Source organism: Artibeus jamaicensis, unplaced genomic scaffold (assembly GCF_021234435.1).
Source record: "Artibeus jamaicensis isolate MK-2021 breed Jamaican fruit bat unplaced genomic scaffold, CSHL_Jam_final scaffold_474, whole genome shotgun sequence".
NCBI lineage: Eukaryota > Metazoa > Chordata > Mammalia > Chiroptera > Phyllostomidae > Artibeus > Artibeus jamaicensis.
This window is the reverse complement of record NW_026522046.1, coordinates 44,510,522-44,581,237: the sequence shown is the minus strand read 5'-3', so window position 1 is coordinate 44,581,237 and position 70,716 is coordinate 44,510,522. Positions and strand designations below refer to the sequence as shown.

Below are 70,716 nucleotides of genomic sequence, written 5' to 3'. Positions count from 1 at the left end.
AGGGAGAAGGAACTAGCAGAGACTCAGGAGGATGTAACTAAGGGCTGCTCTCCTGAGTGAGTGGACTGGGACTCAGGAGGATGTAACTAAAGTCTGGACTCCTGAGGAAGAAGGTAGTAGCTTGGGGACTCAAGATGGAACTAGCAGAGACTCAGAATGTAACTAAGGGCTGCTCTCCTGAGTGAGAAGGGCTTGGACTCAGAATGTAACAAGGGGCTGCGCTCCTGAGCGAGATGGCCTGGGTGGGAGCTTGGAAAAGACTGGCTCCGAGACATGAAGGGTCCCCCCGCTTGGCCAGATGGAGGGAGAGCCATGCGGTTTCAGCAGAGTGAGGACCCCCTGTTGGTGAGGTGAAAGAGGGAGCCACGCGGTATTGGCAGGGTGTGGACCCCCTCTTTCCCAGATGAAAGGGAAGAACCACGCAGCTTTGCCAGAATGGAGATCCCTGCAGCCAGGTGAAGAAGACAGCCACATGCTTTTGGTGGAGTGCGGACTCCTGCAGCTTTGGTAGAAGAGGCCCACGCGGCTTTGGGGTGCCCCCTTTGGCCGCGGGGCCTGAAAAGCAACAGAGACTTTGACTGGAACTGGGTACAAAGGACTCTTGCCAGTGGACCATGAGAGGGTACCACAGTACTTTGGATTAACTCGAGATCCTGCACAGTGACACAGCTGATGGTGCCAGCGGCCTGCAACACAGACGTGTGCTCTTTTCCTGATTTACGGTACCCGGAATTGGGACAGCGGGGGAAGGGAGCACTGTGTGGGTGTAGGTGTACAACCTAAAGAACTTTGATATTTTAGTGGTGGCATTAGGCCTGAATAGCATTAAATAAACATTTTGTTTCCTTTTCACAAATCTCTGGCTTTAAGAGATGTGTTTCCAATTGGCGGCGGACAGAAGGGCCCAGTAGATTTTAGTATTTTGGTTTTTGGGAGGGGCCCCTGTTGTACAGCAGTTTTGGGCATCCCTAGGTGGGCCAAATATTGTATTGCCCCTCCCTTGCACCTCCTCTTGTTCGGTAACAGTATGTTCCCAAAGCCTGAAAATTTAAACACAAATACCTAGGCTTTTCAATAAAACAAAGCATATTCGGCACCCCTGCCTTTCATAAGAATTGAATAGGCCATCTTGGTTGTTTACATGTGGATTCATTTCCAACTTGTAAATGACCTCTAGTCGGAGTCATCATTATAAAAACCTCATTCAGTTCCTTGAAAATTTGGGGAAGGAAAGGAGTATGACTCGATATGGTGCTGTAAGGCAGAACGGAAGAGGGAAGGCCGGTTCTCTGGGGCAAGATCCACTTTTCATGGGGCCGAGCCCAGAAGCAAATGGAGCAGAACTGGACCTCCCTCTGCCTGCAATGCTCAAGTTCAAGACGGGCTTTGCAGAAGGAGAGAACCTGATTGTCCCTCGCGTCATTTTGTACCAGTCCCTGGGAAATTCTGTGTCTTTGTTTTCTGACTGACACACGAGGGATCTCTACTCTGGGAGAAGCCACGTTTTGTACATGAAAAACTAAGGCCCTTTTCTTCTAGGAAAACTCCCTTTCAATGTCTGCGCAGAGGATTCTCTTCCCTCAGGTGCTTCTCCTACAGCCCCCAGAGGGTGTGTGGATGCTGGGTGGTAATCCATTCCTGGTGTGATTTGAGGAAAAATAAAAAGTGTGATGCTCAGATGTGTCCTTGAGTGGCGGATTGGGGAACACCTACACAGGAAAAACGGCCGAAGCTTTATTTTTTTTCCAGCTGTGTGCATTCTTCACAACAGATGTAAACTTCTATGAAATAGTCCTGGCCAGTAAAGTAAAAAAAGAAGAAGAAGAAGAAGAAGAAGCAGCCTATTTGAAAAACAATGTAGTCGTTCTCTCCAAAGTTGTACCATAACCCAATTTTAAAAAGGGTAGGAACCCACTGATATGCCCAGTTCAAAATGGGAGGGCAGGGTGCCCAAATAGTTTGTTATATGAAAGCCCATCACAGTGGTGGCCATTATATTCAGAAAAAAGTATCAGTTTACCAAAATTGACTTGTTCTACTGTCTTCCTAATAAAGAATAAGGAGAAGAAAGCAGTGCTAGAACATGCGTGACTAAACACCCGGAATAAGCACCCTACATGGAAAGACAGTGTAAATTCAGTGGCTGAGAACAGTTAATGGAGGTCGTTCCCCTGTGTTCTAATCTCATCTCTGCAAATTACAAGAGTGGCGACTGTGGGAAATGGAAAAGCCGTTCACCTTCCTGAGCTCAGTTTTCTCATCTGTTAAACAGAGATGATAATGGAACTACCTTTTGAGGGGCCGTTAGGTTCTCGCGGCACTGAGTTAAAGTAATTGAGATTCGACCTGAAAACATGTAAATGCTGAGTGTATTCTATCACTACATTATTATTTCTCATACCTGATCCCATTTTTCCCCAACACACAGACAAAAAAAAAAAGAAAAGAAAAACCCTTCATTCCCATCATTTCAAAAGTCCTGTATCTAATTCATTATGTTCTAGAAACTTCCCCAAAAATGCCTGTTTCTTTACTAACAGAGAGGGCAAAATAGCTCTGTGGTCCAAAGATAGCTCCATATAATTAGGCCAGAACAAAGTGTTTTTTTAAAGTGTTTTAATGTTATCCTTGATCAGTTAGTTAGAGTGTCCTCTTGGAAACCGAAAGGTCACAGGTTCTATTCTCAGTCAGGGCACCTACCTCGGTTGTGGTTTGTCCTCAGTCGGCGCACATATGAGAGGCAACCAATCAATGTTTCTCTCATCGATGTTTCTCTCTCATCAATGTTTCTCTCCCTCCCTTCCCCTCTCTCTAAAATCAATAAGCATGTCTTCAGGTAAGAATTTAAAAATTAGTTAAATGAATGTATTTTGGCATTTTTGGAAACCACCTAAGCATCCAACAACAGGGAAATAGCTAAGAAAATTATGGAAGGGTCATAGAACATTTACAAATAATGTAAACAGCATCTTTATAAACAGTACACGTTCAAACACGCTATAGGACAGATAAAGACTGAACATAAAACGCTAAAACCCTCTGAGTGGTTTCCGTGAGTGGAGGTGGGAGACCTTTCCTTTCCCCTTCATGTCTGTCCCACTCACCACACAAATGTCCATGGAGTTAACTGAGCACTTACTTTGTGCAAAGCACAGCTCTAGGTGTTTACTGTGTATGAATTCATTTGCTCTTCATCAAAGCCATTTTACTTAGATGGCAAATGTCCCCATTTTACAGATGGGAAAAATAAGGGAGAGCAAGAATAAATAACCCACTCATGGCCCCGCCTCTGTTAGTGGGAAGCCAGGGATCTGACGGAGATTTCGGACCCCGAGTGCCCGTACCCATCAGACCATATTGCCTCTTTGTGTACATCTCACATTAAAGTTGGAAAAATAATCATTTTTTAATATTTAGTCAACTAATCTGACAAAATATGGTGCTTACATTAGAATATATTCTTCATACCTATTATAGTTTTAGACTTTATACAACCCCAAATAGCACCTGCAAAATACCACATTTATAGGATTTGCTTTGATTTTTCTACAGTACTGTTTCTTTCAAATATGTTGTTGGAAGTGACTGTTAGTGATACAGGGTGCAGACAGGGGGGGCCCCCAAAAAGATTTAGAAAAGTGTCCAGAATTCAAAGTGTATAGGAATATTGGAGAGACATATAAGATGTCCTCACCCCCCCCCCCACCCCCGGGGGAAGAAAGAATGGAGCCAGGCCATTGAGAGCTATTTTGCATAGCAACAGTTTTGGAGCTAACCTCCGGAGGAATGGTTATTTAACATATCTATAACCTTTAACTGGTTTCATAGATATGTTAAATAGCAGTGGCCAAGTTTGGGGCCAGGAAGAAGGAGGCAGAGGGGAGAAGGTAGTAGCTGGGACTCAAGATGGGATCTATGAGCTGCTCTCCTGAGTGAGGAGGGCTTGGACTCAGGATGTAACTAAGGGCTGCGCCCCTGAGTGGAAGGGCCGCTGTGTGGGAGCTTGGAAAAGACTGGCTCCAGGACATGAAGGGTCCCTGCTTGGGCAGATGAGAGAGAGCCACGCGGTTTCAGCAGAGTGAGGACCCCCTGTTGGTGGGGTGAAAGAGGGAGCCACGTGGTTTTGGCGGAGTGTGGACCCCCTCTTTCCCAGGTGAAAGGGAAAAACCACGCAGCTTGGCCAGAATGGAGATCCCTGCAGCCAGGTGAAGAAGACAGCCACATGCTTTTGGTGGAGTGCGGACTCCTGCAGCTTTGGTAGAAGAGGCCCACGCGGCTTTGGGGTGCCCCCTTTGGCTGCGGGGCCTGAAAAGCAACAGAGACTTTGATTGGAACTGGGTACAAAGGACTCTTGCCAGTGGACTATGAGAGGGTACCACAGTACTTTGGATTAACTCGAGATCCTGCCTGCACAGTGACACAGCTGATGGTGCCAGCGGCCTGCAACACAGACGTGTGCTCTTTTCCTGATTTACGGTACCCGGAGTTGGGACAGAGGGAAGGGAGCGCTGTGTGGGTGTAGGTGTATAACCTAAAGGACTTTGATATTTTAGTGGTGGCATTAGGCCTGAATAGCATTAAATAAACATTTTGTTTCCTTTTCACAAATCTCTGGCATTAAGAGATGTGTTTCCAATTGGCGGCGGACAGAAGGGCCCAGTAGATTTTAGTATTTTGGTTTTTGGGAGGGGCCCCTGTTGTACAGCAGTTTTGGGCATCCCTAGGTGGGCCAAATATTGTATTGCCCCTCCCACGGACCTCCTCTTGTTCGGTAACATTAGTAATACAAATTCGAATTTCCCTTCTAAACAGACAGAAGACATAATTACTATATTAGTAAAAGAAATGTACTTTCAAAGGCATCATTAAGTGGGGGATATTTTGGAACATTTTTCTGCAACTTCTATCTGGAAATGACTGTGTGGGGGACAAAACGGCCCCTTGAGCAGGAAGGGGCCCGACTTCCTCTTACTTAAGAAGAGAGGTCCATAAAATTCCAAAATTGACTTCTTTTTGTATCTTCTCTGAGAATCAGAGTGAAGAATTCGAACATGAAAATGGAAAGACACTTCTTCTTCCTTTAAAAATACATTCAACTTAATGTCTTAAGTGAAGTACTCCTACATCTTTTAAAAAAAAAAAAGGCGGGGAATGCTGGGCCAAGGTCAAGGGACAGGGCAGGTCACAGAGGCCAAGGGCACTCACCTCCATTAACTGATATTCCGATGTTATCATTCAACAACTATTCACTGGCTAGCTCCCCTTGCCTTAGCCATGGTGCTAACATTTAAAAGCCTTTGGCAAACCCCTTTTGAAATGTCTGCTCAGTCCAAGAGTCTGAGGGTCTAAAAAGAGGCGGCAGATGTTTGGACCTCAGACAGCAGGCCATCGGCACGTGTTGCACCATCCAGCATCTGTCCTGGGCAGAGCTTCCTTTCGAAGGGGTGGACACAGAACATAAAGGATGCTCCTTGAAAGTCCCCGTAGATGAAGTAGGTAGACAAGGGTTTGGATGGTGACAGGAGGTGGAACCCAACAACCAAGCTCCTGAAAGATTCTGGGAAAACTTGACCTGTTCCATGTGCCAGCAGTACGCTTCAAATAAGCAGCCAAGTTCAAATAAGCAGCAGTGGACTTGGGGGAATGAAAACGTGCGCGCGTCTGAAAGCAGGACATAGCCTCGTTGGCTGTCACAGGCCCTGACGGGTGGCAGGCCGTCCTGACTTCCTCTTCCTGTTCACCCGGGCACTGACTCCAGCTACCCCGGCCCACCTACACCTTGCAGAATAGAGTGGTTTCTAAAATGAAATTGTTGGAGTTCATTCCACTTGCATCAATCAAAGACACTTTCTTTCCCTCAAAACTGACTTCCTTGTAGCCTTTAAATCTATACCCCAGGGTGGCTTTTGTCTCCCAACCTTACGGGAAGTGTAAAAATAGCACAATTTCCTTCTCTCTGTCAGCAGTCCCAGCATTAGGCGTCTGCCTGTGAAACTGCAGATTTATTGTAAAATATTCCTGTCCTGCAGCCCAGAGGGGCCGTGGTGAGATGCAAGGAGACCTTTCTTTTTCTTTCAGGAGGCAACGTGAAAGCTGACATGGTGCAACGCTTGTGAGCACGGTTGGTGTCTAGGGAGGGGCATTTAAGGGATGTCTCTGGACGCCGAGCAATGCAGGGGGTCTTGGAGGCTGCCCAGACGTGGGTGTCCAGGTGGGGGGATGTCCGTGGTCCCGACAGGGTGGTGAGAAGGAAGACCCTGCACCTCTCAGGCCTCGAATTCTCCGTCTGAAGGAGATGGACTGAACCAGAGCGTCTGCCCACGGCGCCTTGTTCTCGTGCTGTGGCCCTAGAACAATAGAATGTCGGGAGCCCAGCGTGGCTGCCTTTGCCCACCGAGTCTTCTTTCCAGCCCCTCAGACTGTGCCCGTCCCCTGGGCGCCTCTGCTTGGGGCTTTACTCGAGCTCCCTCCGTCCAGCCCACCGCACTGCCCCTGAGAGACCGGGCTGAGTCACCGGCCACCAGCAGCCCCGACCCTCCTCTGGGTTTTCAGCATCTCCTGAGAGCCCCTGCTGACAGAGGGGGAATCTAACATGAGCCCACAAGTGATTCAGAGCTGGGAATGAATGAACAGATATTCCATAATCACCTATTCTGCGCCAATCACGTAAGCCTCCCAGCAGCCCGGTGAGAACCAACCAACCGTTCATTCGCCCACCCTGTTTCACAGCCTGTTTGTCACTAGACTGGTACCGAGGAGCCCAGCTCTCCAAAGGGGACAAAACAGGACTGAGCCCTGCCCCCAGGGAGGTGGAGCAGGGGACAGGAAACAGGAAAGGGGAGTGCTAGCGCACTCTGATGGCTCCAAGGAGGAAAGGGCAGCGTCCTGAGAGTAAGTGACAGGGCGGTACCTTAAAGGGAGGGGACAGGAAAGGGGTGACCTGGGGTGAGTGAAGAAGGAGCAGACACTGGGCCGAGCCGTGTGTGTGGCCACCGCCCCGGAGAGCATGGTGCGTCCCAGACCAGAAAGGCGAGTGTGGCCGGAGTCCAGTGGGACAGAACACGAGATGGCATCTCCGGGTTGGCAGACCCATTCCCGCAGGGCCGAGGATGCGGGTGGCACATGTGGGCTTTGTTCTGAGTGCAAACAGCAGCCCATGCAGGGACACCGCGCTGCCATGCGGCCGTTCCCTGCAATATCTCGCCCCTCCTCCTCCCTCCCTACAGACAACCCCTCTCCACGTCACTTGTCATCTTCCACTGGCGCCTCCCGTCTGCCTCAGTCTCGCTCCCAGCTTCATCCGCCGCTTGTTCTCTAAGTCTGACCTTTCACTGTAGCACAGAGGGTTTGACCTCTGCTGTACACATTCAACATACCAATCACATGAGGACGAAGGGGGAAGGAAGGGGCACCAGGGAGTTTTCCCAGCGGCCCTACCTCATTTATGCAAAAGACTGATGTGGCCTCATCCCCGATGACTAGGGCTTCCTGGCAGTGGTGTCAGGAAGCTGATGGTCAAGCTGGACTGCACCGTTGGGTTGGCCAAAGGGCAGCACTTCCCCAAGTGTGGACTGGGGCTGCCTTGCAAGATGTCAGAACATGCTGCATGGGAAGGTTCGGCAATATGGGATTAAGAGAAGTTAGGCCAATCTCTTGACCACAGGCTGTCTCAGAGCCCTTGATCTGAACTGCAGGGTGACAGTCTGCATGTCACCGCGGTGCCCACAGTGGCCCCGCCTCTGCGTACTCTGCTTTCCCGTCTCCGAGAGCATAACACGCCGGGAAGGCAAAGATCGTGTCTTCTTCACTATCCTGTGTCTTGAATGTGGTCTCAAAGGTGGTCGGGTCCCAATGTTTATTAAATAAACAAATGAAGGGTTCACTAACAGATGGCCATTTCCCAAGCTCCTCTAACCCTGAAATAATTTTTGTCTCAGAATACACCCTGAGACTGTTGATCTAGACAAGACTCTTTAGGAACACTTCTAAAGGACATTGCTTTGACCCCAGCTGGGCGGCCCAGTTGGTTACAGCATCATCCCATGCACCAAAAAATGGCAGGTTCGATCCCCCGTCCAGACACGTGCCTGGGTCGTGGGTCTGATCCCTGTCAGGGTGCGTGTAGGAGGCAGTTGACTAATGTCTGTCTGTCTCTGTCTCTCTGTCTCACACCAACAAACATATCCTTGGGTGAGGATCAAAAATAATAATAATAATAATAATAAATAAAGCACAGTCTGTAGGAAAACCAACACCAGAACTGTGATGTGGTCCTCCACCCGCTGTGGAACGGCCCGGAGCCCGCCACTGCGTCCTGTACTTTTTTCTCCCAGGAAACTTGTTCTGTCTATACATTACTTAACCTAGAAATACCACCATCGGTCAAAAGAGCTGTCTTGCCATTGTCTCTCTCTCTCTCTCACACACACACACACACACACACACACAATGATGCATGACCGTCATCATTAAAAATTATTTTAGATTTAGAAAATGCAGAAAAGAAAAATATTGGTAATCCCACTACAGCTAAGATTGTTTTGGCGTGTTTCTTTCTTCCGGTTTTCTTTCTTTGCTATTTATTTTCCATGCCAAGCATTTTGGTACCCCTTAAAAAAGCCACTCGGGGGACCCACCAGCTACTTCCGGCCACTCCAAGGAGCCCAGTGTGTCCAAGGTGCAGACCTCTTCCCAGACCAGCCCTGAGTGGCCCCCAGGGTGTGAGTACCCCAGGCTGCCACAGGTCACTGGGGATCACCGCCTGTGAGGAACCCTTGGGTGGGGGTTGGAGGGGCACTAAATCAGGCTGGCATGAGCTGCCTGCCCACCTGGGCCCTGGACAGCCCTACCTGACGCCCCCAGTCCCCTGAAGAGTTTGAATGGGGATCAGCAGAGTGCGGTGGAGACCCCTGGTCACAAGGCAGGGAGCCGGGTGTGAACAGAAGTCACTGAGGCAGCAGCAGAAGCTGAGGGGAGGGCAGCCCAGCCCTCGGTGGGTGGGGGAGGGGAGACAGGAACCTCCAGGATGGCATCCAGCTGTCTCTAGAGCTAATGCATATCTGCCCTGCTGGTTGCTAAGTGCCCCACCCCTGCTGCTGAGCCTCCCTGGCCCCGACCCTGGGACGGCCCAGCCTCCTTTGGCGTTTAGAACCCCACTTCCAGGACATCCCAGGGCCCGTTCTGATTGGTGGCAGTGTGGGGGCTGACCGGAGACTGGGCCCGCAGGTGGGCGCTGTTCCCCACGGAGCAGGGGTGTGGGTCAGTCTGCTTCTGTGGCACAGGCTGGGCCGGGCTCCCTGTTCTCCCCGCACGCCCTGCCTCCTCACGAGGGACCCAGGCACCGCGGCAGCCTGGACATGCCCCACCTCCGTGCAACACGAAGCCACCTCCCTGGCACAATTACACGTCCCGATACACAGCTGGGTCTGCAGGGCTTCAGGCAAGTCAAACTAAAAATACACCTAAAAAACAACACCATTACTAAGGAAGTGATGAGGCAGTATCCTACACCAAGATTTTGTGCAACTGGAAAGATAGTTCAGTTCTGCAAAAGTAGCTAAATTGTCAGTAATCTCGTCTATAAAATCAAGCCCTTTGCCTCCCAGAAGGTGCCCCGGGGGTCCCTGAGTCACAGGCGTGGGAAGAAGCTAAAGGGTAATTTTAAAATATCCATGCCCAGTAAACAAAACCTCTTGATTTTTCTTCTTTGAGACTTGATGACTAAATTGTGCTTCCTAGAAAAACAAAATGTACACCATCAGTTTCCTTTTCTTCATTCTATGACACCAAAGGATTGATTTATTTTATTACTGGACTTGCTATTGAATCAGGATGTGTTTAATAAGCACCCTCTTGCCTCGGGCTGGAGCAGAAAGCCCTGCAGCATCCTCACCCCGCTCTAGCTGATGCGTGTGCATTAAAGGGGGCTCTCCGCGCGCGTCCCCGGAACCCGTCCCAGGTTCCCACAGGTACTCCCACTGCTTCCCAACACCATTACGTGAGATGTCCTGTCTACAGTGCTCAGTACGATGCCTGCACAAGCACATGTTCAGTAGGTGTTAGCTCCCGTCTATCATATATTTCGTTTCAGTTTATTTCAGTGTAGAAACACGTCGGTTTAAGCTCTTTGCAGACACCAGCTTGATTAAGACGCGAGCTCTCCCTGTGGGGCAGGTCCCATCACTGGCCCACCCTCCAGCTCAGAAACTGGGAGTGCCAATGGCCGGGTCATCTTTAGAGCAAGATGGTGCCGTGGACACCTCAGCCTAAGGCACCGTGTCGGTCTGCTTGGGCGGCGGCGACCAAATGCTGCCTCAGACAGGGGCTTAAACTACAGACCTTTATTCTTTCACAGTCCTGGATGGAGGCTGGAAGTCCAAGATCAAGGTGCCAGCAAATTCCTCACTTGGCCTTTCCCGTGTAAACGCAGGGAGAGATCCCTCAGATCCCTTCTTTCTGTAAGGACACCGGCCCTACTGGACTAGGGCCCCGCCCTTAGGACCTCGTTTGACCTGAGTGACCTCCTTAAAGGCCCTATCCCGAACATGGTCTCCCTCGACATAAAAACTGGGGGGAGACAAGATGACGCAGCCCGTTAAGAGTCTCCACCCACAGCCCGGAGGACAGCAGGGCTTCAGATTCAGAACTCGGTTCAGTTGGGCGCTCGGCTCCGCCCTGGGCTCCGCTCCTGGGTCTGTCACTGTCCCACTAGGCAACATGACTGGCTCACTACACTTATAAAGTGTAGTGACTTCTGTCTCTCCCTCCCCACGACATCGCTGATATTTTACCAAGAAAGCAGAAAAGGCCCTGGAATGCGTGGCCCGCGCAGCTGCTCCGGCCCCAGCCCCCGGAGCTGTGGAGGCAGAACGTGTGAGGGGTCCATTGTCTGCCGGTTCCCCGCATGAGCCTCCCACTGTCATAGGTGCTGCCCCAGGTGCCACCACTGGGGCACTTCGGAAGCACCTGCTTTGATCCCCCAGGTGGGTCCAGACCCTTGAACTACTTTGAGCAGCTTCAGTGCTCATTTCAAGCTTGTGATCGACGGGTGAGGAGGTCGCCTCTGGACCCCGCTTCCCTGGCAGAGAGATGAAGCTGGGAAGGGGACAGGCACGCAAACACGGGGCCAAGGCAGCTTCTCTGAGGCGGGCAGTCCTGGCCTGAGCGGGAGTGAGGCTGCTGCTGTTAAAACCCTGCTGCCGTGAAGAGACCCCTCCCCCCTCATAGGCAAAAATGTGCTTCCCAGTCCTTCGGCCACGCCCTTTCCTCGGGGTATAGCACACTGTCTTTCAAAGCTGTTACAGAAGGGACTGTCCGGCCTGTCACGCCTGGGCGCTCACCGTTGGGCGGAACACACATTTCCTGAACCCACTGCTGGGTTCCTGGTCCACGGCTTTGCTACCATTCCAGGCAAAGCGAATGGGCTTGGGAGAGAAGTCACTTCCTGCCAGTGCGTGATGGGTCCCAAGCTTCAGGGGCTTCAGCCCCCTCTGGACCCGTCCTGGGACAGGACCGGGGTCTCACTCAGCTCCTGCCACTCCATGCCTCCCAGAGACCTGACCCACCCAGGTGCGCATTCAGGCGCTTTCCTGCTCACTCTTGAGAAAGCGAAAAAACATTCTCCCTACCCCCGCACATTTGAATCCAGCCTCCCTACCAGGCCCGCAAGCTTCTCACAGAAAGAGCATTACAATCTTATAATTAAATTAGGTTCTTGTGGGAAACAGCACAATTAAAACCAGAAAATAATTTAGAAAGAGCAAGCCCAACAGGGTAGGGCATTTCTTTTTTAGTGGAGAGGAAATACAATTAGGCGAACTTATTAAAAACACCTACACAGATATCTGAAAATCTCCCAAATGTACTGAAATGCCTTGCTCTGTGTGAAGCAGACACTCCACTTCCTTTCTTTCCAAATCAAATTAGAAACCCGAGCTCCACGATCCGCCAGGAGACACAGCTACACCTCAGCAGATTGAAAGAAATTTAATCTGAAGCCCCGGAAATTACTGCAGCGCTCCATAATTTCCATCCTGCGGAGGAGGTAAGCGGACGATTTTGTGGTAAGTAAATCTATTCTATCACCTGCCTTATACACACCTTAAAGCCTTAAAGGATTAACCACAGGGTAGAAGTCTGCAGGACGTGGACAGAACAGTTCTCCTGACTGTGGCAATGACACAAGGACAAGGATGGATGTGACCTCACACGTGGTACGACCAACAGTTCGGGCACAACATCGACCTGATGTGTGCTCATCGGTGTGTGTGGAAAAGATGTCCTTGGAATTTGGTCCTTGGAGAAACACAACAAAGGGATTAAAAGCTTCGCTTTGGGAGTCAGACAGACGTGAGTTCAGTGCGGCCGAGGGACCGTGAAATATCTCGCCACACCTCAGTCTCCTCGTCTGTGAAATGGGGATTATTGAACCCTCTTCGAAGACCGTGGTGGGGGACTAGATAAGGCAATGCTGACAGTTTGCTGAGCACAGCTCAGCACTTGGGGAAATGTCTGGTGTTCGCTACTGTAAAGAATAAAAACGAAAGTTCTCGTGACCACAGCCCCTGCTATGAGCCCGACTGCGGTGTAAATGCCTCGCATATACGACCTGATTGAACCCTCGTGCATACTTGGCGAGTAGATATTATTAATTCAACCTCCATGTTACAAAAAAGGAAACTGAGGCACCGTGGGTTTGGAAAGTATACCAGAATCACCCGGCCAGCTGGTGGCCAGGCCCGCAATCAAACCCCTACCTCCAGAAGCGTACGACGGAAACCAGGATGGCCTCTTCAGTAGGTGGGAAGAAAGCAGCACTCGGGGGCCCAGTTCACCGACACCCATCAAAACGCAGGGTGTGGACGCGTCATCGGTGCCGGGACGCTGAAGCTCCCAGCCCTCGCCGGCAAAGCAGGTGGTGGTGTCGCTGCCTCGTATCCCGGGGACAAACCCACGACATTTTACAGAAATGGATAACAGAAAGAGGAAGTTAGCAAAAAATAAAATAAAATAAAACCATGCCCCAAAAGGAAAAATTGGTAATGTTGGAAGCGAAATTTGAATCGGCCGTCCCTGGACTTACGGCGGATACAGCTGGTGGTGGGGATGTTGGCACTGACCCTGCCCCGGAGACCTCCAGACATGAGCTGGGGGGCAGGGCAAATAGCCCCGAAAGCTAGAGGAGTGGTATTTAGGGACGGCAGGGGAGGTAAGAGCGTGTGTTTTCCAGCACCTTCCCTGGCTGGGCACTTGGAAGGTGGGCCTTCCCATAGGAGAGGAGAGAGGACCCTCGCCTAGCACCTCGGACATCAGACACATAAGTGACCTGAGAACTCTACAGGACCCCTGCCCCCCAGTCTGGGAGCCAATGTCCCTCTGAGCACCTTGGGTTCCTCCCATGTCATTGCCAGGGTCTCCTGAAACACACAGGTCAACCGTCCACACAAGCTGGGCCACTCAGGGAGAAGCACTTGACCTGTGGTGACTCGCCTTACTCCTGGGATCGTCTCCTCTGTGTCCCTGCCATCACCCCAGTGGGGCCTGATTGCCCAGGACAGATGAGGTAGGCAGGGCAGGGCAGGTCTGGAGAAATCCCCACCTCCCCCAGGAGGGGGCGCACTTTCTCAGCAGCCCCAGTGACAACCTGGCCTCCATAATTCCTAGAACAATTCCACTGTTTATGTCTCTGGGAAAAGTAAATTCACTTTGTTTTCAAAAAAGTTGATGGTGCGTGCAGTTGGCAAGAGCAGCAAGCAGGTGGTACTTAGTGGAGGAGAGGAGAGAGGTGGCTACACTGGGGACAGGAGGGCCCACAGCCACGCACTGCTTCTGAAACAGTGACTGGGACCAAGCTTTGCCTTTGCCACAGTGGACAATTTATGAAAATGCTAGGGAAGCCGGGGATGGGGTGGGAAAATCGATTGGATCTCGCTGAAAATGCAGTATCACACAGTTTTCCTCCCCACCCCCCTCTCTCTCCCTCCCCCGCTCTCTGTCTCTTCAAGGTGATTCTTAGCTTATCATTCCTTTGTCTGAAGTAAGATTGGTTAAAGACTGGGCTAAATCTGTTTAGACAAGCTCTGCAATGTTTTGTTTTTTAAAGAGGAGCAGAAGGTGCCATCCGCAGAGCCTCCAAGGCCACAGAACATTCTGTTCCCTGGTCTTCAATTTACAACCGAATGTGCTTTACATTTGGAAGACAAGCTATAGCTTGTGAAACAAATGAGGAAATAATCTCCAGGACGAGACAGCCAACACTTGTTATGTAACTGGAGAAAATTCTGGCGAGGGGAGCACTTCAGCGGAAAGCCAAGAAGCTCTGCTGTTCTTCCACAAAATCCAAATGGATCTGTTTTGCCGATAATGTCTTGGTGGCAGGCGGTTCCTCTAAAGTTTGCCGCCTGAGTCCTGCCAAGTTGGGTGTCGTGCAAATAATCATGAGGATGGGAAGGTGGGAGAGTTTCTCGAGCCAGAAAGCTGAATATTTTTAAGTGTTGACATTTTGTGAAGTAGGTTTTCTTCCTGAAAGCACACCCAAAGTCCTAAATTTAGAACGATGACATACTGTCTCCAATATCGGCCTTCTACAACAGCGCCCAGGTTAATCTGGAGAACAATCTGTGCTTTAAAAACATTGTGATAATATTATCCCGGGAACGGCCCCGGTCCTGTGAAATAGGTAGCTCCATCCCTTCAAGCCCTCCAGTTCAGTCATGGAAACAAAATGCTTTGTAATGACCTTTCTCACTGCCTTCCAGGAACGAAACCACCTCCCCTCCCGCCATCCAGCACTGGTGGGGGTCGTGATCTCGAGAGGCCTCTGCATCGCCCCGCCCACACCCCTCATCTTTGTGGTCACTGTGGTCCACCGTCCCCAGCATTGCAACAGGAGCAGGCTCTCTGCTGGGGTCTGCAGACGATCCCACGCACCAGCAAACCCCCGGTAGATGTGATTGAATGCAGACTTGCCGCCGTGGCTGAGTCGTGGATTCACGCAGTGTGGATTCAGTGACGCCCAGAGTGTACTCCGTCTGTCTCCCAGCCCGACCGGCCAGGATCGAAGCCTCCTGATGCCCTGCAGGGCTGCCTCCCGGGAACACCGCTGTTTCCTTGGCCAGGTGCAAGGGGAATGTGTTGGAAACAGTTTCTCTCCTGCCTTTCTTCTGTGCAGTGCAAAAAACAAAGTGCTGTGTAAAGAAAAGGACCATCATAACTGGTTATTCCTCCCTCATCCGGCCCATTTCCTAGGAGCGGGTCCTCTTGGACCACACCGTCGGTGCTACCTGGCGTGATACTGCTTTGCCCACGCCAGGCATTGCTGCGGGGACACGCTCTGCAGTCTCTTTGTGGAGGACATGATGACATCTCTCTTCATGGGTGTCTGACAAGTTCACGACCACATTTTGTCAGGGGGGTAAAGGTGCCGAGAAGTTCTGAGAAGCTGAAACGTCCACAGAAGCCCTCGAACCACGCACGTTCCCCGGTGTAAGCAGGGGACCCCTCGCCCTGCCCCAGCCCAGTGCTGTGTCTATGTGCTTGTGACTACGGGCAGGTGTGTAGAAAATGAAACAATGTTTAAAGGCCAAGCAAAGAGAAACATCAGCCATAACCCCACCATTGTGAAGAAGGCAACATTAATACCTGGGTATCTCTTTTTTCAATATTTTACCTGCTGTGTTCTGCCAGTGTGGGGGAATGGCAGGACGTTTTTGTCTTCCTTATAAATGTCACAGGTAAAAGCTGGCTTTCCTTACATTCCCATCTCTTCAACGGCTGTGGGACTGTTTCTCACAAACGAGGCACTAGTTGTGCCTTTGATTCATGCCCACACCCACCCACTTGGCTGTCTGTGGGCCTGCGTCACTTAGTTCATGAAGCCATGGGAACAGTCTTGAATGGGACAGTATTTTCTCTATCCTGGTGTGAAATAAAGTCCCCCCAGCCCCATTCATTTTGCCAGCCTGGACCTTCCACTGTTTGATGGACTAGAATCCCCAGTCCCCTCCCACTTCTAGGTGCGAGACGCTGGAAAATGCGCCCCCCGCCTTCCAGGACGTTCACCCCCTCCCTCTCAGGCTCTCACCCTTGTGCCGGTTCTTCTAGTGACCTTTTGTCCACTTAACGCCTGGCTGTGGTACCTAAATGCGCCAGGCATGCTCTGGGTGCAGGGAGTGAAGGGAAGTCATGTCCTGCTGGAAGGTACCTAACAGGCACACGACAGCCGGGGCGATAACCAAACTAACTCGCCGTGTGGCTTGATGTCTGCTATGTGCTGAAGGAAAACCAGGCAAGATGCAGGGTAAATAAAGACTGACCAGGACAGGGGAGGGGAGCGGGGAGGATGCTACTGAGCGGGAAGATGTGTCCTGCCTTGTGTGCTGGTCAGAAAAGCCCCCTTGACCGTCCTGCCTTCCTGATGCTCTGGACACACACAGAGTGACCCTCTGGCCACAGAGATGATATTTGCCTCACCTTTGAGGCCTAACACAACACCCGTGTGTACTGACATAATTTTGTTGAACCAGAGAAAATCTTTTCAGGATATCTCTGTCAATTCCATGTGAGCCACCAGCAATTTCTGAAAGTTTCTCGAATTGTCTGCAGGTGCCCCCTGCCCTTTGCCAGCCTCAGTCTACCAGGTCAGTAGTGCCTGGGTAGACGCTACTCTGCAAACAGCAGTTCACGCTCATCTGAGGATATTTGCTGGAGGCAGCTCTGCAAGATGACATTGCAAGATGACAAATCACGCTTGGGGGACGTCGCTTGCTTGGTTGGGTTTCAGGTTTGCATGTAAACACAGCCCCCGTTCATCTTGCCAACAAACTCTGTCTGGCACTCCCACACACTCCTAGGACTGCGTCTCACTCCCGTAAGTCCTCGTTAGATGCCGTGCCACCCAGGGGAGGCCCTGGAGGCCCGGCAGGGAGGGCGCCTCACATCTGAAAACAGGGGGCCCCTCCTGTGATCCACACGAAAATGCCCAGTTTGGCAAAAATAGAGTTAGGACCCTTTGTTTCAAACCTGCAAAAAAGCTCAAAGTTTTATACGTGTTTCTGTTTATAGTCAACAAAACCCCCACTTTTCTTTGGATAAAGGCACCTCTGTGTAGGTAGTGAGGACCAGGAACTACAGGAAGGAGTGTCCGCTTCTTACCTCCTGCTCCACCAAACAGACCTGGCCAGGCCTGCTGACTGAGTGGTCTGGCTGTATCAGATCAAAGCAGCAAACCCAGAGATGACGTGATGGAAAACACTTGAAGATAAAGCCCTGCTAATGTGCTGTCTGATGAAAAGTGGGGGCAGGTCCAGCAACGAGCTGCTTTAATCAGACCAAGCGACGCATGGAATGGAGGACCGAGAGGAAGCTCGGTCCCGGGGAGTGCTCGGTGCTGTGCCGCTGGACAGGACGCTCTCACATACGCCATCGGGCTGATTTCCAAATTCCTCTGAGACCCGGCATGGTTGTTTTGCACGTTAAAGTGAGGAAACCAAATCTCTGAAGGTTGTGTCCAATGGATACAGGCCTCCTTGTATGACTCCAAAATTCATACGTGGACGTCCTGACCTCAGAGCGTGATCTTATTTGAAGATTCGGCCTGTAAAGATGTGAATAAGTTAAAATGAGGCCATCAGGGTGAGTCCTAGTCCCATGTGCCTGGTGTCGTAAGAAGAGATTAGGATGCAGAGGGGCACAAAAGGGACATGATGAGACCGCAGAGGGAGACAACAGCCACCCACACGCCGAGGAGAAGCCTCAGCAGAAACCAAACCACCGACAGCTTGGTCCTAGACGTCCGGTCTCCGGAGTGCTGAGAAAGTCCATTTCCACTGTCTAAGCCACGCACTCTGTTGTGCTTTGCTATGGTGCCTGCACTGACTGAGACACCAATTCAAGGTCCCCAGAGCGAGAATGGAGCCTCTGCTATGTCCTCGGAAGCTCTTGGGGTTGTGCAGAATCCGTGTCCGTTCCAGAGGTGACTTCAGGGGAAGGCGCAACGGTCTGGTCCCCTTTGCCATCTGCCTCTCCTCCTTCCTCCCACCCACTTCCCTTTCCATCACATGTCCTCCCTCTCTGCCTCTTCCATGCCGGGCTTCACGTTTCTCAGCCACCTGCAGAATGCACATCGTGTTTTGTGTCAGCCCTTGTAACTGGTGTTTTGTTTTGTTTTGTTTTAATCTCCCTGTGTTTCTGACTCTTTTCCTTCAGGACTGTTTTTGAGCTCAAACCTCATTGCAGGGTAAATATTTAACCTCTTACTTGAGATTGCTGCCCTGAATTTCTGAAAATGTTTTTATTCTGCCTTGGCGCTTGATTGATAGTTTCAGCGGGTATAAAATCCCAGGCTGACAACCCCTTCCTCCGGATGCTCCATTATCTACCAGCTCCAGGGTTGCAGCTGGGAAAGATGAAGCCATTCTCAGTCCTGATTCTTTATATGTTGTCTTTTTCTTCCCCTCCTGGAAGCTTGTAGAATCTTCTTTTTGCCCTGGTCGTTCTGACATTTCATAACAATATGCCTCAGTGTGGGTCAATTCTATCCACTGTATTACTGGACCCTTTTGGCCTGTAAGCCTATAGCTTTCATTTCTGGAAAAGTTGTTCTTGAGTTGTGTTTGAAAGACTTTTTCATCTCTGCTCTCTCCTCCTGGAACTCCTACTATGCGCACCCTCCACCTCCTGCACCAGGTCTCTGGTTTCTTACGTTTTTCTCCCCTTCCTTCTCTCTTCATTTTCCCCCTATTTTCTGACAGATATTTTCAAGGATACTCTGTTGGATCTTTCCATTCTGCTATTGCATTGTTATTTTCCCAAAGCTCATTGGGTTATCGCTGTTTTTACATTGTTGCTTTTTTATAGTACCCTGTTCTTTAGTCATAGATTAAAAAAAACTCATCTGGCTGAAGATGTTCATGGTAGGCATAGGCTGTTTCCTCCAGGTTTAAAAAATTATTAAGACATGGTCTATATACCCTTTCAAAGCAGAGAGTTCAGTGGTTTTTTAGAGAGTTCACATCCACAGAGCTGGGCTACCATTAATCCGTCTTTACAGAGCTGCCTTTTCTGGACTTTTCACACGTGAGAATCACAGGATGTGTGGCCTTCGTGTCTGGCTTCTCTCACTCAGCGTGACGTTTTAAGGCTCATCCACGTTAGAACGTGGGTCACTGCTTCATTCCTCGTTATGACTGAGGAATATTCCGCAGTATGGCCAGACCACATTATATGTATCCATGAAGCAGCTGATGGACATTTGGATTATCCTACTTTTAGCCATTATGAATAATGCTGCAGTGAATATTCATATATGAGTTTGTGTGTGGACACGTGTTTCCTGTTCCCTTGGGCACACACCCAGGAGTGGAGTCGCTGCGTCCCGAGGTAGTTGTCTGTCTCGCCACTTTAGGAATCTCCAAGGCGGCTGCAGCATCTTACGTTCCCGCTGGTGTGTCAGAGAGTCCTGATAGCACTGCTTCCTCCCCGACACCTGCCATTACCTGTCCTCATTGTAACCAGGGGGTGTGAGGTGGCATTATTTTAACCAAGTTTAAGTGCATGGTTTAGGGGCATTAAGAGCATTCATGCTGTTGTACCACCATCGTCGCCATCCATCCCCAGAACTTTCTCATCTTCTCAAACTGAGACTGCTCTGCCCCATGGAACACTTGCCCCCTCCCTCCCCCCCCAGCCCCTGGTCACCACCATTCTGTTTCCTGTCCCTGTGAATCTGACCGTTCTGAGAACTTCCCACAGAAGGAATCATACAGTGTTCGTTCTTTTGTGTCTGCCTTGTGTCACTCGGCATAATGTGTTCCAGGCTTATCCGTGTTGTGGCAGGTGTCAGAACTCCATTCCTTTTGCAGACTGGCTCGTATTCTGTTGTGTGTGCACACCACACCTTGTCTATCCATTCATCCATCGGTAGGCATTCGGTTTGCTTTCCCCTTCTGGATACTGTAAATGGCGCTGCTGTGAATACAGGTGTATAACACGGTTTTGACTTACCCTCCCCTGACAGCTAAGATAACGAGATCCTGAGCATCCTTTTCTGCGCTCACTGGCCCATGTTATTTAAGCTCCCATGACCAGAGGTGCCAAGTCCTAATCATCAGTGTTTCACAGTGCAAATCAGGCTCTTTGTGCAGGTGTGGGGTTTGGCTCCCTTCGGGCTGGCCAAGCCCAGCACCACCACCCACCTGTGCTCCATTCTCCACGCCCAGGTCTAGTGAGAAAGATGCAGTAGTGACCACAGCGAGATAACAAGGCCGAAAGAGGACTGTTATGGAGTGAATTATGTCCCCAAAGTGACACGTGGAAGTCCTCACCCTTGCCACCCTGGAATGATTTGGATTATTTGCAGTTACAGTAAGTTGGATTAAGAATCACACCTGATTAGGGCGGACCCCTGACCCGATGTGACTGGTGTGTGCAGAGGGAGGGAAAAGCGGCTCAGAGACAGGGGCTCGAGAAGGCTGGGTGACAACGGAGGCAGAGACTGGAGTGACTCGTCTATAAGCCAAGGGACCCCAAGACTTGCTGGGAACCACCACAAGGGGAAGAAGCAGGGAAAAACCCTGCAGGGAGCGCGGCCCTGCCAACACCTGATTTCAGACCCCCCGGCTCAGAGCGAGGAGAATCGCTGTCTGCTGTTTAAGGCCCCAGCCTGTGGGACTTCGTCACAGTGTCCCCAGGACCCTCACACACCATCAGGTCACAGGGCGAGTCTTGACCTGATTTTGATTTATCTTAAGAAAGGTGACTGCCTGCAGGCCAAGTTGATTGTGAGCGTTCGTGTGTTCACCCCTTTGTCAGCATTCACCCCCCCCCCCCAGTTTGCTTAACTCTTTTTAAAAAAGATTTTATTTCTTTATTTTTAGAGAGAAGGCGGGGAGGGAAGAGGAGAGGGAAAGAACCATCAATGTGTTAGGAACACTGATTGGTTGCGTCTTGTACGTACGCACTCCAACCAGGGACTGAACCTGCAACCTGGGCCTGTGCCCTGACCAGGAATTGAACCCGAGACCCTTTGCTTTGCAAAATGGTGCCCAACCCAGTGAGCCAACGCTGGTCAGGACCCAATGGGCTTCAGTCTTATTTTCTAACAGTTCCCTCCAGCTGCCCATTCGTGGCAGGCTCTCTGACTCAGAGACCCTGGGGAGGCCCAGCCAGGTCTGCTCTGCCCAGCACCCTGGCTGCCGCGGAACAGGAGCGGTGGCCGTGTTTGGAAAACAATGACGTGTTTGCCCCCAGTGTGGGGTGGCACGGCCCGAGTGAGCTGGGGCGCGGCGAAACTGCCGCCGGGTCACTTGACAGGGAGCCAGAGCAGGCGGGCAGGACGCCCTCGTTCCAACTGAAAATGGGAGACAGCGTCCTAACTGGAAGGACAGCAGGGGAGACGTGGAAACAAAACAGGGTCACTCACCTGGTGACACACAGAACAAAAGGAAATTAAGTTTCACTTAAGTTTTCAAGGCAGTCGTGCTGATTCAAGAAATTAAAACTCTGTGAAAGTGGCCCTGGTTGGTGTAGCTCAGTGGATTAAGCACAGGCCTGTGAATCAAAGGACCGTGGTTCAATTCCCAGTCAGGGCAGATGCCTGGGTTGCAGGGCAGTTTGCAGCAGGGGACTCTTGAGAGGCAACCATACATTGATATTTCTCTCCCTCTCTCCTTCCCTTCCCCTATAAAGATAAATAAATAAAATCTTTAAATAAAAACAACTCTGTGAAAGCACGTGAAGCGAAAACAGAAGTGTCCCTGCCTCCACCTTTGCCCCCAACTTTTCTCCATGTTCAGACTCCAAGGAAGCACCTGCTTCTAACACGTGTGGACACAGCCGAGCACTGTCCACTGCCCATGCCGCTGGAGAGCAGTAGATTTTAAGTCTGGAGACTTTAAGTAGATTATGAAGTCTGGAGAGCAGTAGATTTTAAGGAGATCGAGGGAAGAGGGGCCCCAGCCAGGTGGCTCGGTTAGAGAGTCATCCTTCACACCTGAAGGCTGTGAGTTCGATCCCTGGTCGGGGCATGTATGGGAGGCAACTGTTCGATCTCTCTCTCTCCCTCTCTCTCTCTCTCTCAGATGATCAGCGAACATATCCCCAGGTGAGGATTTTAAGAGAGAGAGACAAACGGAAAAACCCACCAGACAGTTTTAAAGCTAAGACTCGTCACCATAACTGTGTGAAGTCTCTCTTCCTCCCGGGGAGAAGGTGGTCGCTAGGGAAGCCCCCGAAAGGGTCAAAGTCATAGTCAGAAATGTTGACAGTGTAGAAAGGAGCTGAAGAGCCAGGGGAATGACACATTTTTATCCCGAGTCAGGTTAAAACCAGACATCACTTATAAAATGCAAGATGGCCAATGCACAATTGAATTCCTGAATCTTAAACATTTTGCAGGCAAATCACAAAGAACAAAAAAAGACAAAAAAGCGATGGAGAAAATACAGTTTACCTTCTTAAGGAGGATAACCAGCTGTGGGATTCGGCAATTCCCTGAACACCTCAGAAAAACAAAATCTGTCTGAGGTATTTCAGGCACTGAGACAGGCGGAATTAATTTGCCCACACTGATTAATCCTGTTCTGTTGGGTTTCGAACTGCGCCCACCCCCAGGGGACCGTGCGGCAAGGTCTTCGAACATCTCTGATTGGGGCAGCCAGGATGGGTGCTGCCCGTGTGGGTGGGGGGAGACCAGGGACACTGTGAAACACGCTGCAGCCCCTCTCACAGGACGGCCCCCTCGCAGCAAGAGACGGTCCGAGCCCACACGCCAGCCCTGCCGAAGCCAAGGGGCCCCGCGGTGCATCTTTCCTAACGGGTTCACCTTAGTTTCATAATGGGCGAGAAATCCTATTTAATCAACTTTAGAAACACATCAGAAACACAGATTCACATCATTTTCCTGTGCATTTAACCCATCTAAAGTCACTACCCTACTGCCCCCGCCCAAAACACTAAAATAAAAAGGAGTAAACATTTGAATGGGATTGACTGACTCCACCTGCAGAGATATGCGGTCGGGATCAACAGCAGGACTCCAGGCAGGAACAGAATTTCTAGCAGGGAAGGTAGGACTGACTGCACACAGTGCAGATCGGGCTGTTTCTCCTGCACCTGATCCGGGTATCGCTTACCTCAAGGCAAACCTATGCATGGCGTGCGGATGACACTCCGAGCCTGCGGCACGAGTAAAAGGAAGGAATAGAAACTTACCCACTTACCTGGTTAGTTGCCTAGTAAGACACACACACTTATTGTTGACTTTTGTGAATAAAATCCAGCTCAAATCTAGGGAGGGGGGAATCACAGCCAGAAAACGTCTTTCCTTTTCACACTGGGTACCAGCCAAAAACCATTAGGCTATGGTGCCCTGCTCGCCTCGAACGAGTCACCTTCCCACCCTGACCCACCCAGGCGCCAGCTGTGTGGACTGTGAATTCCTGAGGTCAGTAGGCCACTGGGAGGGCTGGGATGTCTCACTGCCTCGCACCTGCTCTGAATGTTCCCATTGTGTCTGTGAGGAGGAAGCTCTTTAAGCCCACCAGCGAGGAGAGGCGGAAGAATGTGGCACATCTGTGGTGTGGCTCTGTGTACACAAACTGTTTATTCACGGCGGGTAGCAGCAGACTCTGAGGGAGCCCAGAGTTTCATCGAGAACTGCCCTGAGCCCTAGAAAAATCTGTGCAGAAACCGCAGCACCAGTGAGGACGGAGACTTAGATGCAGGAGGCCTGTGCCAGGGCCATGGGCCACCTGCAGCTGTTCAGGCTGCAATTGAAAGCCCAGGGGTCTGGGAGGCTACTGTTCCGCCCGGGGAGGGGCCTTCCTCTCACTCCCACCGCCTCCAGGGCACCTTAGCGACTTTCAGCAACCCAACGCAGATGGCCAGTCCTGCACGAATAGTCAGGGGTTCCTTTCAAGTAAGCTTTGCTCTGCCCTCCCTGTTTTCCTGAGAAAGGAGAGAAGTGCTGACCCCTATCTGTTTTTGAAGTGATTGTAAACTAAATAATCAGCTTCTATTAATGACCCTAATTATTCCGCTCCTATTTTTACATGCTGTTCTTGCAGCATGGTCTAGGTGGGTGGCTTTAATGAAGCCTAATTGCAGATAGTCACGTCCAAATATGCACGAATGAGTAACAGGTCTTGGGGCTCGGGGGCCTTAAGCAGGAGTTTGCCGTGGGATGATCAGGTATGTCACACTCAAGCGTGTAAATTACTTTTCTGATAACAACCATGGCAGACAGGGTTGTGGGCAGACAGGGTTGTTGATTAGTGTGGTTTAGAACAGTCTAGCACCTCTCCGTAGACACTCAGAGAAGTCGTCAACTTCACAGAAGGTTTGCATCCTTCCAGCACTAAATTGGACTGTGCTGGCTTGGAGTTTCTTTTGGATTTGTATGTCCACATGTCTTCTTCTTCTTCAAAAAAGTGTCTTCTAATACAGTGACATGATTTTATCATTAAAGAAGCACTGGTACTAAGGGGGGGGGATTTTACTTCTGTGCAAAGTCCAATTGCTCCTTGTCAGCCCTTCCCCTAGATACCAGCTTTTTATTGCAGACATCAACGCTCAATATTTCATCCAGTGAAACTGAGTCAGAGTCTCCAGTACCACCCGAGTTTGGCGCTGTTAGTTTTGCATATTAGAAATGAGGAAACCCAGCCTGAAAAGATGATGCGGCCAGCAGGAGACCTCGAAGGGCTGAGCTGAGGAGTAACCTGCACGCGAGGGACCAGGAGATCTGGTTTCCTTGGTCCAAACCGTGTCATTCCCTCACCACACGTCACTCCTCATGGGCGGGGCAATCCGGCCCAGCAGCCAATCAGGGGCTGCCATATGAACCTCCGGCAACTCAGCTCCCTCCACCGGCACGCCTCACCCGCCCCTCCGAAGTGGCACACTCAACACCCACGAAGATTTTACTTTTTTCAGGAGTCACTCACAGGACACAGTAAGAACGAATAAAACTGTCCTGGTGTGCAGACTGCCTGACATCAAAGAAGCTGCAAATATGGAGGGTTTATCTGAAAACAGTGACATCTGAGGCTTTCTTGCAGCGTCTTCGACACAGACATCAACTCGGTCCAAATCCAGTGATTTGGTTCAGACATCGACTCGGTTCAAAATACATGTGATTTCTAGAGACAATCTTTGCAAGGCAGGGTTTCTGTCTGGGGGGAAGCTATTCCTTGTGGGACTACGTTTCTTTCTGATGTGCTGAGGGACAGGCTAAGATGCTTGGGCGCAGTGGCAGGGAGTTGGCTCTGGATTGTAACAGAGGTGCCCAGAATACATAACCCAACCGAGCTCCTACACATTGACCTTACCTTTCTGTGGGACTGAGAGGGATTCCCTTCAGTCCAGGCCAGCAGTTCAGGGGTCTGGGAACTTGAGGGCTGCTCACCATCGGTGGAATAATGTGATCTTTCGATATTTAACTGCCCAGCACAGTTTACTTGGATGAGGTGTGCACAGAGGTTATTAGGGTCAGAGACTTTGAAAGCAGGCTGGCCTCCACTACCCACTGTGTGACTTCAGGCATGTTGCTTAACCTCTCTGAGCCTCTGAGTTCCACGCCTACAAAACCGGACAGTCATACTTTAATTACTGGGTCATCATGAGGTTTAAATGAACTAATGGAGATAAAGTGTCTTGCCCTTAATAAATAGACATAGATGTTAAGGAGGGGCCTTTTTAGCAGAGTATCTCCCCAAAGTTAGAATTATGACAGTATTGCATAGCAAAGCCAAAGTGACTGTGGTTCTTAAATATTCCCTAATGAATCGACCCCTCAGAGAATCACAATGCTCAAACCCCTCCACACCCACATCAGCCTTGATCACGGATCCTGAGTTAATGTCCACACCAGTCTCGTCAACAGACAAAGACTGAAACCACCTGAAAATGCTGCACAAAGACAATGCTAACTAGGACCCAGTGAAACTTCCAGTCCTGCCCACGATACAAGGTTCTGTGAAGTTACAGAACGCAATTGAGGAGCTATTGAACCTGGTCAACATGCAGTGAAGCCCGGTGTTGCAACTGGAACCTACAGTTTATTACTAGAAAGCCAAAGTGGTTTGTTTCATTATTTAGTCTTCATTTTTGAGATGGTATTCCAGTTGTCACACGCTCCCCCCACTGGCTCTGAGAAACCTTGTTCCCCAGCTGAAGTGAGTTCACTTTAACTGGCCTTGATTCAGTCAAAGTTTCTCCAACGAAAGAGGTCCCTGTGCGTATAACTTACAGATGCCAGTTCATAGAATAAGGGGAAAACGGCTTCAAAATTATGTTTCACCAAAATAAACTCTGTTTAGGCACCAGGACAGACAAATACATGTTGAATAGAATTAAGTTTTCTGCGTGCCTCCGGTGAATGGGACAGATAATTCAGTGGAGTGCGGTTTCGCCTCAACGTCTCCTCCCCCCATTGTCCATCAGTGTCCAGCTCCTTGGCATCGCTGCACGCCAGAACACCAACCCCAGGCTTCCCCGCCCACTCCCACTCTGCCCCTGCTGCGTGCTCCACGCCAAAGCAAAGGTTTGTCAACATCTGGGCACAAGCCCCCAGCCTCCAGCTGGGTCTCTGTTTGAATGAGTAATCCCATTAGGAGCCTTGAAACCAGCCGGCTCCCCAGGCCCACAGCCCTGCAGACCTCCTAGCACGGCGGTGACTCATCCGTCAACCATCACAGCAGTAACATGAGTCACGTGTTATGCAAAAGCTAAAAGGAGGTCTTCTGCGCACACAGAACATCGGGTTTATAAATTTCTGGGATTTAACTTTATGGGGGAAGGAGTTGGGTAGAAGTAAACGACACATTTTTCCCCAGAGCGGATTGCATTAAAAGCCCACCCATCTGTGTGACTCAGTCTCCAAGGGTTCAATGTAAACACTTGTTGATATAAATAGATGTGCTCTTAGGCACAGACAGATGGCCCAGATCAAAATGTTATGAGAACACATAAAGCAGTTTGGTTCAAAGGCATCTTGGCTGTCATTTCTCCACCAGTAGGTGAATCTTCTCTGGGCTTGACAGTGAGGGGTAGCAGAGGGAGCACTGTTTCCCGATGAAAGGCACGAGGCGCCGTGGGCAGCAGGCGTGTGGGTAGCACAGGTAGAGCGTCCACTCGCCTGTGTTGTGATATGACCTTTACTCAGATATTCTCATGGCATTCGTTGATTTATTGAGGAACATTCCAGAAATCCAGTACTCAGACTGCCTCAGAATATTTCTCAGAGAGTTCCAAGTGGGAGGCGCCAGGAAACAAGTCCCTGGAATTTGGAGGTTGGCCACTCTGTCATCAGTAAGAGGAAAAGCTGCGAGCCCGCAGGATTCTGGAGCAGGCGCAGGCCATGGGACCACAGTCCTCGGCGGCAACGGCCCCGCTCCCTCTACTCCTCCTGCTCTCGGTGCAAGGACCCAAGATCGGAAAGATAATAAACAAATCTGCATTTCAGTGCGAGGGGGCATCTCAGAGAAATTACCAAGGAAACTAGAACCAGGCGGGCAGGTCATTTATAAATAGAGCGATAGGCATTGTTGGCATGGCAGGCACTCAGAACCATTTTCACATATGTTCCCTTGCTGAATGCGAGGGAAGAATTTCAAACTTAAAAGGAATTTGAGAAGGCAGACAAGGACGTGTTTGACCATACTTCCCTTTATATGGTAGAAAAATTCTACCAGACTCTGTCAAAGCAGGTCGTCCCTTCCTGCCAGAGGGCACAGCAATGACCATTGTCCTTGGGCTGAGCCTTCCCCCATCAGATGCTGCAGCCGCTTTGGGGATGCTGAGGACTGAGTTGGGGGTGCGAGTGCAGGAAGGTGAAACAGGCTGCTAAACTGGCCTAGGAGTCTCTGGTGATTCCCTCCCCATGCCCAGCTCCAGGACAGGCACGGTGGGGGGGAGGGGCCCTTGTCTGCAAGGGCACGGCCAGCTTGCTGGCCTCTTGCAAACATGGACATACATGCTGGCCGAGGTTTACGGTGGAAAAGCCCACCTTCCCTTCCATTTGAAGCCGAATGATCTGGAACTTGGTTCCTTCTCAAACTATTAGAAAAGAAAGTCAAAACAAAGCCCCAGGCACAAGTCACTGTGAGATGCATGTTATTCTCAGGGGTTTTTATTTATTGGAAATCATCACCCCATTGTGCGCACCAGCAGGGTGAGTCGTCAGGAGCTGCAAAAGCAGTCTCTGACCCGCTCGAAACAACACCATAATCAGTTAAAGGACCCGAAGCTTTGGTCCCCACGTTTCCAGACACCCGTGAGTATTAGGATGAAAGGCTGTATTAATCAAACATTTGGTTGAGGCCACTGGGGAAAGATGGTATGTCTACACATGTTGTAGCTGAGATGGCCAAAGTAACACATTCACAGTCTCGTGTCCTCGTCCTGGGCACATGGGAGCATGTATTTCCCAGCCTCCCTTGCAGTTAGCTGACCATTTCACCAGGTTCAGGCTGAGGGAAAACGGGGAGGAAGGATGGAAGCTCCTCATGGGCTTGGCCATAAAGCTCCCTCCGGGATCTTTGGTGAACTCTCTTCCTCTTCCACGGTGGTTCTGAAGGTCGGATGTGAAGACGGTGGCCTCTCAGGGTGGATATGAACAGACTGGAACCCTGAGTTATCGCTTAGGGGAGAGGCCAAGGGAATTGCCCAGGCTGTGTCAGACTGCGAAGGAGGGAAAAACGGGTCTTTCTTATAAGACACTGAGATTTAAAGATTGTTCATTAGCATTGAGTATCCTGACTACGCATCTAATGTCTGGGAAGTACAGATAGTTACTACTGATAGTTTCGAGAACTTATTTTGGGGCATTTTCCTGATCAGGTGTGTAGCTGAGAATCGGTCCCAAAGGACTGCAGTTGGAAAGAGAAAGAGAAGCAGGATGAGAAGGATGTAGTGATAATCAGCCAGACCCAATTCACATTAGACTCCCAGAGCAAAAGGCAGCCGAAGGGGCCACTCGGTTCATTCCCTCCTTCCAAGCATGGCTGCATCCTGGGGGGCTAGTCTGTGCCCTGATCCTAGAGGAAGGCACTCACGGCACTCCACAGCCCACCCTTTCGGTTCAGTGACTCAGAGCTCGGGGACTAGGGGCTTCCTCCTGAGTGCTTGTCCCACCCCACTGGCAGACCTCATCTTGTTCCCATCCATTCTGTTCGACGAGGGACCAGGCTGCTGCTCACAGTTTCCACGCTGCGTGGCTTCGTTTATTTGGTGACTGACAGCGTATGAATTTCTCATCGCTCTTCGCTGTCTAGGTAAAATTACACATTGCTCGTAAATCTATTTGATTCAAACAGCCATGGCTGCGGCTTGGGCTCTGCCCTCAAAAAGAGAAGACGGGAAACACAAGAAGGCTGATAGGATCCTACTCTGTTTACAGTGAATGAGAAGTGTCTGGTTTGGAGGAAGTAACATGTTGTAGTCTTCAAGGGGGCCTCCCAGAGGAGGTGGGCTTTGAGAGGCCCTCAAAGATGGTGAGAGTTTGAAAGAGTCAAGACAGGGGTTAGGATATCATGAGAGAATTCTGGAAGCCAGTATGAGCATGGGGTAAGACAGTGAGAAAACCAGCCTGGTTGGAGTGGAAAGTTCTATGGGGCAATAAAGGGGAAAGGGGGTCAAGGAGAAGAAGAGAGGGACACAGTCTTGGAGAGAGTGTTCAGTGAATAATGCCCCCCTGGGGACCTCCAAGTCTGAGACACCCAACCTGTGAATGTGGCCCTAAATGGCAAGAGCGACTTCGTAAGTGGGATTAAGTTAAGGACCTTGAGGTATGGAGATTATCGTGGATTATCCAGGTGGACCTTAAAGATGAGCACGAGAATCTCTGTAAGAGGGAGGCAGGGGTGGCTGACTCAGAAGAAGAGACATCAGGATGGATGCTGAGGTCAGAGAGAGAGTGGGGGTTGAATTTCAAGATGCTGTGCATGACACTGGACACAGAGGCGAAGCCATTAGCCAAGCAATGCAGGGGGCCATGGAAACTGGAAGAAGCCAAGAAACAGATTCTTCCCTAGCAAGGGAAGAATGACTCCGTGAGGAATGCAGCCCTGTTAACACCTTGGTACTTTGACTTCCAACCTCCAGAACTATAAATTAACAGACTACGTCATTTCGGCCACTAGATTTGTGGTCACTTGTTAGAGCAGCCATACGACACTGACACAGAGGACTTCAGATTGGAGGCTGATGAGACTGTCACCTAAGACAATCAGAGTCGTGGACTCAGGCTTTTGAGCAGAGGCATGAAGTCACTCATCCTACACGTGTGCATTGCGTGAGCTTTAGGTAAGCGTCACACCAACAGGTCCTGGCCTGTACTGGTCCCGAAGTCTCCCAGCATGGAGAACAGCGCCTGCCATTCAGATGACACCCAGCAGAGTGTTGTCTGGGTGAATGACCACATGAGTAGTAAATGTTGCAATCTTTCTAGTTGAAATCCTCAGCCCGTCTCTCGCTGGTACTATTTCAACATCCACCTCATCGGCCTCTAGGTTTTTGATCTGCTGCCAAGTTCATGTTCCAATACAAGCTCCAGTTGTGACTTTCTCACCCAAATTCTGCAAATAGTATTCAAATTCTGCAAACAGTATTTAAATTCTCTGTGACGTGGTCTCAGGTCACCTTCGGGAGCAGAAGCCGTCTACACCCACAGTTTCCTGTCGACGTTGACGTGACTTCACTCTCAAGCCGCCTTCCTTCACGTGACTGTGCCTTCCCACTGTGCTCATCAATGGCCTTACTATTCTAAGAAACCCAGGTCCAGAACAACAGAAGTTACTAACTTTACGGGTCATCACAGGATCTTCTCAGAAAAACCCACTTAAATAAACTTCAAACGATTCCTCTGTTCATTAGACAGTATCCAGGATTATTCTCCCAGACACGTCTGAGAGTCCTGCCTCAACCCCTCCTGAGTCCTGCCCGCACTGCTCCTGAGTCATTCTACCAGGACCCTACCCAGTCCACAGCAAGCTCCCCCATCCACGGTAAGAGGGGCCGTACCCTGGAAAGTGTGTGGACATGTGGACAGCTCAGCCTGGCTCTACACCTGGAAAACGCTGCTTACACTCTGTCTTCCGGGGAGATTATTTGCAAATAATACAACAGAAACCAGACGGGCACGTGCTGTGGGGCTGATGTAGCTACAGCTGCTTTCAGCTTATAACGTTTTGAGGGGCGTGAGAAAATGTTTGCGAGTCTAGATGAGGAAGGAAAATGACGATATCGAAATTGCTTCATGAAGTGTGTACAAACTATGATGCTGTGTCAATTCATTAACTGTTGGATTCTGAATATGTGCAAATTGCACTATGTTAGAAAACAATCTGTGGGCTTGATCTCCTCCATTTACCAGGATTCAGGAGGCTTCAGGAGGCACAATAGATTCAATCAGCGCCTGGCAGCCGACTAAGTCTGAACGCAATGTTATTTTTTTAAAAATCGTATCGAGTTATTCTACACTCAAAAAAGATATTTCAGATGTGACGTGGATGCATCTTAACACACGTGATGGAATGAGCCGTGGTGCTTCCAAGAGTGAGGGCTGGGGCAGGCCTGGCCAGGGCCGGAGAGCAGCGGGGGGGGGAGAATGGTAGTGTGGCCGGCAGCCCTGGGGACAAGGGACAACGTGGCGGTCAGTCCCTGCACACTCATCACGTGCAACGGGTTCTTTTCGTGGTGTTTGTAATGGAGGTGAGGTCCACATAACATACATTTGCCCCTCTTAAAGCACGCGGTTCAGGGCATGCAGCACCCTCCAACGCTGCAGGAACACCCTCGTCTGGTCGCGAGCCTTCTTCTCGCCCCTGAAAATCACCCAGTACCCATCAAGCCCCCCGCTCTCCCCTCCCCCCAGCACCACTCATCTGCGCTCTGTCTGTGTGGTTGTTCCTCTTTTAGACATTTGATAGCAATGGAATCATACACTGTGTGCCCTTTTGTGTCTAGCTTTTTTTGAAAAAAGTTTTTTATCACCTCAGTAGAAACCCATTCTCATTAGCTATCACCCCATTATCCCCGCAGTCCACCCCGGCCCTGAGCAACCCCTAATCTACCTTCTGAATCGATGGATCTGCCTGTTCTGGACGTTTTATGTAAGTGGAGTCCTACCGTGTCTGGTCTTTCATGACTGGCTTCTTTCACCCGGCACGGTGTCCTCGAAGTTCACCCAGGCTGTAGCTCTTGGTTGCTTTTTTATGCCCGAATGATGTTCCGCTGGGCGTACACAACTCGACTCGTTTACCCATTTGTCTGTTGACGGACATTTGGGCTGTTCCAGCCTCTGCCTGTAATGACTGATGCTGCTGTGAGCACCCGGGCGCCAGTCTCTGTGGGCGCACTTTCCCATCTCTTGTGCACACAACTAGGAGCGGGATCGCCAGTTCCTGCGGGAACTCCGTGTTCACTTGTGGAGGAATGACCCTTTTCATCCTCCCAGGAGTGAGATGGGGAACTAGAAACTGTGATGAACACGCGCCCAAGGGGACACCAGGAAGGGGCGGAGCCTCTTCATCCTGCATTCAGCTCTTTGGGTGCTTTCAGCGCCGTTCTCAGTTGTGTCTTAACCTGGAGTTTGGTCTGCTACTTCTCAGTGAATGGCTTCTTCTCACAAACACAGGACCTGCTCCGGACACAGACGTGGCAGGGCTCCCGTCCACCTCTGCTGACCTGGCCCGACAGCCTTCTCCTAACTGCACTTCATGCTCTCAGTCTTCCCGCCTCATCCGTTCTCCACATGGCCGGAAAGATGTTTCTAGAATGCAAATTTACAACCTCTGCTGCCCCGATCCACCACCTCCAGCCCGGCCCCCACCTCTATGTCTTCTATCGTCTACTCAGGAGACCATTGTCAAGACCCCAATTCGTTGCGGTGAGTGTATAGTCAGATGAATTCCAAAGAGAAAAGAGGGGTGCTCATCTATGGCGAAATGAACAGAACCATGGCGTTGGCCCATTCCACGTAACCGTTCAAGATGAACGTCTCCCATCAGGAACGAAGTGCTATGTGAGGTGCTCGGTTTTGGATCTGCCTTCCTGACTCCCATAACCTGACGCTGTCTGTGGACAACAAAGGGGGTCTGTGGATAGTGACCTCACAGGGCGATCTGATCATAAATTCCTAACTGGGCAGGTCATGGTGAGTAGTCACTCCCCAGGCATGTAACTTTTGTAAATAAAGGTTTATCTTTGCCTTAATCGGGCCCCGTTCATTCTGTCCGTGCATCCGGGTTAACACACCTTTCAAATGCCTCTTCTCAGACCTCGCAGAAGCAAAAGTACCCTCAAGAGAGCACATGTTGTCAACGATCCTGTAATCTCGTCCCAGCCTCGCTTTCTCACACCTTCATATCATCTTCCTTATGTTCCCTCCTTAATTGCAAGTGTAGAAAACAAGTTGCAAACTATCATTCCAGGAAGCATTTTTCTCAGCCTGGTGGGATCTTGCTTCCAGGCGTATCCTCTGTTTGGCTCCAATAAATTTTTATAAAATTCTCTATAGGTCTGGCCACCCCTGTGGTAACTAGAAGTAAGGTGTAGCAGAAGCCAGAGCTCTGTGCGAAGGTGGCCTATCAGGCAGCATCACTCATCCACCTGGGGAAAAAGCAGCCCTGATGAGCCTGCCTGTAGGAGCCGTGACAAGGTATGCAGAAAGTCTCAAGTTGGAGGTGGGGAGGTGGCAGAGACAGTGTAGGGTTGACCTGGAACTTTGCAAATGTTCCTTTCTGCTACTGAAGCATGCCCTGGGCATCCGATCCATCACGCCGCCTCCCCAAGTCTTCCTGGGTCGCTTTGCCCGAATGGAACCTGGCCTGAGGTCAGCTGGGCCTTTCCTGTAAGATGACACCGAGACTGAAATGTGGAGAAGGGATCCCGGCCAGAAAGAGAAACCATCGCCCAGAATCTCAGCTTTACTGACCCCAAATGGCTGCGGGAGTCTGGTCTCCAGTTTTAAGTCTTGAAATCTCAGCTAGAGGCCTTTTCAATGTAAGGGATTAATTTGGCAGATCTGTGAGCCTTAGTCAAACATGGTTCTGTTCAGGCAAAAGAGAGAACCCCCTTCAGAAGGACTGTCGTGCCAATCGAGTCTTTATGGAAGGGGAAGGCTTTCAGGACTGCAATTTATTTTCACTTTGGGCTTGCCAGAAAAATCGCTCACCAGCCAACCAAGCATCAGGTTCTACTTAAATCAAAATCATTGTTCTGCGGGCCAACTTCCGAGCTATTGCGGGTAGTTGGGCTCCACATCACTGCAGCAAGGCGAGTGTTGTAATGGAGTGACTCACATGACTATTTTGGTTTCCCCGTGTACGTAAATATTATGTGGACACTATACTATAGTTTATTAAGTGTGCAATTGCATTATGTCTAAAAAAATAATGTGCATGCCTTCGTTTAAAAAAACTTCATTCCTGAAAAACGCTAGCCATCATCTGAGCCTTCAGCCAGTTGTAACCTTTTGGCTGGTGGAGGGTCTCACCTTCAATTTGTAAAAAAAAAAAAAAAGCGATATCTGGGAAGCACAGTAAAGCAAAGCATAGTAATAAGAGGAGATCTGCCCGAATTGACACAACCTCAGAAGGCCTTCTGGGAAGGGAGAAACAGGCTTTGCTGCAAGTGTTGGCCCCTGCCTGGCTCTGAGCAAACGTTGCCTCTAATTCCCCTCACAGCCCCGAAGGGAGGTTCAGAACAGGAGTCCCATCTTACAGAGAGAGAAACACGACGTGCGCTTATCGGGAGACTCACAGGGTCGCGTGCTCTCACTTACCAGGGGAGGCTGATTCGGTCCATCAGCCGATATAATACAACCGAACTTTGAAAAGTCACTTATACTCCATTGCAAAGCAGCGGGACAGAACGAAGGCAAGAAAATGATGCCTCTGTTTCTCTCCAGTTTCCCATGTTTACTACATTGTACTAAATTCTCAAACTCTCACCTTCTACCAGGTTCTCACAGCAGGGAAGGAAACAATCCTGCTTTATCCAAAAGCATAAGATGCAATTATTTTTGGATGTGGTGTAGCCAATGGTAGTGTTTATGTTTCTAGCACAGACCGTGCCAAAACATTGTGTATGCAGCCTGGTCCATAGATGGTGAGATAGACACTAGACAGACAGACTGACTGACAGATAGATAGAATGCCTGGGTGGCTCCTCATCCTCACGACATCTCTGTGGCATGTGCTGTGATCCCCCTGTTACAGCTGAGGCCCAGAGAGGTTCGGCACCTAGTAAAGGTCACACAGCTAGTGACCAGCAGAGCCCAGACCTGACCCCAGGCCAGGACCTGTGCTATCTGGTGGCCTTCAAAATACATCCAACACAGAACACACGCTTTGTATAGTGTGAGCACTTCATTTCTGCTAGGTCGACACTGAATTGAATTACACACTAGTATAACACACACTAAAATAGCCAGTAGTAAAAATATAAAAATAAAAAATATACCTGCATACTGTATATTTGTTCAAATGTGGCTGCTATTTGGCCAACTATTTCTTTTAAGGTTGGGGTCCCACAGTTAAATTTGTATAGGTTTCTAATTCCAAATTTGAGAGCCTCGACCTACTAAAGTAATTAAACAAGAAGGACAGTAGACTGAGGTGACCTTCCTGTCCTGGTGGCCCACGTCAGCGAACCACAATCCAGGTCTATAAATACCTCAAGGTTAGGAAGTCAAAATGCTCAGGATGAGCAATGACAAACAGCCGACTCGCTTCAAACGACAGCCCAGCTTTAGGCTCCTTTCCGCACTTTCTCTGCAACGGTCTCTTCCCGGGCGCCTGTCGGGGAGCGCCCGTGACCACTTCTGGTTTAGTGCTGCCAAATTCTAATGAATTTTCACTCAGATCAACTCTTAAAAGTTTTATATGCCTCAGTTTATCTTTTAACAGCCCCCAAGGACACAGTTAAAAAAATATTAAAGAAGACAATTTAGATGATATAAACGCCATTTAACACCCCAGGAAGCAGACAACTGCCGTTAGGAGAGCAGCAAAATGGGGGAGAAGGCAGGAAGCTTTTCCAGGATTAAAAACAAAAAAAAAAACAGGCCCTGGCCGGGTGGCTCAGTGAGCTGGGCATCATCCCGGGCAGCAAACTGCTGCAGGTTCCATCCTCGGCAGGACCCACGCCTCGGGGACAGGTTCGATCCCGGTCTGGGCTCATGCGGGAGGCAGCTGATCGGTGCTTCTCCCCCTCTCTCGTCCTTCCTCTCTCTCTAATATCAATAAACATATATTCAGGTGAGGATTTAAAAAATAAAAAGTAAACAACAGGAAATAAGTGCAGAGCTAGGTTTTGGCCTGCGTCCGGGGGCTGCCTGCCTGGCTAGACCGGGGTTCAGGTCAGGCACAGACAGGGTCATGCAAGTCAGTCAGTGGCTCTGCTTTGCTGACTCGACACCCTGGCAGGAGAAGCTGCCCCTGGAGCCTAGAAATTCGCTTCCACACCATCAGAAGCTGTGGGGTGGTGGGCGGGGGAGTGCTGTGATCACCGTGGGCCGAGCAATGGAGCCACCAGGGCATTTCTGGGATCTTCTGAGAGGGCCAGGCTGAGTCTGTGAGCCCTGCTGGCTTGCAGCCTCCATGTCTGCAGGCTCTAGGGTCCTCCTGAAATTCCTGTGAACCCTGGTAAGTCTGAGACCACCGCAAAGCGACCACTAAAAAAAAAAAGTGTTCTCTCTCAAGATGGGGATTTTCTCATAAAACGTATGGTTTAATGGCATTGCAATAAATTTTACTTTCCCTCCGCCATCTGTTTCTGTTTATTGAGCACCTACTACCTGCTGAGGGATTAGACGTGAAGGAGAACAGGAATGCGCATCGCTGGGAAGCCTGTACTTTCTCACTTACTGTATGACACCAGCAGGAGACACACAGTGTGTCCGACTCCGGTAGGGCTAGCGTGGTCTTACGGATGCAGCAAACTGAGGAAGGGGTTCAGGTCCTCCGATACACAGGAAGGTGGACAGAAGCTTGGCTGAGTTGGAATCAGAAGCAAAGCTGCTCATCTCACCCACATCCTCGATGCTGACCCAGTGCAGAGAGCCTAGAGCCAGTCCGCTGGATTCCTGAGTGCTCCGAGTCACATCTGACACCAGACAAGCCAATGTCACTAAAAGGAAGGTCAAATTCCTATTCTGAGAGACGTAAAGGTGTTCAAATGTTATTTCAATAGAAATAAGTCCATAGTCCTTTCAAACAATTTAATGTTAGCCTTGCAGATGGTGTAAAATTATTTGCATATTCTAACCCCTGTCTGTGTAATTTCTCTAGATTTTAAAGCAATGACTTTTAAGTTGGCATTTGTATTGAGCCTTATCATGAGCCAGTATGTACAGGACCAGACTTTTCCATGTGTGCTTAATTATAGTATTGCTCGATAACCAAAATCAATTAGACTTGAAAATTTGAAAATGGAGACGTGAAAATACGTTTTTTATATTATAGAATACAGTACATTAAACATCTGAAACTTACTGCAGAGTTTTAAGAAACATGGTAAATATTGAATAATTCAGATCTTCAATGGCCATAAAGCCATGTCAACCCAAGTACTTTATGATATCAAAAATGTTTACATTTATTTACTAATATGTATCATAACTTTCTAAATAAATCCTTGTCATATAGTAAGTATTTAATAAGTATTATTTTGGTTCACAGGCTGACACTCAATCCACTGAGCCACACCAGCTAGGCATATCTTTTTTTAAATGTCTAAAAATAAGGAACTAAAACCTTAAGATATGTGTTTTTAGTTAAAGCTGTTCAAAGAATAAACATTAACTGCTCTGGAGGTGACCTTCCTATTTCCAAGAGCAACCCTGTTCTTTCTCTAGCAAAGATGTCCCCTCCCCTGTTCCACTTGCCAGAAGCTCCTCAGCCTTATCCCCACTCCCCCCTCCTGCCCCCTGAACCCCCAGCAGCTTTACACTGTACATCCCACCAGGCGGACCATCCTGAGGGACTGGCGAATGAGCAGAGGGCTACCAAAACAAGTCCAGGGCAGGGCTTCGAGATGCCCTCCCGTGTGTGGGCCCCACAGCCGGGCGCAGAGGGCCAGCTGCCCTAACACTGCCTTCCCTGTGCTGAAGGCTTTCCTTGCTCACCCCGCTCCAGGCTCATTGAGTGAAGTGAATGAACCACGTTGATTCTTCTACAGTGTTTCTGTGTCTCTGCGGCCTTTGATGGGGACAGGTGACTCACTCCAGACCCGGTCAGAGCTTTCTACATCTTGATACCATCTAGATGACTAATGCCTACGACACCTGGGGAACTGGGCAAAGGTGCTGTTTGCTCAGACCACACTCACTCTAAACGTTTTCTATTACTTCCTGGAAGAGAAACCAAAAGTTGGTGGTGACCCCTGGCAGCTCTGTCTCTCTCTCCTGGAATCAAAGGTGTTACCCTGTTCACACTAGTTGGCTGTAATTAAGCTGTCTTGGTGCCTACTTGGGGCTGAAGGCCACAGGGTGTCAAATTCACTTGTTCAGAAGGTGGGATGTTTGTTTGACTGTGACCTCTGGCCCAGAGCAGCTTCATACCTGCTGCTCTGATAAAGAGCTTGAAGCTGAATTTCAATCACCTTTGTTCCATTCATCAAAGGGAACGTTCACCATAATTGTAATTACTCCTGTCAGTGTGTCGGGGCTGCTCCCGAAACACACAGCCTCTCACAGAGTACAAAGGAGCACTGTGCAAGCCACCGCCCTGGGAAACAGAGGGACAAACACACCATTTACAGCTGTGCCCCCGGCCCCGCCACTTCCCTTTGGCTGTGCGTGGCCATCGAGCGTGGACCGTGTTTATTTCACAAGTTGAGACTTCATTATGAGCATAATTAAATGCAGGGGCATTTGCTTGGTGTTTAAAAATCAAGCCACAAATAAACATTGTCCTGGGGAGAGGTCCCTGGGCTATAAGAGAAGAAGCCTCGGGTCCGGTCCTCAGTCCATCCTGCTGACCAGTGGACACACCTCAGAAAGCCACGCTGTCCCACGGGGCCCCTCCATTTTCTCATCTGAAAAAAAGTGAGGAGATTGGATACATCAGAGCAGCGGCTCTCAAAGTATTTGCCAGGAGCCGCAGGGTCCCTGAGCCTCCGTCTGCGGATCTGCGAGGTCCAAACGACTTTTGTAGGTGGCCTTTTTCACCCTTGCTCTCTCGGTGGCATTTCCCAAGAGGCTCCGTGACACTTGCGACGGCCAAGGCTAGAATTCAGGGGCAGATATGAGAACCCTGATTTCTGCTGAGCCACGCTTTCAGAAGAATTACAAAAATGTAAACAATGCCATGCTTTGCACTAATATTTTCTTGTTTTAGAGCACAGATTTACTTTTTCACTTAAAAATGTTATTCCTGTAAACATGTGATAGGTTTATCGTCATGATTTTTTAATGTTTATTGATTTTTGAGAGAGAGAGAGAAACATCAACGTAAGACAGAAACATCAATAGGCTGCCCCCCATGTGCGCTCCAAGGGGGATCTAACCCCCATCCCAGGCATGTGCCCTGACCAGGATTCGAACCCCTACCTGACCTTTCATTGCACTGGATGGCACTCCAGTCAACTGAGCCACACCAGCCACGGCTCTAGTCATCGTCTTTAATGAATAAATATTTTCAATGTTTTGATGTTGTGATTTCTAATATGGTAAAAACTGATAAGACTCCATGTAAGCAAGACATTTTAAGAATGTCAAAGAGTCCTGAGACCAGAATGTGTGATACCCACAGCACGTGGTCATCTTTAGGGCCCTTTGTCATTCGGTAACTAGAACTTCCCTTGCCTGGTTCTCATTTCTTCTCTTTCTCCCCATTGCATACTTACTGCCATTTTAACGACGAAGACTCTACTTATGTGTTACTCTTATTACTTACTGTGTGTACTCCCCGACTCTCATGTAAAGTCCACGAGGGCTGGGTGCCAGTTTGGGGCATTCTTGTATCCTAGGCCACCTAGAACTGGGGTGGCGCAGAGCAGGCCCCTGGGAAATATTTGTTCATGGAAGTGAGGAGGGGGGAAGGACACAGGACTTAACTCTTCCAGTATCTGTTTAATCTTCAGTGCGGGTTGCACTATCTTGTCACATGACTCTATTATCTGACCCCCAGAAGGCAGCCCCTTCTCCAGCAGAGCCCAGGAGTATCTGAGTCCCCGGGAATTGGTATTGGCAGAGAGCCTGTGTCCAGTTGACCCTGAAAGCTTTGGGGACACCACTTGCCCATGCACAGGTTGCTGGTAAATGACTTCAGAGCCCTTCAGAGAAGCTTAGCAGGAAGGCTCAGCCCCACAGGGTGGCGGGAAAGCTCTGGGTGTGCGACCAGATTCAGGCCTTGGAGCCAGCTGGGAGCCTCTAAATGAGATCTGGCAACACAAGTCAGGCCCCACTGACCACACTTGGAGTGTTTCGGGCTATGCCAGGTGTGCCCTCTGAGGGGCTTCCACTGCTTTTGCTCCTAGTTGGCAGTTAGGGAGCCATGATCGCAGACCAGGCCTTGCTGCCCGCTCTGGACATCTCCAGGAACAGAGAGGTGGCGCTGTGCTCAGCGGGCCAGGACCCTCGCAGGCATGGAGCTGGTGGGGCCCATCTTACCCCCAGCCTCTCCAGCCTGGAAGTAACCATCCGCCAACTCCTCTAAAAGATCCTGGTGCTCCTGCCAGGGACGCTCAAGGCCTTGGTGAAAGGGGAATCTTCTGGGCCTTCAGGAAGCTGAGCATCTCTACAGAGAAACAGTCAGGCAAGACCGACCATTACAGCCCAGGAATTAAGACCCAGGAGTCAGCTCAGAGAGCCAGCAAGGTTACTTGAGGATAATGTACAAAACAGGGCCTGGGCCCCAGAGTGCACCCACTAAATTGCAGTGACAACAGTCTCAGTCTGTTCAGGCTACAATCACAGGACACCACAGACTAGGTGGCTCATCAGCAGCGGGCACTTGTTTCTCACAGTTCTAGGGGTTGGGAATCTGGGATCAAGGTGCCAGCAGATTCAGTGTCTGGTGAAGACCCAGTTCCTGGTTCCTACACGACCTTTTCTAGCTGTGTCTGTACATGGTGGAAAGGTGCAAGGGAGCCTCCTGGGCTTGCTAGTATAAGGACAGTAATCCCTTTCTGGAAGGCTCTTCCTTCGTGACCCAATCACTTCTCAAAGACCCCGCCTCCAAATACCATCATATTGGGGGGTTAGCTTTCAATATATGAATTTGGGGGCCACACAGACTTTCAGACCATAGCAATGATTACAAAATGTGCTCAGTAAATTTCTGTTCTCTTTTCTCCTGTCTTCCCTTCCCTTGGCTGGATCTTGGGGTAGTTGGCGATGGGGAATGGGAGAGGAGACTGGTAATGCAGATAGAAGTCATGCCAAGCAATTTGGATTTCATTTTAAGAGCAGTGCAGAGGCATTGAACATTTCTAAGCAGGGAAATAATGTAATTAGAGCAATGGATTAGGAAGCATATCTGGCTGCCTGGTATAGGAGTGACTGAAAAGAAGCTATCAGAAGGAGGGCCTCTGATATGAAGATGACTGCCAGATGCTGTTGTGCCAATGAGAAATAAGAAATTGATTATTTAAAAAATTTAGGACCTTGGATTTACAGGTCCTGGGTCAGGATTATTTGGAATGGGCAAAAGAGAGAAAAATCTGGGGACTGCCCCTGGTCATCTGGAAGATAACCCAGATGATGAGTTTATATCAGGGATGGGTGTGGCTGAGCCTGCTGGATTCATTCTCAGCACAGGCTCTTCCAGCTAAAGACTACATTTCCCAGACTCTCTTGCAGCTATATAAAGTCATGTGACGAAATCCAACTCAAAGGGAATGAGCAAACTGCAATTCTGAATAGTGCCCTTACTGGGGAAGGCCTCTGCTTCTCTTCCATCCTTTCCCAGGGAGAACCATGGACATGGTAGTGAGCCATCTTCATCCAGGCAGATGAGCACATAACAAAATGGGAGGAGCCTAGGTTCCAACCTCACTGGCCACCAAACCAGCCTCAGACCACCGAGGAATCGAGTATTATTCTGGAGAACAATAAACTTCTATCTCATCTAAGCCTCCATGTCTGTGGTGTCTTGTTACTGACATGTTGTATCCAATTGCTGTTCTCTGTGAAGGGCAGACCTGTTTGCTTTTTCTGTATTTTAAGTGACTGGGAGGTTGAGAGGCTGAATCTCTGCGCCAAAGGCTGTCGGAGTCACCAAACTCTGCCCACAAGCTCTGCATCCATCAGTGGTGTGAAAAGCACCTGCTAGGTATCCAAGGCTCATGCCAGCTCAGGGGCAGAGGCCGTTTGGTTTCCCAGCATGTATCTGAGCAGTAATGGGCACCTCGAATCTGCTCTCACAGGACGGGGTCAGGACACAAACCCGACAGTGAAGGCCTTGGAGTCACCAGGATTTTGTGGAAACCAGTGGTATCGTGTGACCCAACAGGTTTACTGGAAAAGCAGATAAAGTGAGTGTGACAGATGTCTTTATTTGTTCTTCAGCAGGATATTCCCCACAATGTCTTGTATCTTCATATTAATTATGCAAAGAGAGTTATTCATCCCAGGGCTACCGCCACCCGAGGGAGAGTTCTAGGACATACTACGGGCTTTGCCTTAGTCATTATTTGTTCAATGACTCGTTTATCAAATTTGTAGGTGATCAAAGCAGTTAGTAATGGAAGATACTTTGGAGAACAAAACTCAGTAGTCATAAAGATCTGAAAGACTGGAATAATGCATTGAATCTAGCGAAACGCATTCATCCATTCACTGAACATATTATACTAACACCTAGAGCAGGCCAGATGTTGTTGATGGTGCTGGGTCACAGCAGTGAACAAGATGGACAAGGGTTCCACTCGCACTGAACTTGAGTTTTAGTATACCGGAGAACTGGACAGTGAAATCAGATAAAAGATAAATTTATGAGAAAATGGTGCAGTGATCAATGCTAGGAAGAGCATTGTCAGCATGGTGTGATGGTGGTAGAAAGGTGAGCCACCTTCTGATTGGGGGACACTTGTCCTGGATGATGATAAGGAGCAGCCGGGCAGACTCGGGGAAGAGCATTCCAGAGAATCACCAGGGCAAAGGCCCTGAGGCAGGAGTGGCGTTGCAGGAGCAGACCGAGGCTGGTGCGCTGGAGTACAGTGAGCAGGGAGAAGAGAGGGCAGAGAGGAGCCAGGCCAGGTCTTCTGGGGCTTCGAAAGGAGTTGGGGCTCTATTCTATGTGGAAGGAGATGCTTGGAGAGGATTCTGAGGGGAGACGTGGCATCACCAAATTGATTTTTTCAGAGACCGTACTGGCTGCTGTGGAGGAGGGATAACAGGGGACTGGAGCAGAGGGGTGTTCACCAGTTAGGAGAGCGATGCCTGAACGTCAAGGGGAGCAAACCAGTGACAAGAACACAGAAGTAGACGAAGGGAGACATGAATAGATTTGAGACGGGCTATGGAAGCAGAGTCCAACTGATCTGCTGAAGCTTTGTGGGGCTGAGGGAGGAAGAGAAGTCAAGGGCGGCTCCTGGGATCTTGACCTGAGCCGCTGGTGAAGGGTGGTGCTGCTACCGGAAAGAGGAACCTGCTCTTCATCTCCACCATGGACTCATGGGTCCAAGCCACCCTCGTCCCCTACCTTTATTCCTGCTGCAGTCACGTGGCTGGCTTCCGGCTGCCACCCACCCTGTCCCCACGGTCTAGGATGGCGTATAAGATCAGCAGCAAGGGCTCCACACGAACACTCCCACACACTAACAGGTGGGTTGGAAGGAAACCTCAGTGTGGTTCATACACAGAGAAGAGGCAGACAGGTGGTCACTGTGTGAACTGCCCTTAGACGACAGAACTTGGATGTGCTTCTGACCAGGGAGGGGACAGAGGACACAAGGCAGGGAAGTCTGAACTGAAGAAATGAGACTGAGGCTGGAGCTCCACCCAGGAGACCAGAGGTGGCGGGGCAGGGAGGGGGCAGGGTTCTGGTACAGAGCACAGCAGGGACCACGGGGCTGCCAGGACCCAGCAGGGACCCTGGGCTGGCCAGGAGAGGGTCCAGCCCCCACCACTCTGTGCAGCTGGCTGTTGGTATACTTTTGGTTCCTGCCCAGAAGTCCACAAGGCCAGCCCAGGTTTCTGACCAACTCAGAAACAGGGGTTGAATCAGATCCAAAGTTGGGGGGGGCACCAGAGAAACCAACTGGGAAACGCTAGAAATGAACAGGAACAAGACAGCCAAAGCTGACTTTTGGGTTCCTTCTGGTCACCGACCACTCCATACCCCTATTAACATGGAATTGACCTACATTGAAAGTTCTTTTTTTTAATGACATCTTTCACCATAATTGTAGGTGGTGACTCACCCCCCAGATTGTACTTGACATTCCATGTTATAGCCACCATAAATGCACGTTGCCCCCACTGGCTGGAGAGTGAGTTCACAAATCCCCTTTCCTTTTTTTTTTTTTGCACAGAATGTCAAAGATCCCAGTCAATGCCTAACTTAACTTAATTATTTTACCTGATTTTAAAAATTTACTCAAAACTTTCTTACTTGTGCTAATACCCCTCACTTTCTTGGGAAGCTGTGTGTCTGCAGACCCCGGTCCCTGGGCCCGCATTTGACATGTTCCGCATTCACTCAGCAGACAGACCCCGAGTTTTCTGCGCATCACAGAAAGGCCAGCACGGTCCTGGCCCCGAGGTAGCAGAATCTGTGCTGGAGATGCAGAGTGAGCAGGGCAAACAAGTCAGACACAAAGGATGCTGAAGAGTGATGCGGCTTAAGGGGAAAAGAGCGCGTGCTGGGTCAGAGGGGGAGTGGCCGAAACCTTAGTTGGGGTGGCCAGGGGCACTTTCAGCAAAGGTGACGATTTAGTGAAGGTCTGAAGAAGTGAGGGAAGGAGCCAGGCGGCCTCTGGGAGGAGCGTCCCCAGGAGAGGGGACAGCAGGACATGAGGAAGGAGTGGCCAGAAGGGGTGGGGATCCAGGAGAAAGGAGTGATCACAGAGATGAAGGGAGCCAGGCGACCAGGCCTGTGGGGAGCTTGGGCAATGGAGCAGCATGGCGTCCACCGAAGGGTTTTTAGCTGAGGAAGGACAGACCTGACCGGCGTTTCAACAAGACCCCTCGGGCTGCTGTCCTGAGAACAAACGACGTCTGGAAGTGTTCAGAAATGAGTATCAGTATCCTAATTCACACTGAAAAAATCATTGTGAAAATGTCAAACAGTGCCAGTTATTTCTTGGTAAAACTGGAATGAATGGTTGATTGATTGATTGAATAAAATGTCAGATGGTTGCTTTTTTCCTAAACTAGAGCAAGCAGTTCTTGCAGGAAATAATCTACCCATTTTTCTATACAAACACTAACACGTAGGAGAAAATAAAGAGATAAGAAGGCACAACTCGCCCTGGCTGGTGTAGCTCAGTGGATTGAGCATGGGCCTGTGAAGCAAAGGGTTGCTGGTTCGATTCCCAGTCAGGGCACATGCTTGGGTTGCAGACCAGGTGCCCAGTTGGGGAAACATAAGAGGCAACCACACACTGATGTTTCTTTCCCACTCTTTCTCCTTCCCTTCCCCTCTCTCTAAAAATAAATAAATTATTTTTAAAAAAAGATTCTAGTCTAAAAAGAAGAAGGCACAACTCACTGAGGACAGTCAAACGTTCTCGCTACCAAGAAACACAGACGCTCAAGGTCAGACGGGAGAGGCCTCACCGGCCTTCCTGCCCTGCGGACAGAGCAGCTGACGGAGAGGCAGGGTCAGGTGGCCAAGTCCCGTACGTAGAGGTAAAGACAGCGTTAACTCCGAGCCCAGCCCCAAGGAGAGGTGATCTACCGCAGCTATGAACAGGAGGTGCTGCTACCTCGGTGGATCTGAAAGTGACATAGACACCAAAGTTCATAAACGCCGAGGAGTGCGGTGGAGGGCGTCGCAGCCCCTGGCGAGCGGTTCCTCCAAAGCACAGGTGCCGCGTAGACATCCCAGTGTCTCCGTGACCTACGCACATACGTGCCTGCTTAAGTCCGTAGTGTTACTTAGCTCTAAAACGTTCGTCTGGGTCTTATTTTGTCACCAACAGTGGCAGGTGATTCAAATGACAGTCCTCCGCTAGACTGACCGGCGCAGCGGTGACCGGCCCCGCGCGAGTGGGGCAACTCCGGGCGGAACCACTGGGCGCTCTGCACCGGGAGCTCGCTCTGGGAACCCTGCTGGGAAGCAGAACAAACGCTCACGTGACCACACCACGTGTCTGTGCGGGTCTGACTCACGCTCCAACCTGTTTATTTGGGGAGTTATCGATGCTACAGAATGCAGCAGGACCGCTTACTATTTCTGCCGTCTGGGCTTGCCTGGGGCTCGTCATCACGTCACTTAATACCGTGGTGGATAGACGTGGAAGATGGTTTAGATACAGAGTGTCGCCTTTTAGGGAAAATGACCGCCAGGCAGGAGTTGGACCGAGCCCTGCCAGAAAGCAGCCACGTGATTGTGGGAAGAAACTGATCCCCCTTGGGCCTCAGTTTCTTCAAAAGAACAGGAGCTGGTCTCACTTAACAACTCTCTAAAGCAGTGGTCCTGAACCTTTTTGACCCTAGGAACCGGTTTTGTGAAAGATAATTTTTTCACCAATGGTGGGTGGGGAGGCAGAGGGCAGGGAGGTGGATGGTTTGGGGATGATTCAAACACATTACATTCAAGCTCACCAGCTGTACAGCCTGGTTCCTAACAGGCCCGGACGGGTACTGGTCCTCTGCCCAGAGGTTGGGGACCCCTGCTCTAAAGTGTTTTCCAGTTTGAAAATTCAGTGTCCAGGCCCGGGTAGTTTACCATCCAGGCCAAGAGGATTGCAGTGAAAGAAGGCAGGGCCCCTAGTGGCAGCCTTGGTCTTGACCTCATTCCTTGTTGTGACCTGAAATCCTGCCTTAGAGTGTACAGCAAAGCAGTGATCAGAGAGGCTGCTGGGAAGGTGGGCTGAGCTCCCCACCATCCAGAGAATTCTTATTTATCACACGCGTAGACTGTGTGCCCGGCATTATTCTAAGTGCTTCAGAAACATTAACTCACTTCATCTTCAGGCAGTCCTGGCAGAAAAGTCCTGTGGTCACGCACATTTAACAGACAAGGAGACTGAGACCCAGAGAGGCTAAGTAACTTGCCCAGGGGTTCGCAGCTGGAGAGCTAGTGAAAGGCTGAGCCGGGACTGGACACCAGGATATCTGATCCCACAGACTGCCCTCCGGAGGGAAAGACCTCTGCTCCACCTAGTTATCATGCTTTTGTGCCCACAGATGGCCCAGGGGACAAATGAGGCCACCCACAAGCAGAAAAGAATTACAACAGGCCCTTAGGAAAAGGCTTCAACTTCCAGGAAAGCCCCATGGCTGCTACTGCCAGGAATTTAAAGGAGGAGGGTAGACACAGCCAGCTCTTGGGACCACCCTTTTGGGAGATTGGGAAGCTGCTAGGCGACCCTGGAGCAGCTAGGGATTCCTGGTACCTGCAGGGGCCTACAGCTGGGCAAGAGCAGAGGGCCAGATGGATATTATATGTGTTATGTGGACACTTGGAGGTGGGAGGTGGGGATGGGTGAAGGGGTGGCAGCCTTGGGGGTGGTACAAAGCCTGACTTGAGATCCGTTCCTGCACCCCAACATGGATCAGTGGAATACCTGCTACTTCTGAGCACCACCCAGTGAGTCAGGGTGAATGGGCAGAAAAGGAAACACAGGTACAAATGTGTGCTAATTAAACGATTTCTGCTTCTAAGTGTGTTCTTCTCTCCTGCACCGCCCCCCTCCCCCAGCAGGATTTCCAGAGTCTCATATCTGTGTGATTTTAACTGTGCTGGGCACTTCAAGGGCAGGGATGAAGCTTTACTCATCTCTGTCTTCTCAGCGGGTGACACTGTTTGCTGAATGAAGAAATAATACAGCTCAGGCCAGATGACGTCTTTAGTGTGCACTGGAAACCACCTGGAACTGTATGTCAACTATTAATTGGGATTTCAAGGGAACACAGACATGTTCCTAAGGAAACGTTTTTGCTAATTTTTAAAAGGATGACTTGGCAAGCTAATCATTTTTAATAATTATGTCTGGAGCTCAAAGAACTCTTTATCTGTAATTTACTCCCTGGATATTTGGTATTTAAATATAACACGCGTGTATCCTGGGCAGTGTCCCCCTTCCCCTTGTCCAGAGGCCTCTCTCTTTCTTAAAGGAAGAGAGACTGCGGCATCGGATCATTTCATCCTGGGTGGCTCCTGTTAATTTCCTTCTAACGCCTTCGACTTTTGATCTTGAAGCACAGGGGCTGTACTTTTATTAGGTTTAATTTACTGTGAAGTTCGGCACTCCTTGTGAATGAATCAAGCCATAATCGTCAATGAGTAATCACAGGCTTCAGCCGGGCCAAGGTCTTGGTTCAGCTGAGTAACTAGGAAACATCTAATAGCAGGAAGGTAAAAATGGTAGGAAGCCTGATATCGCCCCAGAACTAGGATAAGCCATTTTATCATGACTGTGCGACCACCCAGGCACACAGGGGGCTTGGCCACAGTGCAGGACCCAGGCCAAGGGCGCGGCCTGGATGAGCCCAGGCCTCCTCAGAAAGGAAGTCAGGGAGTGACAAGGAAGGGCCTGGGTGGGAGTCCCGGGTCCAAGCTGGCTTCTGACTAAAGCTCCCTCCCCTGCACCTCTTCCAGCTCTGGCATCTGTGCTCTGGCCACATCATTTTCTTTTTTTTAATCCTCACCTGAGGACATATTTACTGGTTTTGGAGAGGCTGGGCGGGGGCGAGGAGAGAGAGAGAGGGAAAAAAAAAACATCAATGCAAGAGAGAAACATTGGTTCGCTGCCTCTCATGGGCACCAGGACTAGAGACCAAACCTACAACCTAGGCATGTGCCCTGAACAGGAATTGAACCTGTAACCTTTTGGTTTACGGGACAACACTCCAACCAACCGAGAGGCACACCTGCTAGGGCTGGCCAGAGCATTTTCAATTGGGTTTCACACACCACTGAGTGGGTAGGAATGATGGTTTCTTGTGCATATGGTATTTTTTTTCAAAGGGTCCCTTTCATAAGATGCTTTCGGAGGGGAGCTTGGAAAAAGAAACTGAATAGCTATGTCATTCTGAGCCTCTCTACCATGTGCTCAACACTGGTAAATTATTGACCTATTTGGTTTTAAGTCAATTGTTCATCTCAGCCTGATGATAAAGTTTCCAGAATCACCTTTTCTTCTACAGAGGAGAGAAGGAGCCCATGGTTTAATGAGTTACAGCAGAAGGAACATCGACTGTCAGGAAGGGACTGCCTGCAAACCGCAGAGCTCCCTTTCAGATACTTTTCTGCTCAGATATGTCGGAAGTGACCCAATGTAAGCCAAATGCCCCCGCCGCCCACCTCAGCCGGCACCAGCCCCTTGGGGAGAAATGATGTTTTCCCAAGGAGTCGCTGGACTTCAGTGACTCAGCCCCGAGCATCCCACACTAAATCCCCATGGGTGCTGGAGAAGGTGCGATGGTCAGGCAGTCCCATTTTGAGCAAATGAACTTGACCCCATGGCTGTGGGCACCCAGCTTCTCAGACACTATCGAGGGCTGTTGTGGGTAGCCTGGAGGGGAAATCCTCTGTTAGATAAAACTGCAGCCCAGAGGAGTCTGTCTTTTCTGCTATAGTTAAAAAGTAGCAGACTCTTCATGTCTCCATGGTAACCAACTATGGATCTGGGTTCCGTTTATGGTAGTCTTTGCTGACCTATCTATGGCTTGTGACTGGGGGCCTGAATATATCAGAATGAATTCTGTGTCCTGGAAATATCAGCGCTGGTTGTACTGGGTCGTTCTAGCCCTGCAGACTCCGCCGTTGACCTGTGCAATGATGATACCTGGCCACCCTCAGGCACCTGGAAACATTAAGGTACCAGTGGTATCTCAATTATCCGAGTAACTCTGGATTTAGGGTTGCCATGGAAACCTGGAGCAGTGGTAACAGAGAAGGGAGGCAGTTCCTCCGGTTTCACAGCACCGGGCCCCTGAGATGTGCCAATTTTTAGTCCCATGGCCTTGCTTAAGCTGGGCTATTTTATTTTCTACCCACCTTCAGGAACCTGTATTTTCCTCCAAAATACTGAGACTCTGACGTGAATTTGCATAGGGAGCGCACACACACTTCTAGCCACCGACTCAAGTACTTTCTACTAAAAGTGGAAACTTGGCAGAATGTGGGCAATGGTTTTGACCGTGGGTGGTAATTACACGTTTTATGACCCGGCAAGTTATTTACCCTAAGGTTCAATTCCCTCATATTTAAAGTGGGAACAAGAAGGCCTTGAAGATGAACTGTGCGCGCCTTAGTGGAGCTCAGGTTGGTTACAGCTGAGGCATCGCTCAACTCTAGGGGGCGCCAGCCACATGGAGCCTGTGGGAACGGGGCTGCCTGGAGTAGGGTGGACTCAGCCCCCCAGCAAATGGCCCGGTTCGCTGGTGTATCATCTCATTCACAGTCTTTTCACAATAAGAATGATAAGAAATCAAAGATCTAAGATGTCCCAGAATGGGGCCTCTAATTACCCAAGCCCTCCGGCCCCTCGGGGCCTCCGGCACCCCATATTTGACGTTAAAGCCTCGCGACTTGGAGAGGCTCTGCCTGAGCTCCCGCGCGCACGCTTGCGCGAGGCCACCGTGCTCTTGGCACAGCCAGGGAGTGACGGAGGCCGGCGGCCGCGGGGCGCAGCAAAGTCCGGGCTGGAAAAAGCCGGCTCCGCCCCTACCCCACCCCCCGTTGCCATCCCCCTTCTTCCTCCCGTCCCTCGCCTCCTCTTCTCCTCCCCCCCCATCCTTATTCCCTCCCCTTCTCTCTCTCTCCTCCCCTCTCGATGCCACTCCTCCCGTCCCCTGTTGTCTCCCCTCCCTCCGCCCCCCTCTCCGCGATACTGAAGAGCTCGTTGCGAAGGGACCGGGCGGGTTACTTCCTCCAGCGGCGGTGCGGAGCGCAGTGTAGCCGCAACCCCGAGCTCTCAGAGCCTCCCGTACGTCTGCTCGACTGCCCGCCCGCCCGCCTGCCTGCCTGCCCGCCTGCCCCTGCCCCGGCCCCGGCCTCCCGGAGCGCTCCATCCGCGCCTCGGCCCCGGCCCCGCTGCGATCGCACCCAGAATCCCGGGCCCGAGCGGCTGCTGCCAGACCGCGCGCCGGCCCTGCCAGAAGCGGCGCGGTAAGAGCTGGGTCCGGGGTGGGCGGGCCGGCCCGGCGCGGGCCGTGGGGTCCGTAGACAGCGCCCTCCCGCGCCCGCTCCTCTCCCCGGGGACCTAGAAGCCCCGCTGGGGACCTGAGTAAGGCTGAGGTCCGTACCGCCGGTGGCTACTCCTAGGATTCGGGGGTCGCGCCTCTGGGTTCCGTGCCTCTCCGGGCTCGTGTTGCGGGTGGCCGGGTGGCTTTGAGAGCGGTCGGGACGCGGGCCCCACGGTAGGGCGCGAGATGGGCCGGTTGTGACGGGAGGAGCGGGCTGCGAACTTGGGCCGCGGCCCCCATGGTCGCCGAGCGGGCTTGGGCGGGTGTGCGCGCCGGCTTGTTTCGCTTGTTATTGTTTTTAAAAGGAATGTCGAGGGCCTGGTGGGGGTTCCTGTCTTCGGACACGCGGGGGAACCCGATTTCGCAAAGGGGCCGGGGGTACGCAGGAGAGGGTGTTGGAGGGGGCTCCAGGGTACCCGGGTTTGCGGGTGACTTACCGGAGCGCGCCGGGCCAGGAGGAGCGTGCAAATACCTGGGAGACTGCGGCTCCCCGAAAACATTGGGCCCCTGGTCACCTGCTCCGGCCATGTCCAGGGAGGGCCCGGGGCGGCCCGCGCGTCCTGCCTCTAGGACGAGACCCGCGCTGGCGCCCACGAGTGGATCAGGGCCCCTGCAAGTCCAGCAGCGGGATCCTGTGGGAAATGGGGAGGTGGGTGTGAAGGGCTGCTTTTATTTTCTTGCTCTTTAAGCATTTTTAATGAAGGGCTATCAGTGAGCGTTTGTGCATTGAGGTATTTTTTTTTAAAGCACAGGAGACTTTTTATATTGGTCTGTATTCAGTTTCAAGGTAGCTTAAAATAGTAGTTGACGTGCTACTTACTTAGAAAGTAAAGAAGTGAGCAGTCCCCTGTGGAGATAAGGGTAATTTATTTTAATTCACCACTGAGAGACTATGTTTGTTCCGGACAATGGAAGCGCCCGTGCGCCATCTGCCTGCCCACACCACCACCCATCAGGGAGATAAATCTCCGAGTTAAGGTTTATTAAAATTCTGAGTAATATCATAGTACAGTAAATGTTAGCACCGGCAGTTCTGCAGGGAAATATCAAACACTCATTGTTGGGATTAGTCATTCCTCTGGCTGAAGCGATAACTTTCAAAGGGAAAAAGCACACCAACCTTCAAAAAGTATGTTGGGCAGTGGGGGCACCTGTCGTTTTCAACTTTCTTTCTTCCCCCCATTTACCTAAATACAAACCTATAGTCTAATCTCACATAAGCGATAGCTTTTTCCATGAAGGCTATGACTGTTTAAAAGTTTAACCATCCTCAGCACTTAGATTTCTGCCATTTTCCTTTTTTATTCTATTTTTTAAAATTTGTCCACAAGCAGCAATCCAAAGGTCAACACTAACGGACCCAAATTTAAAACTGATTTACATGGAGAAACTTGGCCTGTCTGCCACCTCAAAGAGCCATGTTGAGTCCAATAAGTGAATGAGCTCAAATCCGATTAGTTCTGTGTCTGCCTGAAGCCACTTTGATTCTGCATAGTTCTTACAACACAAATTAAAAGCCAGACAACAGAAGAATTCTCTTCTGTAGTAATTACCACTCTATGTGGGAGTGGTAGGCTGCCTTTTCTCCCAAGTATTTGTACACAGACCCCCTCCAGCCCCCTCCCCACCTCCATGAAGCTTTTCCATCGCTTGCCACACCCATTCTCTATCTCTGTGAAGGTGGGACATTAGTCTCCATTCTCCAAGTCACCAGGCGTCTGCAAACCAGATGTGGAAAAGGAGGCGGGCTCAGCATTTTGGTCTTCAAGTTTGAGGCTCGTGTATTTAATCCACAGGTTAGCAGGACTTGGTCCACTCAGATACGTGATAGGAAGCTCCGAGCTAAAGGAGCACCTCACACTGGCAGGGGCCCCGGTCTGAGGTCTGCGGGGTGCAGCCGGACAAGGCCCAGGCCCCACCAGGTTGTCCTGGCACACAGGGGTGCTCAGGTCTGAGCCACCCTCCACGGCCCTGTGGTCTGCGCTGTGCCCCTTAAAAGCCCTGGTAGTAGCCGTGTGACCCTGGACAGGTTCCTGGAGGTCTCTGGGCCTCACCCGGGCACATTGACTTCTCAGGGATGTCTGGGAGATTCGGTGAGGTGGGCAGGGACGGTCCCCAGCTCAGACTCAGCCCTCAGGGAGGAGGAATCTATCACGGCAGCCATCATCAGTAGTGAAAGCTGATTCTTGAGTGCCTCGAGTGGCCCACAAAGTGGAGATTCTGAGCAGAAGTGGCCACTTTTGGTCCAGGACAAGCCCCGACTCTCCCCTACCCTCCCTGAGTAGCTCTATCACTTAACCCCAGCAACCCCAGCCTCCCTGGCCGCCAGGGCAGTTACCTGCACTCTGAGGGTTTTAACTGCTCTGAGCAGCGCCTCTGGTCTCCCGGAGATAGACACTCACCACCCCCCTGCCTTTGGTGGGGGAGGGGCAGGGGAGTGTGTGTGCAAGTACTTGTGCATGTGTGCACGTGCGCATTCATGTGTTGAGTTGTTGGGAGAGTTCAGTTTAGCCATAAGATTGATCATGAAGGAAAATCAAGAAAGCACCAAGAAACCCAATTAGTTACAGCAAAATGTGCTATTGGCCACCTGCAGTGAGCACTGTCGATTGCACAATATTTTAATTACCTGAAGGTCTTAGTTGCAACAGGTGGGAGCACCCAGTGGAGATGGGGGGACAGTTAGCAGAAGTTGCCTTATGGGCCTTCAGTTCCGCGGCCAGGAACTAACCCAGGTAATTTGAAAACGGGTTCTAGTTTCTCTCGTCTTTTATCTAACACTGGTGGCCTTATCTAGGTACCTGTCTCACTTATTAATATGTAATTTACCTGGCAGAGCAATTATGTTTTAAGGCCCTGAATAAGTTCTTGGTCTGGTACAGCATGGCCCAATTGCAAGCCAAATATGTAACTATAAATTTTCTAATAGCCATGTTAAATATATAAAGTAGGTGAGCTTCATTTCAGCATATTTCCATTCACCAGATATATCCAACATGTTATATAAACATGCAGTAAACATAATGTTGTTACTGAGATTTTTTACTTCTTTCTGCGAGATCTTTGAAATCGCATGTGTGTGTGTTACCTGCATCCCAGCTGGGTGCCAGGCACTCGGCAGCCACACGTGGCTGATGGCCACCCTGTCCAGCAGCGCAGGTCTCGGGTCTCGTGCAAGCTGAAATGCTATCAGAGCAAGCCAGGCAGACCTGTGATTGGAGTCGCCTCTTGAGGACATGCACAGCTGTGCGACACAAAGCAGCCGTGTTTGGAGCCACACGGGACCAGGAAGAGGGTTCGGTCAGAAGCAGTGGTCCTCCCTCTGATCTTCCTGGGCTGGGAGCTCCTCCAGTGCAGACAGGGGGGCACCTCGGGGCTCCTGTGCCTGCTTCCGGGATCTGGAGCTGCCTGCAGCTGCCTGGGGTGGGCCCTCTTCAGTGCCCCTGAGGCTCCTGGGCGGAGCTGCTGCCCCCTGGCAGACGGGAGGTGGCACCTCCCCAGGCCCTTCAATCTCCAGTCACAGAAACACACAGGCTGCCCTGGGAGGCTCTGAGCAGCCACAGAAAGTGATTTGGTCTAAGTGGAATTCCGTGGGGACCAGCGCATTATTACTTAACTCCTTACATTGCAGAGCCTTTGTGAGAAGGACTTTTAAATAAGAATTCCTTAGCTCTTGCTGCTTCTAGGATTCTCTCTTTCATTTTAAGCATAGACGGTAGGTAGAAAATAGATAGGGGGAGGGCAAGAATAGTATGGGAAATACAGAATCCAAAGAACTTGAGACACATGGTCATAAACTAAAGGGGGGAATGGTAGGGGTGGGGGGTGCAGGGTGGAGGGGAATGAAGGGGGGAATAGAACAACTGTAATGGCATATTCAATAAAATAAAAATTAAAAAAAAAAAGAATTCGTGGCGTTTTGGTTCTGAATGAGCGTTGATGGTTAGAATTTGACAGCCTCCTCAGAATTCGGTGTCTGTGTAGCCGGACAGCCCATGAAGATGCCTTAGAAATGTAATACTTGACTTGTTGCCTCTGACTCTTTATTTTCCTCTTCCTTTTTTTTCTTTAAGATGAATGATTTTGGAATCAAGAACATGGACCAGGTGGCCCCTGTGTCTAACAGTTACAGAGGGACACTCAAGGTGAGTGAGCGAAGTCCCAGTGAAAAGTTCTTTTCATGCTATTTGGAAAGCTCAATCTCGAGGAGGAAAACGAAACAGAGTAAAACTGGCTGGGCTGGGTCCCAGACAATGGGTTCTAGCCCCAGTTTTTAATTCACTGGCTATGTGTGACTCTGGGCTGTTTGCTTAATCTGTCTGGGTCTCAGTTTTCTAGTCTGTAAAATGGGCATCCTGATACTTATTCTATTTGTCCTCCAGGATACAAACCCCATGTAATTTGTAGGAGTCGAGGCTTCGGTGGTTTGTCTCTGAGACCCCCTACTAGGTGAGAGGCCTGTGGTTCTTAGTCGGACAGAGCAGGAGTTTCCTCGGACCATGGGAGGGCTGTTTCAGAAGTGAAGTGGAATTGTCTAGGAGAGGCAAGTGGGCCCCACCGCTGCTTCCGCCGACCTGGCCAAGCCCACGGGGCAGCTGTGTGCATGGGAGCCAGAAACCCAATGAACGATGAAAGGCGCTTCTGCCCCACACACAGGTCGTGGAGCTGCTATCTTAATTCTCCGTGGGAACATTCTGCCGTGACACAAACAGATAATGTCCCCGTTTGTGTTCTCCTTGTTTTTAGCTTTGTGTAGTAAACATATCTCAGAAGCAGTGGTCGTAGGTGAGCCTCCTCTGAGTCTGGCAGGCTGTATTTTACCCTGGAGACCACTGTGAGGTTTTTGTCTGATAGGACCCAGAGAGCCAGAAGATGGGCTCAGACCTTTCCCCAGGATTATGCAGGTCGTCCATCTTTGGGCTAGGGGGCTTTCTTGTTGGTTTGGTCAGACGTTTTCAGCCCGGCAGAAACTGGACAAGCTCTATGATGGTACCAGCTTTGAAACCATACCCCTAGGAAGGAAAATTCTCCTGCAAACTAAAAGATGAGTTGGTTTCGTCTGTGCAATTTCTGGATGTGGGGGAGAACAGTCCCTGGAATTGAAGTGTTGAAATACCCAGCGTGAGGAGGTATTGTCTTTTGACTTCCTGATTTTTTTAAAAAAAGAACTCGCTGTCAGTGAAGGAAAGACACTTCTTAGTCACTTGGGCAGTGCTAGTAGGGATTTGAAAAGTCGATTGGATATTTTCCCCCAAGTTAGTCCGACGAGATAGATCTGTTTATAAACCCAGAAGAGTATTTCGTACTTGCCTGTTTGGTTTTTCCCTCGACGCCTCGGGTCTTGAAGGGCTGGGCTCTGTCCTGGGGCTCCTTGCCCGGGGTGTCTGGGCCAGTTCCAGCCTCCGCCTGCCCTCTTGAGTAATCTGCCGTCCCTCCTTCTGCATTTCCAAAACGAAAGCACACAAACCCATTGTATTTGTAAGTGTGTGACCCATTCTCTTCGAGATGACTCAGCACGTGTCATTGGATTACACAGCACATGGGATTTCCAGATTATGTTGGAAAAGTGTAATCTTTCTTCACATTTTTTCCTTAACGACTTGGGCAGTAGTGACTCAGGGTCTTCTCTGTTACTCAGGGACGAGTCCTACACTAAAGGCTATTTTGTTGACAAACCCGGGGCTGAGAACTGGGCCTTGTGGGGTTTCATCTCTGTGCACCCCTGCTCTCCCTTCCCCTGAACGGGAGACAGCTTTAACTTTACGTCTGTGTCCTTTGGAAATCCTTCACCACCGGTGATTGTGGGCCAGGGGAAGGGAGGTTCTTTTTAATATGCTTTACTTTGATAAAAATGAACCTTAAGGAGCTTTCTCACATGTTTTACTGTCTTCTGAACCATTGGAGTGGATGAGGAAAAACGCCTAGTTTCAGTAGAAGTGTTTCATTGTGAACATTTCAAAAGCAGCGTGTCCGCAGATATTTTATGTCCTGGTTTGGTTTTCGGTGTTTGTTCAGCCATTGGTCTTTCATTTTAAACACGGTGACCTCAAATGGCTGTGCCAAAGGTAGTTTTTCTCCTGCCTGAGGCCTGACTGGATTTCTCTCCGATGATGTCACAGAAGGGCCAGGTGTTTGGGCCAGTTGGGCTCTGAGACCCATCCCAGCACTGTTCCGGGATTCTGGTGTTTTTAGGATTGTTTGCTTACTTTATTAATTTAAGTGGAGGAGGCCAATGAAAATGAACTCCAGGTTGTCCCGAATGTGCAAGGGCGATTTAATGACCCGGAGTGACAGGGACTCCTTTTGGTCCCATGGGCCGTCCTAGAAAGCTGCTCGAGTCCTGCCGGTCCCTCGCAGGGGCGGCTTCACCATGGCCAGTGTGGTCAGGGTGCAGTGGTCCGCTTGCCCAAGGACCACTTGGAAAACAGGTTGTTAAGTAAGTAAACATTACATTTCCCTCTTTTTTCCGCCCATTGTTGCAGCGCCAGCCAGCCTTCGACACCCTGGATGGGTCCCTGTTTGCCATCTTCCCCTCCCTGAACGAAAAGCAAGCGCTCCAAGAAGTGCCCACGGGCTTGGACTCCATCTCCCATGGTAATGTGTTACCCGGGTGGACACGTTGCACGTAATTGCCCAGAGCGGCTCCCTTAATAAAGAGATGACAGTTGATGAGCCAGGAGTGTCGGTGTCTTGGATCTTTGGTGTGAAAAGCCCGAAGGAGGCCCTGGACCTGAGATGAGAGTTTTCCTCTCCAATGGGTGTGAGGATTCTGATGTCTTCCCTGCCGGACGCTCCCCAGGGGGGCTGGTGTCCTGCTGCGGGCACCCTGCCGCGGACCCTGAGGTTCACACCAGGGTGTCTTCAGCCCACAGCTCCCAGGTTCACTCAGCAGAGCAGCAAACGTGGCACGTTGAAATGCACCCCAACTCTTTGTATCCTGGGTTCACAGATCACCCCCTGGAGGTTGGGGGCCATAAAGGACGCCTGCTAATCGTTCCCCATCTGTTTCTACTTCTGTAGTTCCTCGTGTCATGTTCATCCTTCAGAAGGGGCTGGCACGTCGAGGCACGCCTCTGCAGTTGCCATGAGAGAGTTATTAGTTGGAGGCATTCCAGAGGTTACTTTGTCATATGAAGTAGGTGCTGGAAAACACAGTCCAGAAAATTAATTAAAACACATGTGCTTGCGTCAGCGTGCCATCATGTGACAGTCATTTATCATTCTTGAAATTGCTGAGGCAGCCCAGAGAAGACTGCTTCCCAGTAAAAACTGGAAGTGTGCCAAGCTCACGGGCACGGGGGCCTGTGTGTTTGTAGGAGGCTCCGAGTCTCTGCCTGCTGCTTAGTGTAATGGAATTGACTTCCAAATGATGCATTTACAGTCCCTGAATCCTTTGAGCCAAAAATCGTGTGTTTGCTTTCATTGTCTAAAATTATCAAATGGCTTTCACTAGGCATTTTACCCAGGCCTAACAGTGTAGATTGTCTTTAAGCAGTGAAGTTATGAGATGTCTGATATTTTTTCAATTTTCGTCCAAAAGTATTTTGCTAATATTCATGAACCCCTTTAAGGAATTATGTCAAGGTTTGAGATCAGGATCGCTCTTTTCTGAGAAGTAAGATTTCTCCCTGCGACCTTGCCAGCTGTGGAACCCTAATGTCGCCCTGGGGTTTCTTTCCAGATGCGGCCAACTGTGAACTGCCTCTGCTCACGCCCTGCAGCAAGGCCGTGATGAGTCAGGCCTTGAAAGCTACCTTCAGCGGCTTCAAAAAGGAGCAGCGGCGGCTTGGCATCCCCAAGAGTAAGTGCCTCTTGCCAGGGCTGCTTTCCAGAATCTGCTCTGGACTGGACAGATGGAGCTGACCACTGTTCCTTGAGATGGGTTATTATTTTTTGAGCTTTTGGGTAATGCATCTTGCAAAGAGGGGCAGAGATGGGGTTCACCTGAGCTAGTTTTGATTTCAATCCAGTCAGCCCAGGGCTTCAGCCAGCACTGATGTTCCCATGTTAGAATGTACCCGGGGTTCTCACTCATGCCCTTGGCCTTTGGTGCACGTGTGCACTTGGCGGGGGAATCAGCAGTGACTCCTGCGGTTTTACTGCTTCTGTCCATTCATTCCTTCCGTGTTCTGTCTTTTCTTCCCTCCCCATAGGCCCCTGGCTGTGGACGGAGCAACAGGTCTGCCAGTGGCTTCTCTGGGCGACCAATGAGTTCAGCCTGGTGAACGTAAACCTCCAGAGGTTCGGCATGAACGGCCAGGTGTTGTGTAACCTGGGCAAGGAGCGTTTTCTGGAGCTGGCCCCGGACTTTGTGGGCGACATTCTGTGGGAGCACCTGGAACAGATGATCAAAGGTACCAGCCATGGGAAGGAAGATCATACAGCCATAGGGTCGAAGGTTCAGATGATGGAAATGGCCTGAAAATGCCACGGGCGAGGGTCAGATGTGTGGCAGTAGATTCGAATCCACCTCAGTGCTCATGTAAGGCATCAAGTGTAGCCGAGAGGCAGTCGCCTTAGTCACTGACTTGTTCGCTGTTGCTGGACAGCGTTTGTCAGAGGGATGACGTGTCGGCTTAGATACGGAGACTTTCAAAGAATTCCCCTGGTGCGTGGCTCCCCTTCCAGAACCAAAAGAAATGAGCCAGCTTCCACGGAAGGGAGCCTTTATTCAGACAAACTCTGTGAATTCTACAGTACATTTTCCTAAGTCCAAACGGATTCCAACAAATACAATTTTTTTTTTGGTTTTAGGTTTCTAAACAAATGTAGAAGTAACTGATAGGTTTTTCCACACTGATCTATTATACAAAAACTGGCCACTGAACAAAGAACTCTTATCATATAGAGAGGAAGTCTCGATTCAGACCCTATAAGAGCGTGGAGACCATTGTAAAAAAGACAGTTAAAAAAGAAAAATAAATGTTTAGTGAGGGATCACAGAAGTGAAAACTTGAAGAAAATGAGCCCCTTTGTAGGGTTCAGGCAAAAAGGCCTCATCTCAGTGAACACTGAGCTGCAACATCTGTTGTGGACTCAGAATTTTAAAAACACCTCAGGAGTCAACCGCCAGCTCTCTTTGGTTATGGCTTCTGAGGGCCAGGGAAACTTGTTTTTAATGACCCCCAAATGCTCCTTGAACTTGGACACGTCTGGCCCGACAAGGCTCAGGGGAGGATCTGTTTGTAGCAAGCGGGACCTGTTTTGCCATTCCTCGGGTGTGAGTCTGGGACTGGGTGTGCGGGGGGGGGGGGGGTTGGTTCCCTGTGTTTGCAGGGGGCAGACACACACAGCCACACACCTCTCCCCTTTCCAGGTTCCGAGGCACGGTGTCCCCCTGTGGCCCACTTTTCGTGGTGGGGGGCATCTCTCAGAAGGAGGTGGGGAGGGAGTCCGTGCAACTCACCTGCTGTCCCCAGCCCCTGCCTGGGGCAGGTGACACCCTGCCAGCATTTCACCTTCCCTGGCACGTCTGGGTCCTTCAGATGGTGCAGTAGAAAGTTTACCTTCGCCTGTGACAGCATTCATGTTGGAGAACTTCCTCTATTTGTCAAAAAAATGCATTGCTGTCTCATGTTTTTTAATGGACAGGATGGCTTGGAATGCTGTCAGATTAAACGTGAACCACTACCTGCGTCGAGTTTTCTGAAATAACCATACGCAGTAATTCGGTCACTTTTGTCCTTGTGTTGTTTTGTTCCTGATTTGCAATCTTACTCTCTCCGGTTCCTTAGAAAACCAGGAAAAGGCAGAAGATCAGTACGAAGAGGAGTCCCACCTCAACTCCGTTCCTCATTGGATCAACAGCAATTCATTAGGTCAGTCTGGGCTCTGCCCCCAAGATCTTGGTTTTAGGTCGTCCTGTTCACGAGTGGCCCAAAGGCACCGTCTAGGCCTGCACTGACCTGGGTGGTGGCCTCGAGTGGCTGTCAAGCTGCTGGGGCATGAGATGTGGCGGGTCTGAGTTGAGATGAGTGGGGCGAACATATGCACACCAGATCTGGAAGCCTCATCATGAGATGAAAGAATGTAAAACAGCGGCTCCTTCCTAATTTTAAAATTATTGTGATTACCTGCTCAAATGATCACTGATATCGTAGGTCAAGTAAAATTTTCAAGTTTCCCATTTCTTTTTACTTCTTAAGTGGGGCTACTAGAAAATCGACCATTGCCTAGTGGCCAGCACTGGTCCAGGCCACACACAGAGGGAGGGGCAGGATATAGTGAGTTGATGGCTGGGGTGAGTCTGGTACAGGGGTGAGAGGTGTCGGCACAGGCAGCGGGTGGTTAGCGAGACCACGTGTGCTCTGAAGTTCAGGGTTGAAAAAGGTGTCATCAGGTTCTCCCTCTGGTTGCTGACATGGTGATGAGCGTAGGTTACGGGCAGCCCCCCCCCCTCAGCCAGCTGGGGGACAGGGGACTGGATATGCCACTTAGAAGTTACGTACAGGGGCATATCACTTAGTCTGTCTGAGCCTCGGTGGTACTGGAAGCCAAAAGCGCCAGTGACCCCTGTGGTTCTGAGGGAAGCGTGAAAGCACTTGGTGAGTGAGAGGCGTAGCAGCATGAACACAGGGGTGTGGCACCCTGGGCCAGAGGCAGCAGGCACTTTGGAAAAGGGCCTGTAAGGCTGAGAAGATGAATGGTTTGAAAAGGGAGGACTTTGTGGAAAACCCACCCATCAAAACCCACGTGTCCACTGAGGGCTGCCAAAGGCTGGGGCCTGCAGAACCACTCAAGTTCCATTTGGTGAGAGGTGTAGAGGGTCCTGCGGTCACCTAATGGCTCCACTGTCGCGTGACTCTGTTCCAGGGTTTGGCGTGGAGCAGACGCCGTATGGAATGCAGACGCAGAACTTCCCCAAAGGTGGGCTCCTGGACAACGTGTGTCCATCCACAGCGGCGCCCGGTGGCCTGAGTGCCGAGCAGGAGTTTCAGATGTTCCCCAAGTCGCGGCTCAACGCTGTCGGCGTCAGCTACTGCCCCGTCAGTCAGGACTTCGCGGGCCACGGCCTGAGCCTGATCCCCAACGGTTCCGGTAAGAAGGGGCTCCCAGCCCATCCCTTCAGCAGGCTCTGGGTCCAAACCTGGAAGCCAAGGTCAGACAGTGACACGGGCTTCTCCATCTGCCATCCTGTGTTCAGCTGTTGGAAGTCAAGGACTCGTCCTTCAAAGGGACGTTCAGTCACTGCCACAGACGCCTGACTCACTCCGCAGGCGTGTCCCCCGTGGGTTTCAGGCTGTGGGCCGGGAGGGCATTGGGTGGACGAGATGCCTGCTGTACTGAATAGATCCCTCCGCCCGATGCGATATTTGGGGGACGGCGTAGGAATCTAACATTCCTTTTACAGAGATGTATGTGCGCGGTGCGCGGGCTCCGGGCACGCAGCTGGTTGGGTTTTTCCAAGCGTGCAGCTGTGTAACAGCCGCCCGGGTGCAGTCAGTATGCTCCCCACCCCAAGTGGAAATGATCATCATCTTTTTTCCTGGTTTTGAACTTGATATAAGTGGAGTCGTGCTGTATGTTGTCTTCCGTGTCTGTCGCTCATCGTTCCGTCTGAGGCCCATCCATGGTGTTGGATACAGCAGCCCATGTCCTTTGTGGCTGCAATTTCGGACTCCAGCCAACGAGGCTGCGCTCTCGATTGTTCGATTCGATTGTTGGTGGGAGGTGTGGTTGTACTGCGTACTTCTAAGGAGCAAGCCCATCGGTTTAAGAGCATTGGGGCGTCTGAACGATTCTTCACCAGCAGGGAACGTGGTCGTGGGGAGGGGCGGCAGTCAGTGATGCTGCCGTTGGAGCGGGAGAGCCGCAGTGTCTCCTCAGCAGTGCGGCTGGGCCCGTCGTTGAGTGTTGCCCCCTTGTCTCCACCAGGGAAGGCCAGAGACCCAGATGCCCCAGAGAATGGCGGGGACGGCAGCTTCGAGAGCTCGGACTCGCTGCTGCAGTCTTGGAACAGTCAGTCGTCACTGCTGGAGCAGAGGGTGCCTTCCTTCGAGAGCTGTGAGGACGACTGCAGCCAGGCCCTGGGCCTCGGCAAGCCAAGCATGTCTTTCAAGGATTACATCCAGGAGAGGAGCGACCCGGTGGAGCAGGGCAAACCAGTCATACCTGCGGCCGTGCTGGCCGGCTTCACAGGTGAGGGAGTGTGCCGTGCTGGGAGTCCGGTCCCCGCCCCGCCCTGCCCAGCACAGCCATGTTTACCGAGGGTGTTTCTGGTCAGAGCTCATTGTCTCTGCACCCCGCATTTGACCCACAGAGTATAATCCCGACTCCAGACAAGCTGTGTCTGAACTCTAAGGAGGCCGGCCTTGTGGGGACACCGTGTACTCAGCCCAGTGGTGTGGTTGGAGACCCGGCTGCTCCCACCACCTGCGCTCAGCCATTCAGAGAGGAGGGGACGGGGCCGGTGGAGGCATTAGCTCTGACTCACCCAGGCCAGGAATGTCAAAGAATGTAAACTGGCTCAGGGAGGGGCAGCCAGACGGCCTTAAATAACACGGAACTGTTCACCTTTCCTTGCTCCTAAAACCCATTTTGTTTGCAAGGTTTGGGCAAGAGCTATTCTAGGTAAGAGTCAAATATTAAAGCTGTTTTTAGAAACAAATATTTCCAGCACTTGAGCAAAAATAGAGATTTTTTTTCAACTGCTTCGCGTGTCCTTAAATGAGCTATTTTGACTATATGTAGAGCCACGGGGGATTTAAGAAATACCTCCTCACAGGAATCTCATAGGTTAAAATAAGAACAGGTAGGCACCATCCATTTCTTGCTGTTGTGTAAAACAAAGCCGTGGAAACGTGTTAAAAATACTTAAAGCGTGAGTGAGAAGTGGTGTAGGTTTCACCCCTGGGTGGTCAGGGCCGGAGAGGAAAATAAACAGCCATGGGGTTGGTGGTTTCCATCTCAGCGTTGGTCACCTGCCCCCTCGGTGTGGGCAGCCAGGCATGTTGTTGGTGGGACAGCCCACCGTGGGCGGGGCGTTGACCCACTTTACAGATGGGGAAATGTGCTCAGGTGACACAGCTGCCTGGTGACACAGGCAGCCAGTTCTGTCTGGTTCCAGAGCTCCTGGAGCTTCACAGCCCAGCCTGCCTGCCGATGACCTTCGTGTCTTGGGGGACAGGTCCTTGGTGGGCGTGTGATCCAGGGTGGCACCAGGCTTCTGAGCTGTGTCTTAGACCTTGTATTTTGAAGGTGCTTCTTTACAAGGCACTGGTTCTAAATACTAATGAGGAAAAGGCCCATTGAAGGCAGTTTGCAAAGCACAAGCCCCGGCAACACAGTTGGTGAGGCCGTGGATGCCACCCCAAATGCCCAGGTGGCTCTGGACACATCCGAGTCCTGGATTAAGCCCTTTAGCCACCGTCATGTGGCCAGAAAGCTACAGCGCAGGATTCCACGAATAACGCGCTTTTCTGTGGTGCAGTGCCCCGCCTTCAACCGCCCGTCCTGACCCAGCATTTGTAGAAACACATACCCCACAAGAAGAGACAGTGACGAGGGACGATGAATTTTGAGGCCGAGAGTTGGTAGCCTGGGGTTTTTTCCCAGATAAACCAAGCCCAGCATTCAGGGGCCCACTGACCTCCTTTCTGGGAGCAGGAGACATGGAGGAAGACCCCTGTTTGGTGTCCAGCCTCATCACAGCAGCCTTCAGGACTGTCACCAGCACCGGGGTGGCCCTTCCCACTGGCACCCAGAAAGGGGGCACGAGTTCCCCAGCCTGTGTGTTTCGCTAGGGTGGCTGAAGCCTTGCCGTGTTCTGAGTCTATAAAAACCTGTAACCCGGGCCTCTCCCCCAGGAAGCGGGCCCATCCAGCTGTGGCAGTTTCTCCTGGAGCTGCTCTCTGACAAGTCCTGCCAGTCGTTCATCAGCTGGACCGGCGATGGATGGGAGTTTAAGCTCGCTGACCCCGATGAGGTATGGCCAGAGCCCGGGAGATCGCAGGACTCCCCCCCCCTATTTTCATCCCTTTGGTTTGAAAATTTGGTTCCCTGGGACAAAGGGAAGCTCTCCTGATGACGGGGGAACCCAAGTGCGGCCCTGGCCCCTGGGACAGGTGCCGTGTCTCCGGGCCAATGGTCGGGTGTCGGCCAGAGTTCACCATCTTGCCTTTGTGGTTGAATAAAAGGGCGCAAGCAGTAAGCTGAGGCTCTCTCCTGACCGTGCGAAAAACGCCTTGGGAAACTTGCTTCCTCCTGTTGGGGGAAGCGAGCCTCGTACCCCGAGGCATGCACCCTGGCTGGGCTTTTCTGTGCCCCTCAGCTGAGCTCAGCCAAGCTGCCCCAGTGCCCAGTGGAGGAGAAAGCCAGGGGCAGGTCCAGTCCTGCCCATCGGGACTGTATTGAAGAAGCCCTGGGTCTCTGGTCCAGTGCAGTCTGTCCCCTCCTGCTCCTGTCCCCCTTTGGAGGCAGAAGCATTGAGGATGGGGTAATGTCATATGGCTCGAACCCCACTCAGCAGTTGGCCATGTGTGGCACTCAGAACCCAGGAGGTAGGGGGAGGGGACATAGCTCTTCCCTGGTCTCAGAACCCTCCATTTGGGACTCTCGGCTTCCAGGAGGTTTTGTTGAGGGAGAGGCTTGGAGAGTCCTGTGTCAGATAGTGCTGTGGGTGGGGCACCGCACTCCGCCCCTCCCTCTGTCCTCGGAGAGCCAGCCGAGGGACACAGTGCCCTGGCATACTCTTCTCTCTGAAAACAGCTGGCACCTTCAGAGTCCTTTAGTGGGCAAGTTCCCCCCATGAGCATGCATCAGGGGGAGGTCATTCACGTTTTCTTAATTGCCCAATGGAATTGAACTTGTCTCCATCCACGTCCACCGCAGGTGGCCCGCCGGTGGGGAAAGAGGAAAAACAAGCCCAAGATGAACTATGAGAAGCTGAGCCGGGGTCTGCGCTATTACTACGACAAGAACATCATCCACAAGACGTCGGGGAAGCGCTACGTGTACCGCTTTGTGTGCGACCTGCAGAACCTGCTGGGCTTCACGCCCGAGGAGCTGCACGCCATCCTGGGCGTCCAGCCGGACACGGAGGACTGAGGCCCGGGGGCGCTGCCCACGGGGTCATCCTGACCGACTGTCCCCGGGCCCCTGCCAGGCCGATTGAACACTCCAGGGAAGTCGCCGAGAAGCAGTGGCCTTACTTCGTCGGAAACCGCAGCTCTTCGTCCAAAGCAGCCCGGTGTGTCGCTTCCGAAGCCTGCGGACAAGGAAACGCTATTTATGATGCAGTTGCGTGACCGTGGCCCCGCGGGGGCGCGCCCCGAGCGGGCTGGGCGGCCCTGCTGCTCAGGCTAGGCTGTCGGACATTCTCCGAGGAGTGAACACGTCGTGGACACACACATTTTTAAATTTTCTTTGGCCTTTGGCAACCAGGAATCACAGAAGCAAAAGCAGCCTCTGTTTCAGAGGCAGGAGGGGCCAGGAAGCATTGTGCCATTTCAGAAGTTGGTTTGTATATATGACTGTAATCTTCTCATTGTTATCAGAATCCTCTTAACAGTTCTATTTAACAGAAATTGTATATTGTAATTTAAAATAATTATATTACTGTATGTGAAGTAAGAATGCAACGTTTATTCCATTTTTCAAGAGCACATACGGCATTTTGCATTGAATCTGCCACAGCAGGCTAAGAGAATTTGTAAGATGTGTATTCTTTACATTTACTTTGTCTACAGGAGGAAGGTCTAAGAGGGTTAATTGGGGCGGGGGGGTTGTTTGTTTATTTTGTTTTGTTTTGCCCGGGTTGTATCTGGCAAGGACTTTGTACATTTGGGAGTTTTTATAAGAAACTTAATGTTATTATCTGGGGGCACATCTGGCCTCTGGTTTCTCCTTTAATTGTAATGTAAAAGCTATAAAGCAGTATTTTTCTTGACAAAATGGCATATGTTTTCCATTTCTATGCCTTTACTCAGTGGATGCACAGAGGTTTATTTCTCGATCCTACTGTGTCTCCCCCACAACTGACCTCCCTGACCAGCCATGCCCACCCTGTGCCCTGCTCCCAAGCCACAGATGATGCTGGAGGGGTAAAATAAGAAAACTAATTTTGGAAACATGCGACTCCTTTTCAGAGATCAGGAGGGATTTACGTAGCAGCTATTTTTACTGTAAAAGTAACTCACTGGGGAAAAAAATGTAAGAATGCTTCATTCTCTGCCTGAGCTCCACATAAAGTCCAACACTGCAGGGCTGAAGGTCTGGCGGGGAGGGGAAGCTGTGTGAACACTTCCAGGCGTGGCCGAAGCACACCGTCCCACCCGAGTCCTGGGTGGTCCGGAGACCACGCTGCTGCTCTCTGCCCAGCAACCACGGCAGCGTAGTTTTGCTCTTTTCTTACATTTTGGATGCAGAATGGCCAGAGACGCAGGGAGTAAGTAAGCATGGAGGGAGAGGATGCTTTGAACTTCTTTGCATGAGGAAGACCTTCTGAGCCGTGGAGGCTGTTTCTGAGATGCCCCTGGGTCAGCGTGTATTCCTGGCCTTAGTGACCGATCCAGCCCCGGGGATTGGCAAGTGAGACAGGTGGCCCTGAGCAGTGTGAGAGGACACCTGGACCGGTCCGTGTGCTGAGACCTCGTGTTGGCGAGAGGGGAGCCAAGAAGGGCAGCGCTGCCTTCAGAACCACATGAGGCAGCTCCCGGTGTCTTGAAACAGGACATTTCTCAGGCAGGGCCTCGGATGTCTGTCTGTCACATCAGCAGACACGTGACTGGGAACACACTGCTGCCAACCCAAATCTCAGCTGCCACTCATTTGGTTTGGGGGCAAACCTCACAAAACCAATGTTTAACTTCTTTTACTGACCAAGTTGGCAATGTCATGCGACCTAAGAGTGACGAGAACTGAAATCCCTTATAAACCTCTGGCATGGTAATGGACAGAAGTTAAGTAGGAAAATTTTGTAATTTGGCCATTTTTCCCAAATAATAAAAGTATTTTGTTTATATAAACTCCTCGTAAGAGTCATTCTTTGTCTCCACCCCGACATGGAGCAGGGAGGGAGGGCACTGAGCCCAGGGCCACCACGTCCCTCGGCTGTCAGCCCTGAGTCACGTCTCTGTTTAACCGATTTTATGCACAGCCGCCTAGTAAATTGTGACCAAGCTGGAGCCAACTGTGTGCCCTGCCTCAAGGAATTCCCCCAAAGTGTTCCTGACCCCCGAAAGTTCTTTTAAGAAGCCTTTGGAATAGGAAGGTTCAGGTTCTGTCTGCTGGGGTCGGAGAGGTAGCCGACCTACAGAAGAGGTTTGGGGATGTTTGCATCTAAGAGCATGATGCTTTGAGTGAGGTTCAAGGACATTGGCAATCAAGGCCGAGACTCTCCTGGACTCCTGACCTGCTGACACACCTTAACCAAACAGAAGCGTGGGGGGCCCAGGACACCCACCCTCACGCTCCTCCTCCAGGTCCAGGCTCCTTTCCACTCTGCAGGAGTGAGGAACGCCCCAGAACTCCGACGGTTCTCACTGGTCGCTCCAAGTTCACTTCAGGGCCCAGTTGGCAGTTCGAACTTGGTCGTGATGGGAGTATTTATACCACAAAATCATCAAACAGTACAATTGAGAGGGGTGCCCCCCCCCCGGCTCCATCGCAGGGGCTGGTTGTTAAACATTGACCAGCACACCACTCGCTGGTCAGCAGTGTTTACCACATTAGAAATTCTCACACTTCAAAATGATTCATTTTTAAAATAACATGAACGTTTTTATGAGAAATAACTTTTTCTAAGAAGGCGAGAATGGCCTTTTACAGGTTGCCCATCTGTTTGATGTTGGGTTTCATAGAAGGGGCCTGGATTCTCACATTGCTGCCTTCAGATCTTGTGATACGTTTGGAAGAAACCCAGGCCTCCCAGAGATTCGTAGTAACTTGGAAGAGGGAGGGGAAGGTAGTAACTTCCAGATAACTGTGGGTATTGCTTTATACCACACCTGAACTGACAAATGGCTTAAAGGTTAATTGCCTTTGGAACATGAAACCATACCTGTAAACTCCCCTATGGTTACAGTAAATCCCACTGCTCTGTCTTGCACTTTGAATAGATTTCTACCCCAGTGGGGTTTTGTGACACTGTGCATTAGTCACATGGAAAGTGTTGCTTCAGTATGTCGGCACATTTCAATACACAACACCACGCAATGGCTACTACCAGTTTCATCAGCAAAGCACTGGGAAGCTATCAAGCTCACAGGGGCAGATACAAATTCCCCAAAATTCAAAATTTTACTCGGAGGCTCAAATTTTATCGGCAAAAAACACCAAGTTTTCTTTGAAGTGACAGCCCCATTTCATTTAGTACTTTTGAGGAAATACCTGTCAAGTACCCAAGTCTGAATAAACATAATTTGCCAAGTTGTTCTTTCCATAAAAACGATGTCCATGAATACAGTAGGTAATTCAGCTTACGACTCAAGTAAGTTTTTTTGAAGATAGTATAATATTTATTTTACATATCCAATTTAAAATATTAACTATAAAAACATTATTTCTAATTTTTTATTTTCCAGTGGGAGTTGACATGCGATGTTATCTTAGCTTCAGGTGTACAGCACAGTGGTTGGGTTGACAAACCTCACCCGGGGGTCTCCCAACGAGTTTGGTGCCCACCTGACACCGTGCAGGGTGATAATATTACTGATGATTCTCTCTCTCTAGCCACAGAAGTTCCTTATGTGCCCTTTTCACTTTATTACCCAGAAATGAAAAAGGTGTGTATTCACTAAGTCAGAAAAAGTTCATCTTCACCGCTCCACGTAGGACCTCTTCACCAGGGTTCTGGTATTGCCCCTGCAAGTTCAAGGTGGCGAAGACAGCAGCGACCGCTCTGGCACTACCCAGTGTCCACATCCTGGCAGTTTCTCCCGCCCTTGCTTCTTTCATGCCCATCAGTGCAAATGCCAGCACAGCAAAGGGCAAAAGTATCCCTGTTATCACAGAAATTGTTCTCAGCTTGAGGGTCCCCCTGAAAGGCTGGGGGCATCCCCCCGAAAGAATGCCCAGCTATCTGGGGACCTCGCTGGAGAATGTTCCAGAAAGAGAGAGCCAGGTGGGGGGGGGGACATTTTCCGTTTCCTCTCTCTCCCAGTGTCTCTGTTTCCAGTCTTTTCACAGCCAGTCAAGAAGTTGGTTTTTTTTTTAATTTACAGCAAAATCACTGTTTGATGTTCTGTGTGATAAATTTCATTGATGAAGGGGAAACTGGACTTTCTCAAAGTCTTCTTCCACCCTTTACTCTTTTATCTTCACTCCAAAATTTTTTAAGTTAGAATAAAAGGTATCTTTTACCACATTTTTAAAAAAACATCATTTTTCTTAACATAGCCCAGGATGAGGCCCACCCGGCCTGTCTTCCAGTTCTCCACATGGTGCGAAGGAAGCGAAATTGAGTTGCCGCCGGC

The 70,716-nt window shown here is 50.5% G+C and overlaps 1 protein-coding gene and 1 long non-coding RNA gene across 2 annotated transcripts; one reads left to right on the top strand and one right to left on the bottom strand.

The window, feature by feature from the left end:
* Positions 1-38,012: 38,012 nt before the first annotated feature.
* Positions 38,013-54,700, bottom strand: LOC128626264 (uncharacterized). Its single transcript, XR_008390178.1, has 3 exons — positions 54,393-54,700; positions 51,742-51,936; positions 38,013-39,036 (listed from the first exon to the last, which is right to left on the bottom strand). It is a non-coding gene; the product is annotated as an uncharacterized LOC128626264 (long non-coding RNA).
* ETS2 (ETS proto-oncogene 2, transcription factor) lies at positions 51,027-67,195 on the top strand. The gene is made up of 10 exons (XM_037144629.2): positions 51,027-51,227; positions 55,378-55,449; positions 57,787-57,898; positions 58,986-59,105; positions 59,458-59,658; positions 61,039-61,122; positions 62,117-62,341; positions 63,179-63,442; positions 65,110-65,228; positions 66,134-67,195. The coding sequence occupies exons 2-10, from the start codon at positions 55,378-55,380 to the stop codon at positions 66,347-66,349; spliced, it is 1,413 nt and encodes a 470-aa protein (XP_037000524.2). The 5' UTR covers positions 51,027-51,227; the 3' UTR covers positions 66,350-67,195.
* Positions 67,196-70,716: the final 3,521 nt, after the last annotated feature.

What these genes read in the sequence shown, in the direction of transcription:
- ETS2 (XM_037144629.2), top strand. Translation starts at nt 55,378, where the DNA reads ATGAATGATTTTGGAATCAAGAACATGGACCAGGTGGCCCCTGTGTCT. An exon ending in GATCAACAGCAATTCATTAG is followed by an intron (nt 61,123 to 62,116) that starts GTCAGTCTGGGC and finishes ACTCTGTTCCAG; the next exon opens with GGTTTGGCGTGGAGCAGACG. An exon ending in AGCTCGCTGACCCCGATGAG is followed by an intron (nt 65,229 to 66,133) that starts GTATGGCCAGAG and finishes CGTCCACCGCAG; the next exon opens with GTGGCCCGCCGGTGGGGAAA.